The 71,733-nt window shown below is 44.1% G+C and overlaps 2 protein-coding genes across 3 annotated transcripts; one reads left to right on the top strand and one right to left on the bottom strand.

The window, feature by feature from the left end:
- The first annotated feature begins 14,435 nt into the window (after positions 1–14,435).
- Mpeg1 (macrophage expressed 1) lies at positions 14,436–18,888 on the top strand. Its single transcript, XM_021152246.2, has 2 exons — positions 14,436–14,542; positions 14,844–18,888. Exon 2 carries the CDS (start codon positions 14,873–14,875, stop codon positions 17,033–17,035), a length of 2,163 nt encoding a protein of 720 aa, XP_021007905.1. The 5' UTR covers positions 14,436–14,542; positions 14,844–14,872; the 3' UTR covers positions 17,036–18,888.
- Positions 18,889–19,756: 868 nt separating this feature from the next.
- Dtx4 (deltex E3 ubiquitin ligase 4) lies at positions 19,757–56,222 on the bottom strand. Of its 2 annotated transcripts, none has more exons than XM_029472721.2 (9): positions 56,193–56,222; positions 45,829–46,552; positions 40,556–40,617; positions 39,385–39,546; positions 37,131–37,192; positions 36,159–36,311; positions 31,922–32,083; positions 27,065–27,154; positions 19,757–23,217 (listed from the first exon to the last, which is right to left on the bottom strand). In XM_029472721.2, the coding sequence occupies exons 2-9, from the start codon at positions 46,443–46,445 to the stop codon at positions 22,984–22,986; spliced, it is 1,542 nt and encodes a 513-aa protein (XP_029328581.1). In that variant the 5' UTR covers positions 46,446–46,552; positions 56,193–56,222; the 3' UTR covers positions 19,757–22,983. The 2 variants fall into 2 exon arrangements, with proteins under 2 accessions (XP_029328581.1, XP_021007558.1); XM_021151899.2 differs by lacking the exon at positions 56,193–56,222 and adding an exon at positions 55,080–56,127 and having other exon boundaries at positions 19,758–23,217.
- Between the last annotated feature and the right edge of the window lie 15,511 nt (positions 56,223–71,733).

Raw genomic sequence — 71,733 nt, 5'->3', positions numbered from 1 at the left:
TCCTTGAGCCTGGAGGAGTGTTGGTGATGCTGATAGAGATGCCCCATTTAGGGCTCAGTGATCAATAAATGAAAAATTGTAGTGAAAACTTGTTTAGAATTAAACAGAAAAAACTGTACCCAGCTAAATGGAAAGTATTACAATCCTATAGCCACAAGGGAAGCAAGAAAACAGATTTGCTATGGTTCGGAATATTTCAATATATTTAACAGAAATAGTTTTATACATTTTAAAACCTAGTGATTATAATAAATAATAAAACTTTTCATTTTAGGGAAACCTCAGCTGTTATTCTGAGTTGCATGATAATAAAACAAATGTGGAAATGTGAACTCTGACAACAGTTAACTCAGATAAACCCAAAGTTACTCAATCACTTCTTTTGCCCAAATATTTCTCAAGTAAGAAGTCACATGGCCAGAAAGATGTGAGGAGTAAAAAAATAAAGACAGAATAAAATTCTGTGCTGAGCTCTCCATGTCAACATCCTGTTTCCAGCTGAAGAAAGATACACAAGATGCTTTGCCTAGCAGGCTGTCAGAGGGACAATCAGAAGCCGGATGGGAAGAAATGGGAGCTAGCTATGCTCAAGCTTTGTGGAGTTGAGTTTGAAGGGGGACAGAAGAGGAAAGGTAGAAAGAGCGGTGGGTAAAGGGCTTGCAGTTGGGATGACTGGAGTTCACATCCTCAAAACCTGCATACATGCTGAGAGGAAGTGGTGGCTCAGCTGTAACCTAGCATACTGAAGGCAGAGACAGGACTCATCGCACAGCAAACTGGCTAACTACTGTGGAGTCTGGGCTCAAAAGAAACCGAGCCTCAAAAATGCTAATTAAGAAGAGAGCAATCAAGGAAGGAGCTTAAAGTCAACTTCAGTATTCTACACACACACACACACACACACACACACACACACACACACACGTAGAATGACCTTTACAGTAACGTTAAATCTGATGTTAGTGACCGCACAATAAGCACCTACAATGAATGCCTGTCTGTAGCCCCCTGCGGCCCTTGAACTGGGTTCCCCTGAAAGGCGGGCTGGGGCTGAAAAAGATCAGAAGGCACCAAGACAAACCTTTCTGTTCAAAGCCTCTGAAGTTTACTGAGAGTCCATGCTTATAAAGAGGGTAGGCCCATTCTTGGTGTCTGGAGCCAGCCCATAGGCGATCTACAGGGTGTAAAGCAGAGTCTTAGAGAAGAGTAAATAGAGCCATCAAGGTCAGATCTACCCTAGGTAATCTCCTTAGTGGCAGCAAGGTCAAAGTCTGGATCAGCCTGCTTCAAGGCTGAGGGAGGCTACACCTGTCCAACAACAAATATTCAGTCCCTGTTTACCTAGTAGATAATGAGACAGGTTTCCATTAGAATAGCCTAGACATCTGAATTGAGGATGTACTGAGGCAGCTTCAGAATTCAAGAGGAAATCAAAGGTCTGGCTAGCGATGTCTGCTATAGGAATAGTGGAGTGTCTGTTCTCCACTATTCAATCTGCAAACCTAAATTCCCAGAAAAAAACCAACCAACCAACCAACCAACCAACCAACCAACAAATGGTACCTGTGTTAATGATGGTAACTGTGTGCAATTTCTGTGACTATGGACAGATGTTACTCGACATGTTCAGATCCAAATTACATTGAGTTACCTTTAGCTTCCTAGCAGCTATTTATCATCCACCTCTGTGTTTGACCTAACATCAGTGTGGCTATCAGGTAAAAAAAAAATTGGAATGTACACACAGATCACTCCTTTCCACCAACTCAGATAACATCTGACTCAGCAAAAACTTCCCCTTCTTCCTTAGCCTGCCTATCTCTCTATCTGATGTTCCTAGCAACGCATCTGAAAAAAAAATAGCTCTAATGATGACTGACTTTGTTCTGTCATTATAAAGAGTTCATGAAATCATTATCACAATGGAATGTAGGTAGTTAAAGTAACCTGAATCTGTTTTCCTAGGACATGGCAACTTATATTTGGCTTCAGAATAAACTCTTGCATTATCTTTCAAGAGTCTGTTTTTGCACCATGTATCATCATGGGGCTCTTGTGCCAACTGTCATTGCCTCTTGTGGTACATTTTGGTAAGTTCTTTGTGGGACTTTGGGCCTCCCCTTTTTTGGTCAATAATAGTCATTAGGTTTATTCTGAACTTATTCTTAGGATTCTGTTTGGACACTTAGGGGGTTGGAGGGTGTGTTTTCTTTGTTTCAGAGCATTTTGTTTTAGGGTATCCATCTTGTTTCTGGACATATCTTTGTTAGCTTGGTGGCTTATTTACTTATCTCTTGCCATCACTTCAATAATTAGCAGTTTTCTACCACCCGCACTGCTTAACCCTGCCCTTCTGCCTTAGGCAGCACATAAACCTAACCCAGGGCTCAGAGTCCCTAGCTAGCTCGGGGAAGCTCGTGTCATTTTCAGGAGAAAATGGAAACTGAGACTCAAAGAGGAACTACTGAACAGAACCTGCCTCTGGGCCTCTATCTGCCTCTGTGCTTGATAACTGCACTCATTCAGCTCATATGTAGTTGGAGATGGAGAATATACAAGAAAAGATAATTTGGCCTATGGTTGCCTCTATGAGAAAATGTTTATCCTAAGTTGTTGCTGTGGGTTTTGTTTTGTTTTGCACAAAATGAGAAATCCTTGGTGGACAGTAGAATTAAACATGGACAGCTTACTTCCATTAGAATTTTAATACATATAAAGAAATGGTGAAATGTGTAATAAGTATTACTATATGTAGTAATATATACTATATTTAAAATGTATATTACATATATATTACACATACACACACACACACACATACAGCAACTACAAACTCAAAGGTGATGAGATGTTAAAACCAGGTAGGAAATTAAGAAACATTTAGAGGTTAAGAGGTTCTGAGATATGTGATAACTCCTACTCTCGTGTATCCTTGAACATTGCCTCTTCTTTATATCCAACAGAACAAATGCTGTATCAGAGGAAAAGATTCGTATGGCCTCTAAGATTAAACCTAAGGGGGACAATTCCATGCTATCTTAACAATTTCCTCCTGTGGAGGTGTCTTTTGGCTTGTTCATAAACAGAGAAAGATAGAAATCTGATGTTATACAACAACACATTTCCCCTTTGATTGTCCTTTTGGAAGGCCTTTCTTCTGGATGACGTAGAGATGTGAACTATTTTATTTTGCCAAGAAGATTTATTTTATTCTGGTTGTATTATATATGTTTATGGTAATATAATTGTTTTGAAGTGTTTTGAACTCTCTGCACCTAAAATCCTTAAACATAGCTTTAAAAAAAAAGCTTAATTCAAGATCCTTATTTCAAACCGAGTTAAGATATAACTCTAAAATTTGAGAACTAAAGAAAAGATTGTCGTTTAAAACCCCACTTAGCCTACATAAAATCTTACAAATGTATCTAAAGGTTTACTATTCATCCTCACATGTTTCAATATAGCCTAAATAAAATTTATCTTTTATAATGTATTTGAGACAATAACTAATCTCTGTGCCTTCAGCTTTAAGGAAAGAAAAGAAAAATCGTTTGAGTAGAATGCCTGTTAAATAATTTATTCGCTTACTACAAAGGTGGAGGGAGAAAAAAGTGGAAGAGATGAAGCTGAGTTCAGGCAGAGATGCCCAGTTCAAATGAAAAGGTCCCCCTCCTTTCCCCCCTTTTTATTCAACATACTATTTTTATTGATTCTTTGAGTCTCACACAATGCACCCCATTGCACTCATCTTCCAGTCCTTTCATGGCCCACCCTCCCCTGTGACAGACCAAGAAAAATAAAAGAATTAAAAAGAAAACAAACTAAATCCAATTCCTGTTATCTATATTCTCACTGGAGCACGGTCAAAATCCCAGTTCCTGTCCCTTAAATAGAACGAGTCCTTCCCCTCCCACACCCAGCAGTGGTGGAGAGCTAACTTCAGCATCCTTTTCAAACTTTTTACAAGTAATCTGCAATGGCTTTCTGTTTAGGTAGCTACATTTTTTAGGGAGTGAGGGTTGGGTGGGGGTAGGGATTGTCACAGAAGTCTTCCATGTCCCTGTTCCTCATCTGTGAGTCTGCAGTCATCCATATCACAGCAAAAGTAGCTTCCTGCTTTACAGTCAGCAGAGTCATGAGATCACAGGCTTCCTCATGGTCTCTGGCTTCCTGGTGACAGCACACACCACAAACACAGTTATAGAAGCAGGACCACAAACCAGACATGGCCCTCAGTGACAGCACAGTTCCGAACATCACCATGGCCTCAGGTAACAGTGCAGCGCTCACATCAATATGGCCTCTGGCAGAAGCACACCTCACAGATGTTAACATAGCTTCGGGCTGCAGCACAGACCAAGGACATTGTCGGCATTTGCAACACCCTCCCCCTTATTTTTAAACAGAAGCAATTTCTAAATATCTGCTATAATAAGATTTAAATATTTAAGAGATAGCTCATTTAAATTTGTTAAAAGAGCACAGAAAAGGCTCACTGTTGTGCCTATATTTATAACTATTAGATATTTAAGATACAATGCATGTGTTTTTCAGTTGCTGTAATTAAAGGCTATTAAAAATTCCCAAGGTTGATGTTCTATATTCTGTAGAAATGGTGCCTGATACTCTATTTAAAACACTAATGTTTTCTTAAATATTGATTTTTCTTTTAATAACGTTTACAGAAAAACTAGTTTATACAACAAAGGTTTTATGAAATGAATAATGTCTTTAACATTTTTTTGGATTTAATGATTTCATGTTTTAAGTGTGTACCACATGCATGCCTGGCACCCACAGAGGCTAGAAGAGGGTGTCAGATCTGCTGGCACTGCAGTCACAGACAGTTGGGAGCCTCCATGTGGGTGCTGTGAAGCAAACTCACTTTGATTTGGTTTGAACAAGAGCACTTGTTGCTTTTAAACTCTTAGCCATCTCTCCCTATTCATAGCTATCACGTTGTATCCTTTTACTCACTGAGTCATTTAAAATGTGATTAGGTTTTATCCAAATCTATCTTTGTATGTTTTCTTATTGAGTGAAGCTGGATGGTCACTACCTGTATGCTTTCCTAACCAGTAGGAAAAATTTTATAAGAAAATATTCCTACTTGGGGTGTTCCTTTACATAACAATAATAAAAAATTTTGTGAGCAAATGTGTAAATACATTTGTAAAATTTGGACTATGGTACACATTTTCACTGTGTTTAGTACCTTAAATCTTCGGTATTGGTGAATAAATAAACAAAAATCTCTAAATGCATAAAGAAACAAAAGCTCATAGCTTCCTTAGCTGAAGACACTCCTGTTAGTGCTGATGAAGCTAAGATTTACACCCCTGCCCTTTGAGAGATAGCCATGTCTCCGCATAAGTAAGTGCCATGTCTTACAGTCTTTGTGTAAAGAATCAGGAGTCACCTCCATTAAAAGGAGAGATCGTATAATTTCATAAGGGACTTCAAGCTAAGCCCTAAATATGGAATCCACTCGAAACTCCTGAAAGATGAAGAACTTGGAAAATGAACTAACACTGAGACCCCTTTAGCCTGGAGGACTGGACCAGGTACTGCTAACTAACTTTTGTGCTGTAAGACTTTGAGAGATAAATCCTTACATTCACATTTCTTACCTCAGACTTGTGCTTACTTGGGAGGACTCATTCACGGGGACTTCAAAGAAGCCAAATGACAACTGTCTTCAACTACACTGGCGACTGAGCTCTCCAAGTGACTGTACTAGAAGGGTCTCTGACAATATTTCTACTAATCCTCACTTTTTATATTCTTAAACCTTTTCATTTTAGATATTTTTGAATTATCTAAGATGTTTTGAATTTGCTTGATATAAACCTAAGTGATGGAATCAATATTTATTAATATTGATTTTAGTTAAGTTACAGATAAGGGTGCTGGGTTTTTACATTAATAACGTTCATGTTAGATCTGATTGTCTACCTGGACTTCCTACCTTACTTGAACAAATCATCATGTTTGAAAAGGCTCAAGTCTTTTTACTACCTTGGTAAAACAATGTCTCTCATTAGTCAGTATATTTGGATTTAAATTTTTAAGTTTTTTTTTCATTGATAAATCTTTTGGAAGACTTAAAATAAGTAGGGAATGCTCTATTTTGACTCAAAACTCTTATATCAAGCTCTTACCTTTAAAAAAAGTAAAGAATATTAACTGGATTCAACGAACTAGATTATAAGTCATTACTGATATTTAAAACATTAAAATGAGACAAACTGAAAGCTCTGAAAGCCCTATGGCATATTCAGATATTGATTACTTAAAACAGCTGCAGCTTTAAAAACTGAGTCTAGTGGGCATATTAGGACTTGAGTTAACATTTCTTACCCAAATTATACACAAAGCAATCAGTGCCCAATATGGCATTTTATACATCAACCACCCACTTTTAAAAGATATAATAATTATGTTAGCTCTTTGAAAAATTCACACAGTGTATTTTGATCATATTCAAGCCCCACTCCTCCCTCAACGTTTCCCAGATCTACACCCTCCTCCCTATACTCTTCCACTTCCTGTTGGCCCTTTGGTTCCTTTTTGGAGGATTCTATTTCACAACAGATGGCCTGGTCCTCTAGCTCTTACAACACTCTTCTGTCCCTTCTTGTATAATGTCCCCTGAGCCTTAGGTGTAAGGATTGTAATTAGGTGTATCTACTAGGGCTGGGTGCCCTATGATCAGTGGTTTTCTGTGTTTTGTCCAGTTTTAGTTTTCTGAAATGCTCTCTATCTGCTGCAAGATGAAGCCTCTTGGATGAGGAATGAGAGCTACCTTTATCTGGGGATATAAGGTTCGCTACTTAGAATTCTATCAGAAATTAGAAAGGTGACTTTCCATTTCTTTTCCCAAACTAAAATCTGTCCTAATACCAAGATAGTAAATTGTCCTTTGGGTTCCCTGTTTTCACCAGGTGGGCAGTTGGCTAGCCTTACAGTGTCTGATGTGAATTCTTTCCCACTGAGTAAGCCTTCAGTCAAGTTTCGGTGGCTGTTGAGTACCTCCATGATATAAGAGCTACTATCAGACCTTTCAGAATATCTTGCAGTGATGATCATTGTGGCTTGCAGATGTTATAGCTACATAAGATGACTGATTGCTCCCTTAGCCGCTTGCATAGCTCTTTCTGATACTGTAAGAGCTATTTTTCAGGCTTGAGGCTTTCAGGTCAGATCCATATAGATTCCTCTAAGTTATGGGTTCAATGTGTGTGGAATCTTTAGCCATAGAATCTTATGTTATTTTTCTAGAAGACAACTGAAGGCAATGCTAATAATTTATATAATTTGGGGTGTCTTTTAGATAGATGTTTGGGGTGGTTTTAAATAGATGAATATTTAAGGGACCCAAGAGTATAATTAGCAAGGAACTTTAAAAAAATTAAACATTTATTTTTTTAAATTTTTTATGTATGTGAGGCTTTTGCCTATGTGTATATATGTACCATAGCCATGAGTGGGGATCAGAAGGCATTAGCTGCCGTGAAACTGGACTTCCAGCCAGTTATGAGTAGTTATGTGGGTGCTGTGATTAGAAGCTGGGTCCTCTGGAAGAGCAGCTAGTACTCTTGTTTCTGTCCCCCACCTCTTCTCTGTGTAGCCATGGCTGTCCTGGAACTCTTCACTGAAAGATCAGACTGACTTTAAACTCAGAGATCTGATGCCTCTGACTCCCAAGTGCTAGGATTAAAGGTGTGTGCCACCACTGCTCAGTTTACTTTTAAATGTAATTTTATTTATTTATTTATTTATTTATTTATTTATTTATTTATGGGGCAGGGCCTCACTTTTTGCCCTGGATGTTCTGGAATTCTTAGAGAACTACTTTCTTCTGTCTTCTGAGCTCTGCGTTAAAGGTGTTTTCTACTATGACCATCTACTTGCTTACTTAAACAGAAAAAACAAGTTAACTCTAACATAATATGGTCGTGCCTATAATCTAGCACTCAGCAGGCTAAGGTATAAGGATTGCTGTGAGTTCTGTTCAGCCTGTGCTGGAAATTGTATTTATAGGTCAGCCTGGGCTACAGTGAGTCTGCATCAAAAAATATTTTAAAAAATTGTTTGGGGGATAAAACCTAGGTCTTGTACATGCTAAGGCTAGCCCTGTGTATTTTTGAACTGGTAATAAGGTCTAAACGTTATACATGTTAATAGCATGCAGCTAGTCTCTTCAGATCCCCAAAGTTAAACAGTGTTTTGCCAATAAAAAGTAAGTGAGAAATATTACAAAGTGCCTTCAACATTTTTATTTCTGATTATAAAATAGGAGATGAGTTTTGGTTATGGCTACAAACCATGTTGGATCCTCATTTCTGACATGTCTGACCTCTAGATTTTATCCTGGTCACTAATGATTTTCTCAAAAAAACAGCTCCTGGTTTGGTTGATTCTCTGTATAGTTCTTTTTGTTTCTACTTGGTCGTTTCTACTTGGGGAAACCCACTACCTGGTGTTCCCACCATTGCATTAAAATACAATAATCTGAGTTTGATTATTTCCTGCTGTCTACTCCTCTTGGGTGAATTTGCTTCTTTTTGTTCTAGAGCTTTTAGGTGTGTTGTCAAGCTGCTAGTGTGTGCTCTCTGTAGTTTCTTTTTGGAGTCACTCAGAGATATGAGTTTTCCTCTTAGGACTGCTTTCATTGTGTCCCATAAGTTTGGCTATGTAGTGGCTTCATTTTCACTAAACTCTAAAAAGTCTTTAATTTCTTTCTTTATTTCTTCCTTGACCAAGTTATCATTGAGTAGAGTGTTGTTCAGCTTATTTAAAGCAACACTACTGATTTCTGTTACTGATTTCTTCTATAATATAACTTACTTTTTTTCCTTTCCCAAACTAAAATCTGGCACAATACCAAGATAATAACATAGATCCAATTATAGTCCACAAGGAACACTATAATAACTCAGATATTAAAGATCAATGTTTTGTAAACTTAAAACAAGCCACTTCTGCAATTGTAGGTGTAAAATCAAGTTTGCCAACAGAAAACTAAAACTGAAAGAAATCAAACCAGAACAAATATTGCAAAAATCAAAACAGTACAGAATATAATTAGCTTTAGACACACGAGGAATAGCCAATCTAGTTTAAAAAGAATAATTGTGGGTCTGGAAAGATAGCGCCATGGTTAAGAGCACTTCATATGTCAGGCAGGGGATCCAACCCTCTGCTTTTATAGGGAGGACACATACACAGACAGTGCACATAAAAGTAAGTGAATAGATCTTTTTTAAAATGAAGGTTTTTGAGTGGTTAAAATAACTGTTTCCTTCTTCTACTGCCTTTATATCTTTAGGCTATCCTGTGTCCTTAATTCTTTTATCTTTAGATATAATGTGTCTATTATATATAACATATAAATGTTGTATTTGATACACAAAATCAAATTTGGATCATGATGGCTAGAGAGGTTTCTCCCTTCATGCCTTTACCAACTCTGTCTCGCTCTCTAGAAGTCTGCCTTCCTTCCTCCTCAATCTCATCTCTATTAGTTCCTAGGAATCCGGCTTCCCAGCACCAATGGCCACGAAATTGTATTTGGCCTACCCATGCAAACATGCGATGTATAACCAAAGCCAGAAACAGTGAATCAAAGGTTGTAGAACAAAGGCTGCACCAGTGATGTTGAGGAGTCTACGTAGTTGACTGATAATACGACGTCACAATTGTAAACAGTGCAGTGTTACATGACCAGAGCCAGGTTACCATGATCTTTCTCTAGTCTCTGTACAGCCATTTATTGCCTACCCCCATGACTGACCTTATCCTTCTTGCTATCAGATAAAATCCTTTTTGGAATGTAGAAACAAACCCCTGGCTTCCACCAACCCAAAGGCTAAGAATGCCATCAGATGGCATCTGAGACTTATACGGAAGACTTTGAAGTTTTGCTCAAACCCACTACCTGGTGTTCCCACCATTGCATTAAAAAAAACTCCTCTATTTATGAATGTCCTTGTTCTTTCTCTATAAAAACTTCATGAAACTGCTTGGATGTTGGAGTGACCTGAATCTGTTTACAGATCACTCATATTTGAACCTAGAATAAATGATGCTTTATTTTTCTCCTTGAGGTGAGAATTGTGTTTTTTGCTTCAACAGACCTTCAAAGATTCCTTGTTTTGATATGGTGGAAGCTCCATGAGTTCAAGGTCAGCCTGGCCTACCTAGAGAATTCTAGGTCAGTCAGAACTAAACAGTGAGACCTTGTCTCAGGTAAATATCAGAATAAAATGGCTAGGGCGGCCAAATTCTGGCCTAGCATTTAATATGACTCTGCAGAATTTCCCAAGTGCCTTTTGTTTTTACCCTCCAGAAAAAATGATAGTATAAAACCACTGAGTTGTGGGTTTTTTTGTTTGCTTGTTTTGTTTGTGTGTGTGTGTGTGATTAGTAGACAAACAATCTTAGTACAAAGAATTCATTCTGAGTTGACAAAGCAACTCTCAGAATATCAGGTTAGAAGTCAACTGCCCAGGAGTAAAAAAAAAAACAAAAAAAAAACAAAACAACAACAACAACAAAACGACCACAGTGCTCTGTGTCACACAGGTCCGTCATTGTCATTAAAATATGGTCTCTAACAGTCAGGTTCTCTGTTCCATTTAACAATGCTTTGTATGTCAGGTGTCAGACTGGTCTCCTGGATCTCTGGCAAACAAAGTAGGCTGAGGCTGGCTAGCACAACCGTCTCGGATCACCTGTGAGGTGTGCATGTCAGAAACCCCCAAATAGGCTCCAAGCCCACACAGAAGTGAACCTTAGATGTAAATCACGGCTTAACTCCTAGTGACACAGTGCCAAACATGTTCAGACTTAGAAAGAAAGCAGATGTGTGACTTCCCTCTTGCTGCTTGCTGGAGGAAGTGAAATCGATTTGCATTACCAGAGAAGCACACCTTCTGTGGAAGAACTGCCTCTCTCTGCTAGAAGCCAGAGTTCAGAAGTTAGCCCCAGCCCTTCACTGCCTCAGGGGAGCCATTTGGAGAGAACGTGTGTTTATAGGAATATTTCAGTTCAAGAAAAAAGCAGAGAACATTACTGGAAGGAAGAAAACAGGACAAATGGAGGTGGGAGGTGCTAGTCAAATCCCCACCAATGCCCTCACATCGGACATTCTGAGCACAGCCCTCCTGTCCTGGCATGCAAATGTAGTTTGTGTCCTCGAGTCTTTCACTTCTCCTTTCATTGTTTCTCATCAGCTAAACCTCCTTCACTGAAGAAATCATAAAAGCCATGCGTTCAACCTCCACAGGCAGACGAAAATGCCAAAAGTAATTTGATGCTTTAAAAAAATATAAGAGGGCTGGTGAGATGGCTCAGTGGGTAAGAGCACCCGACTGCTCTTCCGAAGGTCAGGAGTTCAAATCCCAGCAACCACATGGTGGCTCACAACCATCCGCAACGAGATCTGGCTCCCTCTTCTGGAGTGTCTGAAGACAGCTACAGTGTACTTACATATAATAAATAAATCTTTAAAAAAATATATATATATATAAGAGCACACTAATTGGTTTTCCAGTGCCACATGGTCAGTCATGAAAATATAAGTAGCCGGGCGTGGTGGCGCACGCCTTTAATCCCAGCACTTGGGAGGCAGAGGCAGGCGGATTTCTGAGTTCGAGGCCAGCCTGGGCTACAGAGTGAGTTCCAGGACAGCCACGACTACACAGAGAAACCCTGTCTCGAAAAACCAAAAAAAAAAAAAAAAAAAAAAAAAACCAAAAAAAAAAAAAAAAGAATTTAAAAAAAAAGAAAATATAAGTAATGTTATAAGGACTGAGTGGTTATATTTAAGAATATATATTTATATACACACATACATATACATGTACACATACACACACATATACATCCAAATACACATACACACACATAAACACATGTACACACCTAAGCACATGTACACAGAGACATGTACACACACATACACATACATATACATATACGTATGCATTCACAATTAGTTTTTTAAAAAAAGGCCATGAAATTGAAGGAGAGTGGGGAGAGGTATATGGGATGGATTGTGGGAAGGAATGAGAATGGAGACATGTTTTAATTGTGTTCTATATCAGAAATCAAAAATTTAAAATATATATCTGTATTGCTTGACTTGTTTTACTGAATATTAACTGATATTCATTGTTATTTAGTAGTTAATAAATGCTCAGTTTAAAAGAAACCTCATAGCTAAGACATCATCATTGTTGAAAACGCAAGAAAATCAAAGAATCTCTGGAGATTTAAGAGTAAAAAAATTATTCAACAAACTCTATTGATCAGACACTGTCAATCGGCTGGTGTTGGAGCCTCTAATTTTATATACTTGGCCATATCTGGGTTCATGATGCTATTGTTTTTACATATCATTGTATATAACACAATGATTTTTCATTATAAACACTGTTTGAAAAACTTGTGTTGTCTGTAGAATATGTTGCCATTCTTCCATTTTATGTGATGTTAGAGTGGAAAACTGTACTAAAAGAAAGGACAGAAAAAATGAGAGACTGTTTAGCAATTTGCTAAGACTTGAATCTAGAACCATCTATGCTTACTTTACCTGCCTCTCGCTTCAGGATATCAAGGTCTCAACAGGATCTATCACTTATTTTTATTATTCTTGTGTGTGCTGTGGTGTCTGTGTGTGTGTGTGTGTGTGTGTGTGTGTGTATGTGATATGAGGTCACCCACACAGGCACATGCAGAAGCTGATGTTGACATCAGAATTTTTCCTAAATTGCTTCTCCATTGCATGCATTTATTTGTTTGTTTATTTATTTATTTATTTATTTATTTATTTATTTATTTATTTATTTTTGAGACAGGGTCTCTCACTTAACCTGAAGCTTACCATCTTAGCAGTCACTTAGCTTACTCACTAGCTAGCAGTCTCTTGGAATTCTCCAGCACTGGAGATTCAGGCATGCACTGCTGTGTGCACATTTTAGGTGAGTTCTAAGGATCCAAACTCAGGACTTATTACCTGCACAATAAGCACTGCACCCTCATAACCACATCCCTAGCCCTCAACGTGGTTTAGAAAAGAGAAAACAAGAAGAAATTGCTAGCCTGCCTGTCATCAAATAGGTGTGCACAAGCCAGTTAAAATAGAAGAGTGCACTTACTGAGTTATTGCAAGCACTCAAGGGCATTCAACTCTCAGCTTTTAAACTCTAGGTGCTGTCTCCTGAGGTATAAATACATAACCCTGCTTATATATGAACTAGAGCACCCTCTGCAGTGACTGGGCTGGGTTCTCCAACTTGGTATAGCTTGGACATCGTTCACAAACTCATTCCTCATTGGAGGCTGGTGTGAGTCAGTTTCCCCAAACACCTTGGCATGAATAGAGCCATGCTAAGGCTTTTATGGATTTACAGAACACCACTGGAGCCTGGATCATGGCTAGGGAAGCTCAAGTCCTTCAAAAATGCTTTGTTGCTTCCTCAATGACAACCTGAGATAATTTAGTTCCTTGAGATCTTCACAGCCTATACACAGGTGGGTAGTCTTCACCCACGGCTGAAACATGTTTCAGCTTTTAAAGTCTTAGCCCTGCATCTTGCTCCTAAAATGATCTGGGGTGCTATGAGGGTGCTGTGTGAAGATTTGTTATCTGCTATAGAGTTCCTGGCGGCTGCTGCTAAATGAACCAAGACACTCCAGGTGTTACAGCTGTGTAATTCATCTAAGCCTCCCTTAATTCTGATACTTGATCACTAGCAGAGACTACTCCTCTCTGAATTACAAATCTAAAGGAGCTAGTATCACTGCTAGACAAAAAGAAGAGGTGGGTGTCGAGAAAAGAGTGCTCATTATGTTTTCCTGACAATAGAAAAAATGAATTTTAGTACTTTTAACCCATGTAATAAAGGACATCTTTCCTTTTTTGCTGTCTTTGCTGACAAAAAGTTTTTGGATGAAAAAGTTAAAGGTGTGGTCAGTTACTGCTTAGTTTAAAATTGCACACATGGAGACGACCAGACAAATGTGTGGACACACGCACAGACGCTCCTGGGCCGTTTGTATGCTTTGAGTAAACCAAACTTTGCAAATTTGTAGTGTGGCTTTTGTCTTCTCTTGAATATTTCTATCTGAAAGGAGAAAAACAGAACAGCGTGGAAGCCCTCACCCAGGATGCCCAGAACAATTCAGGGTGAGGGTTCCCAGCAAAGCCCTAGCTACGTCTATCTCCAAACCAGGACTGTTTGAGTTTGTAACAATGAGACCTCACAAAGCATACATCTGAGGTTATTTATTTATTTATTTATTTTACACTTTTGTTCTCAGAGGGCAGGCCCCAGCTTCAGTGTACCAATGAGATATCTAAGATTTGTCCTTGACACAGAGTAGCCTGGAGGCGGGGTATGTAAATAAGCACCAGGTTGCTACTAACTGTTTCCAGTAAAAAGAAACTAATACTGTGATTTCACAAAAGAAGAGAAAGGCAGGTTTTGAAGTCAGTCAAAGAGAGTGAAACAAGAGCCAGAGCCTTCTGACAGAGGTAAGTTGTTGAATCCACACTTTTACTGGGTGCCAAACCCCTGTGTAGAAGAACGGCAGGGTGAGGGACATAGGGTGTGTGTGTGGGGTGGGGGTGGGGGTGGGGAACTGAAGAGTGTATCTTTGCATATCTAGAGTAGAATAATTTTTACAAGGTACTAATGGTCTCTAATATCCCAACCAGCTTTCACTTCTCTGTTTTGCAATTGGAGCAGCATAAAGAGGAACTGATGGTTTTAGGAGAACTGTAGAATTTTCTGTTTCAACAACCGCTTTCTTTTCCATCCTTCTGTTTGCCCCAGTCTTGTTGGTGAATGCTTAGGGCTGGTATATGGCCGAAACCGTCTGCGCCATGAACAGCTTCATGGCCCTGGTCCTCATCTGGATGATAATAGCGTGTGCTGCAGCAGACAAGCCTCTTGGAGAAACGGGTACCACTGGATTTCAAATATGCAAGAATGCCCTGAAACTACCTGTCTTGGAGGTCCTACCAGGAGGAGGCTGGGATAATCTGAGAAATGTAGACATGGGACGGGTGATGGACTTGACATACACCAACTGTAAGACCACAGAAGATGGGCAGTACATCATCCCCGATGAAGTGTATACTATTCCTCAGAAAGAGAGCAACCTGGAGATGAACTCGGAAGTCCTGGAATCCTGGATGAATTACCAGAGTACCACCTCAGTTTCTATCAACACAGAACTCGCCCTTTTCTCCAGAGTCAACGGCAAGTTCTCTACAGAGTTCCAAAGGATGAAGACCCTTCAAGTAAAGGACCAAGCTGTGAGTACCAGGGTTCAGGTAAGAAACCGGATCTACACAGTCAAAAACACCCCAACTTCAGAGCTCAGCTTGGGGTTTACGAAGGCACTTATGGACATCTGTGACCAACTAGAGAAAAACCAGACGAAGATGGCCACCTACCTGGCAGAGCTCTTGATCCTCAACTATGGCACACACGTAATCACTAGTGTGGATGCAGGGGCTGCACTGGTTCAGGAGGATCACGTAAGGTCCTCCTTCCTCCTGGACAACCAGAACAGCCAGAACATCGTGACCGCTTCTGCCGGGATTGCTTTCTTAAACATTGTGAACTTCAAAGTTGAAACAGACTACATTTCTCAGACCACTTTGACGAAGGACTACCTGTCGAATAGGACCAACTCCAGGGTGCAGAGTTTTGGAGGGGTTCCCTTCTATCCAGGCATCACCTTAGAAACCTGGCAGAAGGGCATCACTAACCACCTAGTGGCAATAGACCGTGCTGGCTTGCCTCTGCATTTCTTCATTAAACCTGACAAGCTACCTGGCTTGCCAGGTCCCTTGGTGAAGAAGCTGTCGAAGACAGTGGAAATTGCTGTGAGACACTATTACGCTTTTAACACTCACCCAGGATGCACAAATGTTGATTCCCCCAACTTTAATTTTCAAGCCAATATGGATGATGATTCGTGTGATGCGAAAGTCACCAACTTCACCTTTGGTGGAGTTTATCAGGAATGCACTGAACTGTCAGGTGATGTTCTTTGCCAAAACCTGGAGCAGAAGAACCTGCTCACAGGTGGTTTCTCGTGTCCCTCTGGCTACACCCCTGTCCATCTGCTCTCGCAGACCCATGAAGAGGGTTACAGTCGTCTGGAATGTAAAAAGAAATGCACCCTCAAGATTTTCTGTAAGACAGTGTGTGAAGATGTGTTCAGAGTGGCCAAGGCTGAATTTAGGGCTTATTGGTGTGTGGCTGCTGGCCAAGTACCTGACAACTCAGGACTTCTCTTTGGAGGAGTCTTCACTGACAAGAGCATCAACCCTATGACAAATGCACAGTCATGCCCAGCAGGCTACATCCCACTGAACCTGTTTGAAAGCCTCAAGGTATGTGTGTCCCTGGATTATGAGTTGGGGTTCAAGTTTTCAGTCCCCTTTGGTGGGTTCTTCAGTTGTACAATGGGGAACCCCTTGGCTAATTCTGATACAGCTAAAGATGTCAGAGCACCATCTCTGAAAAAGTGTCCCGGGGGCTTCAGCCAACACCTAGCTGTTATCAGTGATGGCTGCCAAGTGTCCTACTGTGTCAAGGCTGGAATCTTCACAGGAGGGTCCCTGCTCCCTGTCAGGCTCCCACCTTACACCAAACCACCTCTTATGAGCCAGGTTGCCACCAACACTGTCATAGTGACCAATAGTGAGACTGCCAGATCCTGGATTAAGGATCCTCAGACCAACCAGTGGAAGCTGGGAGAACCTCTGGAGCTTCGTAGGGCCATGACAGACATCCATGGGGACAGTAATGGAATGTCAGGAGGGGAAGCTGCTGGAATCACTTTGGGAGTCACCATAGCACTAGGAGTTGTCATTACCTTGGCCATCTATGGTACTCGGAAGTACAAGAAGAAGGAATACCAGGAAATTGAGGAGCAGGAGAGTTTGGTTGGAAGCTTAGCAACAGATGCATCAGTCGTTAATAGAGAAGAGGATCCAAGTCCAGCTTAATTGTCTCCAAAGGAAACAGTTTCCAGCCACAGCTTCAAGCACATCTTTTGCTTTGTTTTCTGTACTTCTCTCTTCCTAAGTGACTGAAGTGACAGTTGCAATAGGAAGAAAGCAGGTATTACAACCCTGGGAGTATTTTCTTAGGCCTCTGCACCAGGAAATTAAAGGAGCCATTTGAAGTGAGGTGTGGGGAGGGGTATGATTCATTTGGAAAAATCTGGACTGGGACTAAGCCTCGGGGTGTATGTGTCCATTCTCATAGTTGTCTGTACCTGAATGCATGTGTGTGGAACAAGGGGAGGGGGAGAAATTGGATTTGGAGATTGTGCATTTAGCCTGGATTTGAAAGGCTTTCCAGTTTGTAAGCTGAAGAGGTTCGTGCTTTAAGTACATTACTTCTTTTCTTTTTTTTCAAAGAGGCCCTCAGGGTTTCAGTCTAGAGGCAAACAGTGCCCTGAAATGCCACAGGAGGCCTATATGCCCCCTACTCTTTAGCTGTAAGGACTTGGTGTTGATTGACAGTGCCCTCCCCATGAGTCACCTCACAGGCATGTGAAGGAGAAGCGGGTGGGGTTTATACAAATTCCATTTCCCAACTTCCTCACAGCTAATCTAGGTCAGTCTTGGGCTTCTGAACTGTGCAAACGTCCTCAGGAAAAAAAAAATATACCTTATAATTTTCTGTTAGGGGGTGAAGGATGAAGAAACAGTAAGGAAATGGGTAATAAATTAAGGATAAAAACCGGGGTTCGGGAGACAATGAGAGTATTCTAGGAAACTTTGAATTCTTAGATCTGTCAATTAACAGGGTTATAAATGAAGAACTAAACAGAGCTCTAGTTTGGCAGACCAAGCAGTATGATTTCATGTTCATGTGTCAAAAATATAACTCCTTCCTCTCTATGGACAGTCTTTCCCCTTGTCTTCTCACCACAGCTGAGGGTGCACAGGAATACACACAAACCCCTTAGACTGTAGCAAGAAGCTTTTATCTGCCTAGGGGTGAAAAATGCACAAGTCACAATGAGCCAGCACTTACCTACTACTTCCTCCCTAAAACTAAAGCTATTGGGAAAGCGCTGTCTTCTGTCTGTTAGGATTTGCCTTTTCGAGCTGCTTGGAAGAGGGGTGGGGTAATGTAAAACAAAACAAAATTTATGTCACAGTGAACTGGGAAAAGGCCATGATATGTATTTCAGTTCCAGGATGGCTTCCATGGGGTATCTGGAAGGCTGCGTGATTGACACCTGGCAATAGTTGGGGTTTTGCTCAATTTTCATATCTAAAAATTTAATTCTCTACAGCTGTCTTAGAAATTATGTATCTATTCACCACAACACATCAGTGAGCTATCTTCTACGAAAGATGATGTATTCTCGCTTTAACACTTACAATCAAGCTCTTGTGCACAGAGTAGGCCCTCCTGAAGAGCTCCAAGTGTCTCAGCCTTCAGGAACAGGGAGAGAATTCCTCATTCGTTTCCAGTTGAGATACAGAGAGAAATGAATGACTGAATTTGAATTCTGCCCTACCACCTGCCCAGCCAAGAGGGCTAATTGCACAACCTCTTCATCAAACCTGCCTCTTGAGTGTTAAAATGTTCTTAACCTCTGTGTGCTTTGTGGGTTTGGGGTATATTTTAATGTTTCATTAAAGCCAGTTATCTTTCTGAAAATACTAGTTTCCTTCTGTAAATTCTTTGAATCTGCAAAGCCAGGCACATCAGAAGACTCCCAGATCTTTAATGCAGAAACTTCCTGTTGAATTTTTTAATATTTGTCCCATAAACATGTAACTCTACTAACAAAAATGTGTATAAATATGCATTAAAATGTGTACTTGGCAAAATTTTATCTTGGTGTTCATCTGTATGAAGTCAGAATACAGGGGTTTCCAGTTCACCCTCAAGCCATGTCATAAGTCTCCTGGGCTCTGCCCAGTCTTGACTTTAAGGCTAGGGTCTGCAGAAAGACTAGGGCTGGTTTCTGAGAAAACCATACTCCAAGGGAGATCAGAGATGGAGATAGTTTGGTAAGAAGAGAGGCTAGACTTGTTGTTCCTATTATTACTGGGATGTTTAATAAATAAATGCTTACTGGAAAAATTAAAAACTGCCTGAACATAGGGAGCCATTTAAGTGGTCAGTATTCATGGCTGGGAAGATGGTTCAGTCGCGTGCCTGCTATTTGAGCATGGGAATCTTGAGTATGTATCCCCAGCACCCCTGGAAAAGCATGGATGGTGGTATGACCCTGGAATCTCAGCACTCGCAGGGATGGACAGGTGGCACATGGGGCTCATTGGTCCATCAGCCTATCCTAGCCAAAATGGTAATTTCCAGGTTCACTGAAAGAACCCTGCTTCAAAGGATAAGGTAGAAGACTGCAGAGGAGATAACTAATGTCAACCTTTAGCTTCAGCAGACCTTCACACACACACACACACACACACACACACACACACACACACACACTGCACCCCCCCCCACACACGTGTCCCTTTATACAAGCATGCATCGCCTCGCACATATGCACCTCCACACACATACATCCCCTCACACACATGCATCCCCCAACATGCAAAAATCCAGTGTCCATGTTTTTAAAGATGACCCTTTCCCCCAAGTTCGCATATTCATTTCCATTGCTTTATGGCCTGTTTCTTTGAGGGGAACCCAGAGTTAAGTCAGGTGAAATGTGTGAATAGAAGAGATGTGGGGATTTTTAGAAAATAAAGAAAGGGGAGTTTCCCTTTATCGAACTAGTTGGACTGAGGTTGCCCGCAGATAAAGGAAGTAATCCTCGTGCTTCTGAGCCAGCTGCCAAAGCACTTCTACAAAAGCAGGCCCTTAGGAGTAACAACAATTTGTGCTTGTTCATTTGCAGTTTATTGTTCTGCATATACACCTCATGAGCACCAGGGGGCGATGTCCTCCCACAGAACAACACCAACAACTTCAACTCACAGCAGTTACAAACAGAACACCTGACATCTGGACATTCACCAGCCCTCTCCCAGAAACCCCCACTGAGATATAAGTGACCGCCAACAAGCAAAGGGGGGGGGGGCAGTGGTTATTTCTTGGGTCACAGCAGCCTTCTCCCAATCCTCTCATGCACACAGCAATGCGATGCCAGGACAAGTACTTTTGACCCAAGTATAAAATCACACAGAAGTCTGAATCTTACAAAAAGGACAGGGGAATGGAAGCACAAAGGCACAGACAACCACAGATATACCACATAGCTTTTCAAGGGATAAGCATCTCATAGCTGTGTCTCCAATCCCATTTGTTCACCCCGGGAGTCTCATGAAGGGAGAACATGGCTGCTGGTGCTGAGACTGTAAAAGAAAGGGCATGGGGGTTCCCTGCTTGGCCCAGTAGAGCACACCAGGACTTCTCTGGGGAAGCACTCTGGGTCAAAGTCGCTTGTGTCCAGGGCCTAATCTCATTGAAATGAATTCTGTATATTTGGGGGTTGGCACAAGAGAAGGAGTAAGGTACCAGTTACTGCTTTGACCCACACATTGTTGAGATTGCCAAGCTTCCATCAGACCAGAAAGTTGAAAGGGTGAAACTTGAAGGTGAGGTAGCCTCTCAGAGCATCCTCGGGGAATAAGGAAATGAGACATAGACATTTTAAAGTCCTCTGGGGAAATTCTTGAAGACTAACCCTCAAAATGGTCTTTCTTGTAGAACAGCCACTCCCTGCGATGTCCTTCTGGGCTCTTCCTTCTGCCTTATGCTACACTTTTCCTGCGTCTACCTCCTCTGCTACGTGAAAACATCCCCCACTGGCCATTCCCACATCTCAGAGCCTGCTTTCATTTCTTCGCTTCCTACTGCTTCACTTTCCTATCCATGAACTCCCGGTCTAATTTCTCATCCTTGTTGCCAAGAAGCAGGGACGGTAGATAACGAGTAACTGAAGACAAAAATGATTGTAAGCCTTCAATGAGGGACCGATTATCTCTGAAATTCGGTAACCTGATAAGAGGGTGCGACATTAACGCCCATGGATACTTGCCTTCCATTTAGTTCTGATGTATCTTTCTCTACTTTAGCAGGAGTTTCCCCGAGGTGCAGTGAACTCAGCAATCTTCTGCTCTGCTTGTGAGACAAAATGGCCTCCCATTGATAGGACAGGCTGGACTAAGATGGCAGAACATTCCCTCCTACCACAGCTCCCCCTAGTGGGAGGCGATTAAAATTCCATTAGCCATTTGTAGAGTGAAAACTCAGCACCAGGGAAGTGGGTTAGGGACACTTGGGTGATTCTACTGGCCACAGCAATATCAACAATGGTGGAAGCCCAACAGGAGGCATCTCTGGTGCAGGGTGGCATGAAAATGTGGACTCCAGTTCTAACGTAAGTACCAATGTGGAAGGTTGTTGAATTTCTCTCTCATTTTTACCAAGCATCAAACGTTTCAAATCTTATGATATATACATAGTCAAACCCTCGAGACATGAGGTATATAAGTTCAAATTAGTATCCAGAGGAACTTTCCCCAAACACAAAGTTCAAAGAACCCACTTCCAAAGGGGAAATTATTTTCCCTTCTTGATTCTCCATTCTCTCTTACCGGACACCTAATCCATTCTTTAAAGGAGCCAAAGTTGAGATGTTGGGGATAGATTGGATCTTGGGACACCACCCAGATGCCGGTTAGGGAAGACCAGAATGTGTTCCTAACTGTGTTAGGAATGAACTAAAGAGGCTTTTGCCACCATGGTTTTGGCTAGTCTGTGCTAGATGGAGGCTAGAGCAAGGGGCTGGGACAGGGAACAGTAATGTCTCTGGTCTTGAATTAGCAAATCTGTGGGGAGATGAATTGAGCTCTTATATAAAGAAGACTGGATGGAGGCTGGCTCTGATCTAATATTAATAAGAAGGAGAAGGGTCAATCTAGCTCTTGAATCAACACATCTTCCCAAGTACAATTCTATGTCCATTAGGGTCCAAGTTTATTATGAGATGGGCTGGCAAAGGTGAGAAAGTCAAAGGGCCATACCTTTACTATAGGATCCCTAACAGAATTGGGATTTGGCATGTGAAACAGAATTTAAAGACACGATGGGACTTTCCCAATAACCTGGCCCAATAATGCACACACACCCACACAAACATATGCACAAACACAGATGACAAAGAGCCTGGTGTGGGCTCCAACTCACAGTGACTTGATGAAACTGAGCTGGTTTGCAATGAGTTGGGAAGAAGGCTATGGGCTCCTCTCCCTGAGGATAGTGCAGATGCTCATTGGGATGCAGGTTCTGACTGGATCAGAGAGCGGTTGGTTGGAAACATGGGATGCCACCCCAGAGAGGAATCCCTGAGTCCTCCCACCCACTTGAGAGAATCAGATGCCTATGGACAGGTCAATGGATGAGGAGGAAGGAAGGGCCCAGGCTCCTCCCAGAGGCATTTGACTCTGACCCTCTTAACATGAACTGCTTCTTTACACTGCACCAAAGGCATCTGATTTTTGATGTCACAGCAGTCTACACCTCTCTCCCCAATTGTGCACAGTGAGAGCTCCCTGACTCCAGTGGAGGAGAAAAAAAAGCAGAAACTCCACTCTCAAGGCAGAGTGGAAGCAGCAAGAAGCCAGCTGAGGATAGGGATCTCAGCTTCACAAGGCCAGGATATGGAATACCTCAATAGTGCCCATACATTAAATATGCTGGGGTGGGGAGAGGTGCATGTCCTTGACTACCCAGTACTGAAGACTCCATGGGGACAGAAGGAGGTTGGCCCTCATCCTGTGTCTGGTTCGTTTTGGATGAAGTGTATGAACGACATCATCTTAATCTAGCTCCCTCTGTGACTGAGAGGGATGAGAGATGGGAATAATACAAGAAGGGAGATGAGGGAGTCAGGAGGCATGGCATCAACCTTGACTCTCTCCATTTTCTGCCCTGTGGTCCCCAGTACCCTCCCACCTCAGTCTTTTTCATGGGAAGTGCTGTCTTCAGAGATACCCTGGGCAGCCAGTTCAGCCAGCACGTTATCCAGGTAATTGGCATCTGGGTAGCCATGGCCAGTGAGATTAGAGCCAAATTCTGTCTTGTGGTGAACCTCATTCCAGATGACAGTATCAGACTCGCCCGTGGTACTGGAGGTTCCAATGGCAAAGATGAGACGGCGGTCCCAGGCCACTAGAAGCAGCTTCAGAACCTAGGGCAACAAGGGTGAGAGACCACAGGAAGTTGTTCAGTCACAACCACACACCAGTCTTCAGATGGTGGATTTGACCTGATGTCCACAACCCTTCCTTCATCATGATGCCCTAAGCAACCCAGAAGAGAACAATATGAAATTGGACACTGAGCACTTACAGATTGAATCTCACCTCTGTCATTGAATAACTGGGTAACTTTTGACAAATTCAAACATCTGCATGGAATTTGTTTATTTATTAAATGGCAACTCTATCACCCACCCCAAGGGTTGTGTTCATGCATAGTATATGCATGTGCGAGTGTATGGATGCCTACAACTATATGTGTATGTACTTGGAGACCACTGGCTGAAGCTGTATGGTTTACTAGGGTGGTCTCCACCCTGTTGCTTTGTTTTGTTTTTGAAACAGGATCTCTCACTAAACTATCATTAATAAGTGGCAGAAATAAAAGTATGACCCAGCTTCAAAGTCCTTGGTGTTATTATACCCAACCTGCAACATAGCCAAAGTTTAGGGTCATGGACCAGTGGGTAGGAAGAACACTAACTAATAATGGCATAGCTAAGGGAATTGGTGAGAAGAGATGGTTTAAATCTGTACTGCAAGGAGGGTTTTCTTTTCTTTCTTTCTTTTTTTTTTTACTTTACTTTTTTTTTTTAGATATTTTCTTCATAAATTCATTTCTTCATTTCAAATGCTATCCCCAAAACCCCCTATGCCCTCCCCCCACACTGCTCCCCAACCCACCCATTCCTGCTTCCTGGCCCTGGCATTCCCTTGTATTGGGGCATATGATCTTTGCAAGACCCAGGGCCTCTCAGGAGGGTCTTAATGTTCTGCTAAGACAAGCACACTTTTTAAAGAAGAAAAGGAAAGGCCACTGAAACATGGGTGTGTTCCTTTAAACTTTAATTTTAATTTCTTTTAACCAAAGGAGCTTTATCCCAGAAGTAGAGTTTGGGATAACTGACATGGTGTCAGGCCTTCTGGAGGGGTTATTAAAGCATCAAATGGCTTAGAATGTAGGGCAGGGAGGGAATGAGCTGAGTGGATCTTGGCACTTAAAGCAAGAGTTCAAGATGGTGAATGTGCATAAGTCCAAGGATTGGGGATCTGTTGTTAAATAAAGAAAGTCTAAGGAAGCCCTTGCAAACTTGAATGTGGTCTTGTGCTTGTTTGAGACAGTCATATGTACCCCAGCCTGCCCTCAAACTTAACAGGTAGCAAAGGATGACCCTGAACAGCAGAGCTGAGATTACAGGCATGTGCAAATTGCTTGGATAGAAGTGTCAGAGATGGAAGCCAGGGTTGGTTACATGGCAGGCAGGTGTTCTACCAATGGAACTCTGACTGAAGTCTTAACAGCAGATTTACAGTGGAGACATTAGGCTGCAGACCTTGGGCTAAGGCACAGAAATTTGTTTCTTGGTGGAATGCTGCCTGCCTTAATTCTCACTCTTAGTTTGAGAACAGAGCACTACTGAATCTTTCTTGATACTGCTGTTTCTTTGTTACAAACTATCCTCTGCCTCCCTGGAAGGACAGAGCAGAGCCACACCCTTTGACATTGAAGCAGGACAGAAAACAGGGTGTATTATGAGATACAGGGAGGGAATGGAAACCCCCACTCTTCTGGTTGAAACCTCTGGCTAGCTGAGAATCAAGAAATCCAGCACAATTAACACTTGGTGTAAACGTTGCTCACACAGAGCTATGTCTTTTATGTGTTATATCTTCAATAAGAATGTTAAAATCGTGATACTCAATACGACCTTGAGTAGGAATATTTTCCTATTTTACGGGTATCTCAAACTGTTAATTTTGTTTATCATGAAAATGCCCTATCTTCTTGTATCCCTGTGGTCTAGGGTTTTCCTTCTCAATTTGAATCCTGTGTCAGATGTCCCTTGGGACCACCCTAAAGTCTTGTTCAGGCTTCTTGGAAACCTATCAGCTTGACTTTCATAGCAGGAAGACACATGAGGAGTCTGCAGGTGAATGCTTATGCACACCCCACCCCCAAATTCATGGGACCTTCTCACCAACACCTCCAAATTGAGTATTAGAATATGGAACTTTCTGGGGTCTATTAGGTCATGAGAATGAATGTCAGTGAATGAGATTAACATGCTTATAAAAGGAGGCTGGCAAAGGAAATTCTTGCCCTTTCTCCCTGGCGAGGACACACAGAGAAGAGGCTTTGTCTATGAGCAGGAAGTGAATCCTTGCCAGATCCTGAATCTGCCAGCACCTTGATCTTGGACCTCCTAAACCCAAGCACTGTGAGAAATAAGGACCTGCTGTTTATGAACCACTCTGACTACGGTCTGTGGTAGTTTGCTAGAACAACTCAGATATGCTTACATATTCTTGAACTTTCATCCACAGTAGCAACATAACCACTAACACGCAATGCAGAAAGACAGACATTTGTTGAATAAACTTCTCAGATCTGGAAAGGAAGCTGACTAAATCTTGCTTCTTTCATTTCCCCAACACTTCCCCGAGACAAGTGGTTTTTCACCCTCTTAGCATCAGGCAAGATTCTGAAAGCCCAATTATTTCAACTACACAATTTAGAACCCTGATCGTGAATTACAAGGAATCCTGAAAACAAATAAAATAATCTCCCACCAATTAGGATCCCAGAACATTTGGCATATGCTTTGGTGTGTGTTCAGATCAGATCAACCAGGGATCCTAAGAAGATAAAGCAATTTCCAGTTCTGAGTTTCTATAAAGCTCTTAGGAGTTAACACTGGTATTCCCCCAGGACCAGCCTTAAAATAACAGGGCTCTAGATAAGGATCCTAGAGTAGGTGAATTATTGCCAATAAGATTTTGAGAAGAAAAAAAAAAGTTGCTCCACTCCCAACCACCTGCACAAACATTCTAATCAGGCTGGTCAGGTGGCTCAGTGAGTGAAAGTACTCGATGTGCAGGTCTGATGGCCTGAATTCAGATCCCCAGAACCCACATTAGAATTCAGATGCAGTGATGCGCATCTGTAATCCTGGCACTCCTGTGGGGAGATGGGAGGTAGACACAGAAGAACTACCTGGAGGCTCTCAGGCCAGCTAGTCTGGAGTAGTCAACCCAGCATCAACAAACATGAGGGCAGGGTGAGAACTGACTCCTGAAAGTTGTCCTTGGACTTTCATGTGCACACTGTGGCACATAAGTGCCTGTAATGCCATAGAAATCATACTCATGCAACACAGAGAGAGAGAGAGAGAGAGAGAGAGAGAGAGAGAGAGAGAGAGAGAGAGAGAGAGAGAGAGAGAGACGGAGAGAGAGAGGGGGAAGAGGGAGAGGGAGAAGGGGAGGGAGAGGGAGAGGGAGAGAGACAGAGAGAGACAGAGAGAGAGAGACAGAGAGAGAGACGGAGAGAGAGAGAAAGAGAGAGGGGGAAGAGGGAGAGGGAGAAGGGGAGGGAGAGGGAGAGGGACAGAGAGAGAGACAGAGAGAGAGAGACAGAGAGAGAGAGAGACGGAGAGAGAGAGACGGGGGGGGGGGAGAGAGAGAAAGAGAGAGAGAGACGGGGAGAGAGAGAGGGGGAAGAGGGAGAGGGAGCAGGGGAGGGAGAGGGAGAGAGAGAGAGACAGAGACAGAGAGAGAGAGACAGAGAGAGAGAGACAGACAGAGAGAGAGAGAGAGAGAAAGAGAGAAACAGACAAAACAACTTGTAATGATATTCATTCTTACCTAGGGGTTGACTCAAATATGACCTCATTACTGCATATGCACAGAATTAAAAGAAACAAGTTCCTTCTGGTCTGTGGGATGCAGAATCAGCATTAAATGCCCCATCTAGGCCTACTACAAAACATCTGTTCTTACTTTTCTCCCCTTCTCGCTGTCTGGAAGGTAACAATGTCGTGGGAAGCCACGGGCACTGAAGCTCTTCCCAGGATTCGGATGCTCTGGTCCCTGAAAGCAGAAAGAAAACAAAGATAGCTTGCAAAACATTTCTGAGGAGAAGTTAGTACAGGCTTTGGTGTGACAATAACAACAGCCACAGAGTTCAGACAAAGGACAAACCAAAAAAAAAGCAAGAAAACCACAGTCTAAGTTCTCACAGAGCATGTGACCTGTGTTTGGATTGCAGCTGTAGCTCCCTGCTGGATCATATGGAATTCCCCTCTTTGGTAACAGTGACTTGGAAAACTCACCCTATGGGATGTGACCAATACTCAGGGAGCTTGGTGCCCATATTTGGGAAAAGCACAGTAAATTTCCTCATCACAGTACCAACATCACCTGTTCTACTCTTTTATGAATGATGAAGAGTGCACTCCACCGAAGCCAACTGGCTGCAAAAATGTTAACTGACTTTGCCAAAACTAACTTAAGCCCAGGTTCCCTGAGGCATGAGCTTGTAAGTCAACTACTCAGAATATTAAAGTTTTCTGAGCCTCAAGTCAATCAGGGAGAATTTTCTGCACATTTCTTGTGGTATTTCTCCTTTGTTTTCATGGATTTTTGCTTCCTTACTCAACAACATAGATTGCAATGTTCAGGAAAAAAAAAATCTCGTGACATGTCAGTTATCATCACGCAACACTCCAGGACACAAGCTGTCTCAGGACACCAAGTGGGAAAGACATCCAAGCAGAGCTGAGCCGGAACCCAGATACCATGGTACTGTGTGTTGTTTGTCCCCTCCAAAACTCTTGCTGAAATTTGGCTTCCATTGCAGGCTTGTGGGCAGCTGAGAAATGTAAGAGGTGATGAGGCTGTCAGAAGGGATGAATGCCTTCTCCTGAGAGCTCTCATCTTGGTCTCAGGGGAGTGGGTTAGTTGTCATGAAAGCCTGTTGCTTTCAGAGCAAGGTTGCTTGTTGTGTTTTCCCTCTTCTGAACACATCTATTTGCCTATTTGCTGCCATGAGGAGAGGCACTAGGAGATCCTTGCCCAGTGCAACCAGACATGACTGCTGGATTCCCCCTCCTTCAGAATCATGAGCCACATTAACCTCATTTCTTTGTAAATCACTCAGCTCAGAGATTCTGTTTTAGCAACAGCAAAAAGGCACAAGATACTAGGTCTCCCAATTGGTGTCCGTCTTAGTCTCATTTCTTGTTATTATGGTAAGATACCCTAAGAAGAACTGAAAGGGAAAGGAGTTTATTTGGCTCATGATTCCAGGTTAGAGTCCACCCTTGTGGGGAAGTCAAAGTGGCAGGAACCCAAATCAGATAATCACATCCCATAATCAAGAGCAGAGAGCTATGATTTAATGCATGCATGACAGACTAGTTTTCTCCACTCTTATACATTACAGATCCCCATTCCTAGGGAATAATGCCACTCACAGTGGGCAGGTCCTCCCACCCCACTTAATATAATCAAGAAAATTCCCCAGTAATCCCATGAACCCATCATTGGGATTATCTTCCTGTATGATACTAAATTGTGTCATACTGACAGAGCTATCACAGGCTCCAAGGAGTGAGTGGTTTATGAAGACTGATGTAACAGCTTTCCATCCATACAAATGCTTGTCTATAATTTTGAATATCCCTCACCTCTTGAGACTATAACTTTGTTTAAAGATTTTACTTTTTAAGTGCAAAGAATATAATATTGACAATTTTATGCAGCTGTTGGTACAAGCTCTCTCACAGATCAATAAACTCATCATGGCTTTGTAGTGAGTGAGTGAGCGAGTGAATGAATGAATGAAATTGAACTCACTGGCTCAAAAAGAAAAGAAAGAGGGGTTGTTGGGGAAAGTGTTTTGGAAGAAGGAAAGGAGAAGAGAGGGGGCAAAAGCATTTGAAAATGTTCAAACTCAGTGTACACATGTATAAAATTGCCAAAGAGAAAAACTATTCAAATTTTAAAGTATAATTTTTATTTATTCTTTGAGAATTCTACTCATGTACAAAGTAAATTTTGATCATAGAAAAATGTTAAAAGATATAACAATGTCACTGTGAACTAAAAGAAACTAATGTTCTCTGGGATGGATAGACTGACAGTTATAACTTAACAGCCAGACAAAATCTCCACAAAGGTGCATCATCCTCAGGACCACACATCTCCAAGCCAGGCATCCTCATGGAGGGACCATGCCTGACCATGCCTCCAGCTGCTTTGCTGATGCCCTGGGCTGCTGGCTGTTTCCAGCTCAGCAGGTCTGGCACCAACCCAGTAAGGCTGCTCCTTTGTTCTGGGCCTGTTGCCAGGAGGAGCAGTCACGACTCTGCCTCAGCCTGGCCCAGAGCTCCTCCCACAGGGACTCACTTTCTGCAGTGGAAGCGGTGCTTGGTGAGCTCAGCTTCTCACCAAAGCCCAGGCCTTCGTGGTCCGTGGAGCTTCACAAGGCAAGCACAGAACACCTTTCTACTGACTCACCCTGGTGAGTCTGCAGAGCATCTGACCATTTAGAGATGTGTTTCCTTTTCAAAAGCCAGGGTGTTACAAGAGGTGCTAGGGCCCTGCATAGGCAGCATTGACCCCTCTGTACACTTACAAAGAAGACTCTCTCTGTCCCGTAACTCCAGAGGCTTAAATAAAATGTGGCCTTCTTGTCAACAGATGCCCCACCTTGATATTTGGATCTACTTTGACCCTTGCTGGACTCTTTCCTTCTTGCTTTTTTGCTTGCTTTCTTGCTTTCTCTTTCATTTTTTAAAACACTTGTTTATTTAGAGAGAGTGCATGTGCGAGTGTGTGTGTGTGTGTGTACACCATGGTACATGTGTGGAAATCAGAGGACAACATGAAGGAGTCAGTTCTTTTCCTTCCACTATGCGGGTTTCAGGGATTGAACTCTGATTATCAGAACTGGCTTTCAGTTATCAGGGCCCTTACCAGTGAACCATCTTGCCAGCCCACTCCCACATTTTCATTCTTCTGTATCATTCCAGCCAGCTGCTCCAGAATCACTCTACAAGTCTCTCCTGGGCTGAGCCAAGCACATCTTACTTTTTACCCTGGTCTTCCCTTAGTTGAGAGCCTGAAATATTACTGCAGACTTATTTCCACTCATTTCCCATTCTTAAGTCACACTGGCCTCTTAAAGCATATTTACACGTTACATGTCTTGTAATCCTAATCAGACAATAATCTCCAGGGGCTCCTCAGAGCCTAAGCAAAGTCCACATTGCTGGCCCTAGCATTAAACGTCTTCTGTGACCTGCCCCCTATATCTTCATCATGTCCCCTCCTTCCATGACTTTTGCAAGTCTCAGGCCCCAACCTCCCAACTGAATAAATTCTACTGTTCTTCAACATGCATTTTTCTCCACAGTTGTCTCTCCTGCAGCTAACTATGTATTCTGTATTTCTCTCAGGGATTCACTAGAGAGTGCTTTGCACCAGAAAAGTCTCCTCCCACCTTCCAGACAGACTATACATAGCCTCCTCCTCTTCCTCCTCCTCCTCCTCCCCCTCCTCCTTACCACACCTCAGCCAATCAGATAGCAGGAAGCAAAGTCCTGGGCACCTTAATAGTGCCTGAGCAGCTCCTGGTGGACTTTCCCACTCCTTGGACCTCTGCCTAGCAGATTCCCAGCAGCACAGATGAAGAAGAAAAAAAGATCTGAAGCTAGGAGGAGGAAGCAGGCACCTTGAAGACAGCCAGGAAGTGGGACCAGGGTCACAAGACTTTGAAGCCCTGCAAGTCCCTTTGTCTGTGTAACTTTCATCAGTGGTGCATATCCGTTTCTGTTCTCCAGATGAGGAGTGAGAGGTATTTATCTTGCTCTGCCTGGTTACAAGTGCTCCAGGGAAGAAACCTCGTGTTTTATGGACTATCACACGTTTCTGCTTTACTTTCTGATAACTTGCCGTGCTCCGGAAGTACTTTGTCCATTTATATTATTTATTTTACCATCCTCCTGGCCCCACCACAATGGGGACTTCGGGGTTGAAAGATTTAATCAATTTGAGCTCTGTTTCACCAGTACCTAACCCAAACCTGGGCACAACCCACATGCAAACACTTGTCAGACAAAAGACAAGCAAGAAGGCACAGGTGGGAGTGAAGAAGCGTGAGCAAACCAATGTTTGCTCAGGGTTAATTCTGGTCTGCACCCTACAACACCTAGGAAAGGCTCCACACTGTGTGAGGGAAGAGCTACATTGCCTTTATTCATTAGGATTATCATTCATATTTGTTTGAGGGCTGACAGTCTTCCAAAAACCAGAGAGAAAAGAAATGCCAGTAAAGACACAGCCAAGTGTAACCATCAAATTGTTTAAAATGCAAATAACTGTTTGACCAAGAAATTATACTTCCAGAAAATTATTCTACAGATATGGTCACATGACTACTATTAGTTATTAGTTGTAACATTATCTGTTGTACTAAAAGATTACAAACAATGTAAATAGACAGCAGACGGAGATGTTGAATTAAATATATATACAATGGATTATTACACAGACATAAGAATAAGGACATTCTCTATTAGCATAGAACAAAAAACTCTAAGGTTCATATTGTTATTTGGAGTGTGAAACAATGTGCCTAAATGTGGCTCTTTGTGCAAAACTGGGAGGGGAGGATGCAATCTCCACTGAGTACGTACAAGGAATGCTGGAAAGACACAGAGAAAAAGGAACAATGGAAGTGAAGGGGGAGGCACAGTCTGGGGACAAAGATGGGAAGGAGGCTTTTCCTAGTACAACATTTTACCCACATTCAAAGTTGAAATCATGAATGGAAGCATCCAAGGGTGGGCTCACCTGAATGCCAGGGGGGATACTGTAGATGATCCGGATGGTCTTGCAGTCTGGATGGCCAGGCAAGGAGTGGGGGATGAGGTGGTATTCCATCTTCCCTGGAGGCTGGGTGCCTGTCTTGACGCCATAAATGGTCTTACATGTTGGACACTGTAAACTCCCATCCTGAGGAGCCAAATCCAGTACAGTCAGATTAGAAAGCTGCTTTGTTCATGACCTTCCCCTCAACCCGCCTAAAGTACCAGAGAAAATGGTCTCAAGAGGGAAAACTCACCCAGTGGATAACAGACCCAAACCCTCTCTAGCTACTTAAGCCATTTTGGCTTTCTCTAAGATAACAGGAAGAAAATGACATGAATAACCCATGTTCCATACTGAGGCACATAGATGAGTCACCTCTGTCCTTGAGGGGAAGAGCTGACTAGGGCAGGAAGCCAACACAGGGAATTATGATTTAGCCAATGCCCACACAGATGGAACACATGGCAATGGCTCAAGAGCAGCAATTTACCAATTGCTAAGCCCCAGACTCACATCAAGTCTACTGTGTCAGAACTGGAAGCCTGAGAAGTGCAGGGGTTCAGAGTGGGACCTCTACCATAAAGCTGCCTGGCTTGAGTCTCAGCTCTACCGTGTAGCCTTGGACAAGTTAACCTGTCTCTGTTTCCTTGTAAAACAAGAAATATAATCCTCTTTCACTGGGCTAATGAAAGTTAGGTGAGATGCATGAAGAAAATATTCAGTATGTCCTATCTAAATGATATTAGTGTGCTGCTTATGGTATGCTTGTGGAGAGACAAATAGTTGGGTCCTGTGTTGGAAAAGAACCAAACTGGCTTTAAGAAAATGGTTCTTCCTCTAACTCCTCCATTGGGAGCTAGAGAAAGTACCCAAGGAGCTAAAGGGATCTGCAACCCTATAGGTGGAACAACATTATGAACTAACCAGTACCCCTGAGCTCTTGACTCTAGCTGCATATGTATCAAAAGATGGCCTAGTCGGCCATCACTGGAAAGAGAGGCCCATTGGACTTGCAAACTTTATATGCCCCAGTACAGGGGAACGTCAGGGCCAAAAAGTGGGAATGGGTGGGTAGGGGAGTGGGGGGGAGGGTATGGGGGACTTTTGGGATAGCATTGGAAATGTAAATGAGGGAAATATCTAATAAAATATTTTTTTAAAAAAAGAAAATGGTTCTTAAAAAAGAAAATGGTTCTTAAAAACAGTTATAAATTGGCTTTACCTGGGAAGGAAATGAGAGCCCTTTTAGGGAACGGGAACTGAAGAATATACAGACTTAAGGACTTGCCATCAGCGAGGAATTCACTGGAATTCCAGTGAAGTTTCAAATCTCCCCAGTTTTCTATACTGGTTTGAATCAGAACTCTTCCCCAAGGCTCATGGATTAGAGACTTGCCTACCTGCTGAGGAGATTTTGTAGAAAGACTGAATAATGGGGACTGGAACCTTATTGGTAGATTAAACTACTGACATAGTGACCTGAAGGCAGCCAAGAACTGTGAAGGGCAGGAAGAAAAGGACAAGACAGAAGAAGAGGTGGAGAAAGAAGGACACACGCAGAGGCTACATGATATACCCATGCAAGGCTTGCCCTCAGTGATGTACTCCCTCCGTCACACCTCACATGCTTGCTTCCATGGTTTGCCTCATCATAAGCACACAGCAAAGAAGTTGTCAACCACAGACTAACTTCCTGAAGTGAAGAGTCAAAAACAAACACAAACCAAAAAAAAAAAAAAAACAAAACCAGTCTTTCCTTTTTCTTTCTAACGTTTCCCCATGCATTATGTCATAGCCACAAAGACTGATGTGAATATGGACTGCAGACGGAGACAGTAGTATAAAAGCTTGTAGTCTCCCAGCAGGACCAGGTGAAGTGTCACCAGGGAGGGCAGACAAGAACCCTCAAGAGATCCCAGACAGCAAAGGTAATTCTCAGGTTCGCAGAAAAGGAAAGGGGGGGGGGTAGGGAAGAAAGCGTTCCTGGGCAGCAAGCATGTGTGTAGAATGTGAGGCTATTCAGCTAGGGACGAGGGCCTGGCAGACACCGGAGGTCTTTGGGCAGGAGATGAGATCCTCTCAGGACTATTCAGGCACGATTCCATTCATGCTTGGTTCCTTTCAAATAAAAGTTCGCATTCATGGTCACTGCTTTCTACAACCATGCTCCTGCTTTCTGCTCTAGCCTTAATTGGCTGCAAAACCTGGGGCGAGTGAGTCCATTCTCTCCCATGTTTTTCTTCAATGTGCTTAAGAGAAGAGAAATGCTTCGGTACTGCTGAAAGAGAGAACAAAGCACAGTGGCTTGGGAAATGTGCTCGGGGCCCTACAGATATAAATATGGAGTTACTGGGCAGTTTTGAAGAGAGTCATACAAAAGGAAATATATGTGTTAAGACATCTGAAGACCTCCCTCCCCCATAAAACCTCTAAAAAGGTAAGGCTCTAATGAAATACTTCAGCCCTGGGCTGTGAAAGAACATGGAATCTTTCACCAAGTCTGAGACACCAGGGAAGATGTCAAGGTTAGCCAGTCAACCTTACTGGTTATATAAAGATAAAAAGGGGTGGGGGGATGAGAGTCATAGCCAAAAAGAGATATAATTTTGAAAAATAGCAGTCATAACACTGAGGTAGCCATTGGTCTAGAAGTATGGCACAGATGGGAAGCAGCTTGTATACAAGCCTGAAGACCAGAAGTGGTGGCATGCATAGCTAGAGAGATGGAGACAGGATGATCCCGTGTGCTTGATGGCCAGCCATCCCAGTCTAATTGGTGAGCAATGAGACACCATTGTCTCAAAAGAGGTAGGCAATGTTCTAGAGATGGCACCAGAGGTCCTCCAGCTTTCTCATGCAAATGTACTTACAGAAACATAAACACATATACAAAAGTTTTCCTCCAGTCTCCTTTTTACACGTGTACAAACATGAGCACAAACATGAGCACGTGCGCGTGTGCGCGCACACACACACACACACAGCTACAGATTCAAATCTATATTTGACCTGAAAAAGTAAAATCTTGAAAAGGTTAAGGGTCATTCATTCAGCTCTTAAGCCAAGATTTCAATTCAGGTGTGCTTCCCGCCATGCTTCCTCCATTCTTCCCCGCTACACAAGACATAAGGAGCAATCCCCAAATCCAGACATGTCCTTGGGCAAGAAGTTCAGAAATATTTGGTTTCAAAGTTAGCTGGGTTCAGAGACATGAGTAGTGGTCAAGCTCACAGAGAAGGAGGGTATAGGTGGTTCCAGACACAGGCAAGAATGCAAGTCAATGTCTTTAAAAAGCACAGATAATGAAGAGGGAAAGTGTCACTTAGGGAGACAGACAGATTTCTGAAACCAACTATAACTGAGGGGCATCACCTTATGTCAGTTAATGAAGAGAAGCCTTATCTCATCCCCCAACAATGGATGCTAAGGCAGGGATTATTAAGCACTTTAACAATGTCTTTCTAGGGACAATCAAAGGTGTTTTGACTGTCCAGAGAAGGTGGATTTCAACTTAACCACTAAAAAATGAAAAATAAAAGCTATTGAGAACCTATGCACTGCATCATGAATAAACAATTTCTCATCATTATGATGAAAGCCTTCTCTGATGGGAACCCAGTTCACTCAGTGATGGGCCATTTCCCTCAGAACCTTAATGGACAGAGCTCACCTCTGCTAGACCACCCTGTATAGCCAAACCAGAAACAAGGGGAGGCTTGACCCAAAGGAGAAGATGAAGACAGATTTTGCAATGTGGGATCTAATTAGCCCTGAAAACAGCACACATGTTCGTTCCTGCTGCCCTGGATGAAGGTTATACTTGATTGCCAGCTCCATTCTATTGGCTGAAGCCCTGACTGAATAAACAAGAGAATCTGAGCTGAGAGCACCAGCATCCATCCCTCTCTGTCCCCTAACTATGGAGAGACATGACCACCCCCTAACTATGGATAGACATGACTGCCCCTAACTATGGGTAGACATGACCAGCTACTTCACCTATCCATCATGCCTTCACCACAGTAAGCTCTCTTAAATTGTGAACCAAAACAAAGTCTTCCTTCTTTAAGTCAGCTTTGAAGTATTTTGTCATAGCAGTCAGTAAAGTCGAAAATATACTTGGAGTGTCTGTTACGAGTTCCAACAACGTGTGGGAGAACAAGGACACTCGGGAACCAGTCATGACCTCACACTGCTCGCCCTCATGGCTGACACTGACCTTGTTCCCATTGTTGTACATGGCTACCAGGCAGTAGATGTGGTAGATGTGGCCACACCTGGACAGCTTTCCCACCAGGTCAGGCTTGACTGTAGGCTGTGGGCCTTTGTAGCCAGAGGGGGCTGTGAGACGCTCCATACAGATGGTACAATCCTGGCAAACGAAGAACAGACAGGCATCAATTGTCACTCAGCCCAGGGAGGCACCAGAAAAGTCTTCTAGAAATTTCACAAATCAAGGGTGCTGTGTTTAGGAAAGGGGGAATTCTAAATATAGTGTTGTCTTAATTTACGAGCAGAGAAAATCCTCAAATAATTCCCATACATGCATACATGCTAGCTTGGACTCATTAACTGCATTATAATGATTTCCAGTGGCTTGTCAACAGATACCATGATAAACTCATATTGCACTTTGTAGAGGTATTGAACTTCACATGTATTAGAGGGGCCTTATAGCTAAATAAATCTATGGCCTATTTCTCAACATGGGCACTACTGATGTTGTGGTAGGGTGATTCTTTGCTATGGATACTGTTCTGGGCTTTATAGAGTGCTCAGAAAGCTTTTACGGTTTCTACCTACTAGATGTTAGTAGCACACTCCCTAGTCAGTTACCAGAACCCACTCAAGGCCACATGCTCCCTTAGGGACAAATCACTTCAGCTGAGAACCACTGGTCCATATTAAATCCATTCTAAAGGGAGTTCACATGACTTGGCATACTGCTTTACTTAAACTCAGACAAGCATGGAAGGTAGCTCAGAATCACTTAGAATTCTGCTAAATGGGGCAAGTTAAACCATTAACTGCAGCTCAAAACCTTAAACTTTGAAGTGAACATCAGCTAAATCTGCCCTGTGCCAGCCAGGACTTAGGAAACAGTACCTGACACGTCCTGCAGAATGTGGGGACAGAGGACATGCACTTGGTGATGGAGAAAGTGACCCCTGCCCCATACCCCTGAACTCACCTCTTCTGGTGGGTGCCGGACCTTCTGCAGATACTTCTTCAGCACTTCCTCTGGGGTTTTACCTATGGGGAAAGGAGAGTCACTAGGTCACCAAGGCAGAGGAGATGGGATCAAGTGACCTTGCCATTCTAGGTACTTCAGAGAGGATAGAATAAGAGACAAGTTCAAAGTGAAAAGGATCAGGGAGACAGGTGACTCAGTTTGAGTGCTTGCCTTGTAAGAATGAAGATCTACGTTGATCCCTGGAAACCTGTGTAATACAGCAGGCTTGTAACTCCAGAGATAGGGAGTTGAAGTCAGCCGTATGTCAGGGGCTTGCTGACAGCCACTCTAGCCTAAGTGGTAAGCCCCAAGCAAGTAAGAGACCCTGATTTTAAACAAAACAAAACAAAACAAAACAAAACAAAACAAAACAAAACATAACAAAACAAAACAACAACATACCCAAGGCAGATGGCACCTAAGAAATGATACTCAAGACTGAACTTTGGTTTTGTGTGCAGGCGTGCATGCAAGTACACACAAGCACACATGCATACAGGTGCACACATAGAAGAAAAGGAGGTCAAATTATTTTGCACCAGTTTAAGGAGCATGAATGAGAGCAGAGGTTGTTTTAGCTCTGTCAAAGTGGCTTGAGGAAGGATGAGATGCCCCTGCCTGTCTTGACCTCTTCCTGCCCACTCTCTGACATGTCTGCCTATTTTAGCAAATCTGCATTTTAACTGAGATAAACTGAGTTTCTCTTCCTGATAATCAAAGAGCCTAGACTTGCCCATTTGGTCCCTTGAGAAAAAAGGAATGAAAACTCTTGGCACTGCTCTACAACTGCCAGTCAGATGGGCTGCATTTCTTTTACAACTCGTAAAGCCCTATCTTAAGTTTTGTAACATGGTGTCACAGTCAAATTATTTTTATGGGAAAGCAGGAAGTTGTGACCCCCAGTTTCAGGACAGTCCTTCCTGGCTTCAGCTCCTTCTGTTGCTGCCAGCAGGCACAGTCCAGCAGTGGGAAAAGGAGTAAGGCTCCAGGAAACATGCTGAGAGCCATGGGGAGTAAGGCTCTTCAGGAGCTGGGTCTTCAGGAAGCAAGCTAAACTGAAGGCAGAGGGTAGGATCACTGGGGTTTATAAAAAAAACCACAGAGCAAGGAGAGCCATGAAACCTAGGGCCATTCCTCTAGCTTTCCCCATCTGTTTTCTTACCCATTAAATAGGGAAGATTGGTAGTACCTACAAAATGGGTGCTTTGACCACTAATGAGCTGATGGATTCACAGCCCCGTAGCAGTTTGCCAGAGAGACAGTATGTGCTATTAATAGTTCCAGAACCAGGGCAGAAGTGTAAAGCCCTGTCCTGACTTATTGGACTAAGAACAGGCATGTGAGTTCACTGAAGCAGAGAAATTGAAATGAACTGGGAAAGTAGGGCAGGGAGTTGAGAAAGTTTAGTGGACAAAAGCCAAAAGCGGAGAGGCAAGGCCTTCTCTCCCACTGCCCCATTTCTCTCTCTCTCTCTCTCTCTCTCTCTCTCTCTCTCTCTCTCTCTCTCAAGAAAAATAAAAATTGGGCTGGGCTTCTAATTAATTGAGATCCCATTGCCGTTTGCCAGGTCCTGGGCCAAGTGCCACACACAGCCATTCTGACTGAAACTTCACAGGAAGTTTATATGATGAAGGCTTAAGAGAGCAGATCACTTCATGACCAGCAGCAGCAAGCAGGATGGCCAGCCCAGAGTCCCTTGAGGTCAAGGAAGATCTCCTTGCTCTCCAGAGCTGGGTTGTGGATAGGTTCACAGTGATTTGTGAAGGAAGGTTTATGGAGCCAAAGGTCAGAGGCTCCAGAGGGACATGGAATAGTGGCTATTTCTCAATTGTCATAGGCACATTCCAGCACACACCTGCTGGTTGCAGGCATCACAAAGACAGGTCGGCAGAAGTTTCACCCAACTAGCTCCTGACAAAGGTGGGACTAGATACAATGTTTCTGTTCTGACACCAAAGTTATGTTTCTCTTCTGACTTACAACACTTAATATCTTCATGCTTCTGCTATTGTTGCTTTGTATGTTTCTGTGTCTCAGGGTAGTTCTTTCTGACCCAGACCCAACCCTCTTAGATAGACTCATCATAGTCTACTAGCCAGACCTGCTTAGCAGATGTGGAACGGACAGCCCAGTGGGCTAAGCCATGGCTTTGACCTCGGTGCAGGTAGGCCCAGTTTTTCACTTCAGGTATCTAAGCAGAAGAGGCCTGTACCTTTCTTGGCTTGCTTTTTGGTGGTCTTGCGGCTCGTGTTCGAGACCCCTGGGATGGACTTTATCTCACTCTTGCTGACAGGGGGCGGGTGGAGGACCAGCTTTGGTGGGCGAGTGAGGCACACAGGCAATCCCGCTGCACTCATGAGTATCCCGGTGATTCCTGGAAGGGGCAGGGCAGGGCAGGGGTGAGAAAGGGCTGAAGAATGCGCTCTCAAGAGTCCCCACACACCCCCTCCCGCTCGTCTCCTCTCCTCTCCAGCAGACAGTACTCATAATTCATGCATTCTGTATGCACACATATGCAATCGCATGCTTGGGCGTGCCGGTGGGCAAATGCCGGAAGTCAGCTTTTTTTTTTTGTAAGTTGTCCTTCAGAAGCCAACAACCTCACTTAAAACAAATTACTTTTAGGAACAAGTCGCGGTTCCACATTCACATCGTTTTGTTTTGTGACCCACTAATTTTGTCCAGGGACTTCTGTGTGACCATGGGTGTGAAACTACCCATGAGCACAGCATAACTGAAGGCACAACTCTCCCTTCCTTCAGAATGGACCGGGCACTCGTTCAACAGGGATGTGCAGGATGCTCCGAGGCCCTCCCCAGTCCCTGCCTGACCAATGGCAAGCCATTATTATGTAGGCTCAGTGTAGGCAGTCACAGCTAATGGAAGATCATGACTGGAATGCCTATGTTATACTGAGGAGATACAACTGACAGCTCTCCCCACCCCCTCCTCTGGTTCCTGAACCTAAGAGGGGATGGTCACCTTGATTTGTGAGTCAGGGTATCATGGACCTGGACCTCACCAGGAAACTGGTAGTCAGCAAACTCCAGGGACCTCCCTATCTCTGCCTCTCAGGCAATGGGATTATATGCCTGTCATTACTCTTTCTGTTTTAATACAAAAAAAGAACAGGGATTCTGGGCTAGAATGTTTGTCCTCATGCTTGCCAGTCAAACACTTTATTAGATGAGCTATCTCTCAAGACCCCTGGCATGCTCGGTGTTTAGCACCACACCTTGAGCTTTCCTACTCAGCTCCTAAGATCTCATTTTCTCCCATTAACATCCAAATTCTCCCCTCTTTATTAATATGTGTTCACTAGTCTGTCCATGATTCTGAGTTTTCAGCCTACGTCAGTCAAACCCAGGTTAGTGAGCTCTTACCTGCCAAGGCAGGATTAACAGGGCTGGACCCATTCAAGTTTTTCACAGGCACAGTGGGAACTCTGTGGAAGTAACGGGCAGATATATTATGGCTTTGACAAACAGGACAAAATGAACTAGTATTTAAACCTACCAAAGTGCAGTGGGTTCTTAACAGATCAGTGGGAGGTGAGAGGTTCAAACTGAACTCAGATCTTGACACCCTCCACTCAGAACCTGAGAATGAAGAATGGGTCCAGGATGCCCATGGTCAAAGCAAGGAGTTCCCAGCTCTGCACTGTCTGCCAATTCCTCCACCGCCACCTTCTTAGCCTTCTGCCAGCCTCTTCTCATCGTTGTTTTACCTTTGTTCTTTCTGGTCCTCACCCCTGCCAGTCACATGCCTGCCTACGCACCTTTAGAAAACGTTGTTTCCTCTCCCTAAAATGTTCTTCCAGGACTCTGCCCGTTTCCGCTTACATTCCCTTACTATTGGCTAAAACAGATCTTCAGCCAGGATCACAGTTATATCTCTATCCCCAAATCCATGCACCACAGGAATCCATATCACCCCACCCCCATGTTCCCCAGAGAGCAGAGATGTTGCAATCCCTGGTCCAGCATTTGGAAACCACTGCCTGCACAGCTGTCACTTCTCCTTGTCCCAGAAACTTATAAAGGCAAGCCGAGACTCCTCCCTTGCTGACCTCCCCAGCTCTGGAGAGGAGCCCACACAGCTGCCTGGGAAAGGCCAGGCCGCCCACGGCGAAGGCACTGAAGGTGAAAATACAAGACACATAGAGATGGGACTTGTGCCATTCCCCTCTGCCACCCAGGCTTCCACAGCTGGCTTGGAGAAGCCAGTGGGCCTGGCGATAGATAGATAGATGCCTCTGGGATCCAGGAAGCCTGAGAATCCAGCTGGGGTAGGGCTGTGCTGGGAAGTCAGAAGGAAGAAAGCAATATTTATTTATTTGTCTATTTGAGAAGAACTCATTGAACCCTACTTTGGGATAATCATGTTTAATGCTGGAGACGCAGCTGTGAGCATAATACCCCATGGGTCTGCCTTCCTCTATGAGCTATGATTCACAGGGCTCATATCTGGCTGGGGGCAATCCTAACTCTTCAACAACAGATAAACCTACTCAGTCCTCCCAGGACTCTAGGTAAGGAGTGTTACAGTCAACCTCACTGCATAAGTAACAAAACTGAGGCACACAAGAGGTTACGCCAACTAGACCAAGATTGCAGCAAGAGTCCAACACACACTATCTGGCTCCAGAGTCCTTTCACTGCGCCTCCCATGATGCCATGCTCTGCATTGCCCCATACTGTAATGCACGAAGGCACCATCAGGACAGAAGAGAGGCCTGATAGCCAAGTCTCTCTACCGTAGCACACCAGGTCCAGTAGGATGCGCTTCCTCTGTTGCCTTTCGTGAAGACAGAAGCAGTGAAGCTAATCAAAGCATATGATGCTATGTATCGGGCCAAACCTAAAGCTCCTTTTCTTTCCCAACTGCCGCCTGAATAAAGCAAGACTGGATGTGGGGAGATGAGGGAAAAGCTGACTTGAAAATAAAAGCCATAGACCAAGGAAAGTGGAACGGCCTTGATTCCTGGTTCTGTAAACAATCAAACACTGCAAACAACATGAAGTCTGCCAACTGCTTGAGCCTCGGGGATCTGGGGTTAGAATGTCTCGTCTTGGCACCTTCCCATTACACTATTTGAGAGAAAGGTGAGTCAGAAGCCCCTGAATCCCTTCCAGGACAAATTCACCTCCCCACTCTATCTGAAGAGGCTAGAAGAGCCTGCCCCCTATGGTATGTCCCCTGGTCACCACTAGGGGACAGCACGTGCCGCACAGCCCCCCGCACCTGCCTCCTTTCACCATCTCCAGGGCCCCCACCACAGCTGATAAAAAACTGTGATCTGAGTGACAAAGGCCACCTTTGTTTCCACAAACCTGACTGGCAGGTTTCCACACACTCTCTGGTCAACCAGGAAGTACTCCAATCCTCAGAGCAGCCCGAGGATTGTGGCATGTGGGGGCGTCTAGAGAGAGAGATAGGGGAAGCCTGTTTGTGGAACACTTGAACACTCAGGAAGACTTTGGGATCAACCTGTGGGGCCAACCTTCCTCTGTGTGTCAGGAAGGGGCAACCTGGTCCCTGGTCTGTGGGCAGCAGTGGGGCTCAGCGGAGGGCAGGGCTGTGTGCTTTACCAAACACCAACAGCAAACATGGAGAAGAAACGGAAAGTGACTGCCCGCATCTGTACACAGCCTGCTTTGCCTCTGGCAGCTCTGGCCAGATCCTCTGTATTCTGTGATCACATCTGCCTGCCTTTAACCTCAGCTGTAAACAAGGTCCGATAAATGTCTGCTCCCTTGGGGTCCCTGTGAGGCTGTAGGATCTAGGTCAAGTGTTGGTAAACAGCTGAGCCTTGTGCAAATTTGGGCAACTGTTTACACTTTTATTTTCCAATTGTCGAAGGGCTTGATTTCTGCCACTTCCTGCTTTAATAATCCAGTTTTCTCACATTCTTGACCACAGGGTATCAGGTATAAAAGGCAGAGTTGAAAGCCTAGCAGTACTGGGGACTGTGAGCAAGCAGCACCTGCCTGCCCTTCCCCCATGGTTCCTGGTTAAAATGAAAATCCCAGAAAACCTGTCCTCTGCCCTAGGGCCTCAGCTATCTGAGCCCAAACCCCTCCTTCTGTGAAGCAGCGGTCCAATAGCAAGCCTCCTTCTCACATCTTCCAGGCAACCCAGCCAAAGCCCTTTGACCTAATCATGCACTGGCCAATCGGAAGACAGCCCTTCCCCCATCCTCTTGGGCTGTTCCCAGTTATGGAGGATCCAAGTTTTTATTTCCATTGATAAAAGTAAAACTGAGAGGAACTGACACAGTAGACACAGTAAAGAGAGGGGGCCTGAACAGGCCGTGTGTGTGTGTGTGTGTGTGTGTGTGTGTGTGTGTGTGTGTGTGTGTGTGATATCCTTGCAGACCTCATGCGGAGAAGGCTAGTGTTTTCTGAGTTATTCACCAACCCAGGAAGCCTCATGAAGGACAATGGCCTTGTCTCTAAGGCAACCAGCAACCATGCCTAGCTGGAGGTACCGAAGCCTGAACTCTGAGGGGAGAGGGGTGACTGCTGCCCTGCACCTACCCTCCCACCCCCTTTAAGAACCTCCTGCTTGTGTCTGAATAATTTGCTGTATCTTTTGTCCCCTGCCAATACTTTCTCCTCATCCCACATTGCCTGCCATCCTTGATCTTCCTTTTTTTTTCACCCTTTCCTGTGGGAAAGTTGCTTGAAGAGGTCATGGGCAGAGGGGATGGGGACGGGGCTGTGTAATGACAGAAGGTTGATGGCAGTTCCAGACAAAGAGGATAACACATGCTCATTAGTGGCCAAGAAAAGCTACAAGGGAAGATGGCAATGGGAATGCAGGAGGTGGAAAAAAGGTGAGAAGAAAGGGCTGGAAGACAGAGAGAGGTGGGAGGGGCCCCTTTCAGAAAAACAGTGCAAAAGCAACTCATTTCTATAGCCCTTTTGAATTGTACTGCCTGGACTGCACTCACTTCTCCAGCTTGGCAGGGGAACAAACAAAAGAAATGAAGCCTGCTGAGTTCCTCACACTCGTTGTAGTTCAAGGTGATCTCGGGGTATCTTTCTTCATGATGGCATGGGGTTACTGGGGCATTTGTCAAGGGGACAAAAATGATGTGTAAGTTGGATTGGCTCAGCTTAGCCTTGAGTTCACTAACACAAGGGTATAGTCATTAGATCATCATCATCATCATCACCATCGGCAGCTAATAGCCATTGGACTCTGTGCAGTCTCTGAAGGCTTCATTTAACCCACGTGACAACCCTAGCACTGAAGTCCTATTATGATGTTGCTCAACAGCTAAGAACACTGAAGACAGAGGAAACAAAACTTATTCCAAGTGGTACAGCAAAGAACTGGGTCCAAGCTCAAGAGTCAGGGGGTCCCCTACATACACTGAGCCTCCTCTTATGGGCTGGCAATCACCCTGGAAATCTGCTAGAGCACCCAGCACTCTGCTGCAACCCCAAGTAGAGAAGCAGAGTAGCAGCAGGATGCAGGCGCCTCTTCCCCGCTGTCCTGCACTTCCCCAAGGAGGAAGTCATGACCATCCATCCCATGCCTCTGGCTGGCATTACAAGCTGCCTTCACCTTCACTGAGGCTTTAGCCAAAACAAGGACAGAACAGTGCACAAAAGCTTGTGTTCCAGCTTCTCTCCACTAAGGGAAGATATCTCTCAAGCAAAGTGCCCATGCTTAAAATGCATCAGCAAAAGAAATGGGCGGACATGGGCAAGCCCAACGGGGGCTTGTCAAGGAGTGACCTCTATCCATGGAGGGTTTCACAGTGATTCCATGAGCAGGTTCTGTAAATTTGGGACTATCATTTGACATACAAGGAAGGACACTGACTCTTGCAAAGATCCTGGGGCTCACACAAATGAGAGGCAGGAAGAGAGGCTGTTCCAGCCCAGTCCTCTTCAGTTCAACTGTGTATCTTTCATTTCCTGTCCCTATGCTAAGACTCTGTTTGGAGACCCAGCTGAGTGTCTATAGTATTGCCTTAGGGCAGCCTAGATTTTCAGTCTAGGGACTCATTCCAGCTCTAAACCCTTTTCAACCAGGCAAAGGCTGAGTGCAGAGAGCTGGGCATTCCCGTTTGCTGGTTGAGGGAGATGGAGAACATAAGAAAGACTAATGGCACCTCCAACAGCACCAGCGCGTCATAAGAATGCTACAGTGGGCCAGGAAAGAAGCAATCCTTGCTTGGCGCCTATTGTACTGAGGTAAAGGGGAAAGAGGATTATAAGGCCGTATTCCTACAATATATTTGATTTTATCTGTTAAATGGGACAGTGTCACCAGAGTCATTATAAAGATTATAAATGAGATGATAACACTGTCAAACCAGAACACAGTGAGCTGAACTAATGTGAATGGGTATGCCCCATGTTTCACTAATGATGGAGTCAGGGCTCCATGGGTGGATCTGGCTTCAGACCACATGGCAAATGAGAAGTAAGACCCCAGCTAGATCCAGACCTCTTGGATCCCTAATATGAAAGACCTCCTTGTTCATACCAGGCTGGCTTCGACCTGCCAGGGGCAGCTCAGCCTGAGAAGACTAAACAAGCCTGTCTTGGCAAGTCCCTCTTGCTGTCTGACCCAGAAGTGAGTCACATGCTATCACTGAGGTGGTTACATGCTCTGTCACAGCCATGGAAACACCTACCCGGAGGCAATCAGCACCCGGGACTGGGCAATGGCCAGTCGCTGCAGATTGGACCGATTCAAAGTGGCCAGTGCCACCCTTCCAGTCTTCCTGTTGCTTCCTTGTGGGCTGGCAGGGGAGCCTACAGTCGCCGCAGCTGGTGCATTAGAGACTTGTCTTCGGATAACCTGCGATGGGGCTGTCTTCCCTGGGCCCCGAATGGTGCCAGTGGTGTCTAGTGGCTTTGCTCCAGGGGCAGGTGGCTGGGGCAGCTTGCCCACTCCAGAGAGGGCCATGTTCTTTCGTGCTGCTGGAGGCTGAAGAGGTCCAGTGCCCCCATGGACCACAGCAGCCTTGACGCTCATCACCAAAACACACTGTGGACAGGAGCAAGGTGGTGCAGGGGAGGATGTCGCCGGTCCAGGACTGACTGGCCAGGACTGAGTCTTTGGCATAGTGCCTGTGACCATGGGGTAGATGAGGTCTAGTCGTCGTCGGACACGGCGCTGGCGTTGGGTCTGCCTGTTGATCTGGCCCATGGTGCTGAAGTCTATTATGTAGCTGAAGCCAATGGAGGTGAGGTCGATCCATGGGTGCTGCTTCTCATAGGCATACTGAATGGTGATGCCGACTTCCATGTCATAGGGAGTCCAGGAACCATTGTCATTCTCCCATTCCCACACAACACCCTTGCCAGGGGCTGAGGATGGGTCGTAGTAGTTTCGTCGAACTGGGCGGAGGGTCCCTGTCAAAGTCAGAGAGAGGAGGAGTTAGAGCCTGTATAGAATCCCACTGATTTGAATTAGATTCACAGATAAACATAACAGGAGTCCTACTGTGTGGCAGGCCCTATGCTGCCTAGTAGTGTGTCAGTTTTGAATAAGGCTTATTTAGAGAAGCGTACAAACAATCCAGAGTAGAAGTAGAAGAAACCACACGGAGGGCAGGGCAAGCATTGCCAAACAACAGAATGCACCTCCAAGCGTGGGGTTCAGGTACATTGGTTTTCAGACAAATCAATTCACTTTCCAGCTAATTCAGAATACCTCAGCCAATAGTTGTTGGCTCCCTGCTGGGAGCTTTTACAAACAAACAAACAAACAAAAACACTAAAGGTGATTCGTTTATACAATCAATGAATATAAATTCACACATGCCAGGATTTCTCATGAATGGGTTTCTCAGGATTTCTCACTTGAGAGAGAAATGCCCCCATACATAGAACTGCTCATAGGCCATCTCTGTTCCTGTAAATATGCCTGCACTCAAGGCTATGGAAGAAAAGAACACAGAGTTTTGGAAGTCTAGAAGAAAGGGGAACAACTTTGTTTCCATCTAGAAGGCCAGAAGCGGTGGCAATGAAGCTCACCATGATTCTTTCAAAGCACATTAAAGAGAAGGAAGAACTGGGTTGGTGATTGACTCCTTGGGTAAAGAAACTTAATTCTAAGCCCATGGCCTGGATTTGGTCCCCAGGACCCACATGGTGGAAAGTCCAACCGACTCCCATAGGTTTTCCTCTAACCCCCAAACACATGCCATGGCCCAACCCACCCAGCCCCTGTCCTGCCAAAACAAATAAATGTTAAAAAAAAAAATTAAAGACAAAAGTGTGTTATTGGGAGATGGGGCATCTTCTTAAGAAAACTTTCACCCGTTTCCCAGAATTAAGCCTTTTATCAGCAAGAATAACATTCTCAATGGTCACGAGAACCATTTAATAATTATCTAAGATTTTCTTCCAAGAAACTCAACCCTTCTAAAGATAGCATCCTCTTCATTTGATGGCCTCTCTGTGGGTTTGGAAGAGCCAGGGTGATTACAAGATAATAGGACAGCACAGATGACCCAGCGGGACAGCAAGACAACTGGCCTACAGAGTCAGATTCTCTGCCTCTTTTTTCCTTTCCCCTCCCTAATTCCAAATTCTGTCTCCAATCAAGACTCATTTCACAGCATCAACATCAAGGCTCAAGACTGAAGAGGGCTCTGAGATGCTGGGGTAGGGGGTCCCTGTATCTACCAACTTAGGCTTCATCTGAGGAAGTGGTGGGAAAAGGCTCCCCTTTCCTGGCCTCTGACCCAACCCCCCTTCCAACCCAGAGGGAGACACCATGACTGGGACAGAATCCCATTCAAGGGGGAAAGAAAGGAACAATGGTTATTCAGGCCTTTGCCAGGGTCATAACCCACTCCCCACCCCATCTCCAAGCCCCTTAATGACCCAAAACATCAACATTCAGAGAAGCAGAACAATCCTCTATTCAGTGCCAGGACCTCTGCTGGGGGCCCTTGGGTATCAGGATGGGAGGGGGGTGTTCCCGGGTTAGCCTCCATTTCCTTCCTTAGCAGCAGGTCAGCTTTCTGGGGAACAAAGCACAGGGTCCATAAGGAGCTTCCATCGCTTCCTGCTGTGGGAGGAAGCCTTCTTTCCTCATCTCTTAGGTTTCTATTACATAGCTCCTTCAACAGGTGGACTTGAAAATTAAATGAAGAAACAAGTATAGAACCACAAATAGGAACCTCGCACACAGCAAGTGCTCAACCAAATGGCTGGTGATTATTATCATAGCTCATTCTGTGATGTTATAGGGAAAGAGCAGTTTAGAGGACTCTGTCTCTCTCTCTCTCTGTCTCTCTTTCTCTGTCTCTCTGTCTCTCTGTCTCTCTCTGTCTCTATCTCTCTCTGTCTCTCTGCCTCTCTGTCTCTCTGTCTCTGTGTCTCTCTGTCTCTCTCTCTCTCTGTCTCTCTCTGTCTCTGTGTGTGTGTGTGTATAAGGGAGAGAGTTGGCGAATACAAAATCACCCTGCCCTTATTGACCGTTCATTACACTTAGACAACTGCTCACAGGTACCAGCTCTGTACAACTTCCATGGCAATCATCTTACAAAGCATCTTTTACAGATAAGAAAATCAAGTTCAAGAGCGTTTAATGACACTTTTTAACATTCCCTCTAGAGAACACGGGCAATGCACTTGACTAGTCCTTACAAATGCATTTTTGATTGTTTGATTGGGTTTTAGACAATACAGTTATCAATCCCGGAAAAGTCTGAACTGAACGTTGTCTCTAACTCAGTAAACGAATTCCTGGCTCCACACGCAGGCTCCTAGTTTAGCTCCTTCTATCCTCTGCATTTCCCATTACTTCTGACAAATGGAGACCTCCTAATTCTCAGGCACTCCATTGCAGCTCCCCAACTCTTCACCACAACCTCCCGCTTACAACCCCACCCCCACCCCCAACCCCCCACCTCCATCACACTCATGTCCTAAAACTTTCCTCTCTTTTACTTCTTGTGCCTCTGTTCATCCGTTCTTGAAATGTTCTACTCTGAGCCCCACCCCTCAGGAAGCTGGAGGTGCAGAACATGACTGTTTTCAGATGGCTAAGCTTTCTCTTCTTGTAGGTGCTGAGTGGGGGCAGGGATAGAGCTGTGTAGCTCTTTGTAGTCCACTCCCCAGTGCTATGTCTGGCAGTTATAAAAGCACCATAAACTGGGCCATGATTGACTGAACACTCTGGCTACTGTCATATTTACTCATTGATCGCCTAGTGTTCAGCATCCCATTAGTTGCTATGGAGAATGCAAAACTCAAGCATTCCTCAGTTAGGAGACAAAGGTGTGAGTGGCTGTTGATGATACAAAAGGAGCCAAGGGATGTCAAGGAGATGCAAGGTGGCAGAGAAATGACTAGACCCCTTCTCTGTTTAAATCTTCCTACAATATTTTCTTAGGCTACCACAACAATCCCCTTCCTCACCACAGCTCCTTCTTCTCACATGGTCTACACATATTTCTTGCACGCTGGCCTCTAGTCTCTCCCCCTGTTGCTATTCTTCTCTGCCCTTGGGACTCTTCTTGATGCTAGGTCCTCCTTCAGAAGCACTCAGCAAGCACTTTCTTTACTCTTTCTGGTTAAATAAAGCGCATATCACCAAAGGGAAATGTCTGTGACCAAGTCAAAATCCTACATTGTAACAGCACTGACTTCGATGTGAAGTTTACTCATTTATCTATGTGGCTAGTTAGATAAAGACCTGCTTCTCTCCCTAGAGCCTCAATCTGGTGACAGTAGGCACCAAACTGTTTATCCTAGTTCTGCCTCAAAGGATTGACTGGTCCTGGGGGCTCAATAAATAGTGATCAATAGCTGAAGGAATGATGGTTTGCAGAACTTATAAAGAAATAGATGACAAATGTCGTAAGTCTTGAATAGTCAAGTGGTAAGAAAGGGTATCCCTTCAAGGAGAACCCATGTGAAGAGGAGGAGTACAGACAATCTCAGTGCTACTGGAAACACCTAAGGCATAGAGGGGCAAGTTTGAGCCAGGGCATGGAAAGTCTAGAACCTCAAGCTGTGATGGACTTTGTTGTCGGTTAGTGAAGAGCTAGTGAAGTGTTTTAACTGTAAGTGACAAGACCAGATCTGCTCTCCTGATCAGTTCAGAGTGAGTAGATGCCTGCTGGAGAAAGCAAAAAGAGAGCCAGGAAGACCCCACAGAAAGGACTGGGAAGGACCTGAGCTTGGACAGCTGGGTACTCTGCAAACAAGATTTCAAGGCCACTTGTTCATAATCCCCAGGGAACCAGCAATGACCTCAAGACTCAACAGCCTTGGCCTGGGAATCCAATTGTGTTCATGCACATTAAAATTCCAACTGATGGCTACACATCTCACATCCCAGGACACATTAGCCACCCAGGCTCTGGGTGAGAGAAAGAATCCCGAGGCTGACCGTGAGAAAACAGCAAAATGGTAGCAAACAGAGGAATGTGAACATGAGATCATTTTTGGAGACAAAGTTGCTGAATTGAGTTCAGTCCTACAGGGTAGTCATCAAAAATACACAACGTCAAAACCCCGAATCTGAGATTTGAGAGAAGATGAGATCTCACTTTTTAGACCATGGTTCTCAGCCTTCCTAATGCTGTGACCCTTTAATACAGTTATGAATGTTGTGGAGACCCCACACATAAAATTATTTTTGTTACTACTTCATAACTGTAACTTTGCTGTTATGAATTGTAATGTAAATATCTGACAGGCAGGGTATATGATATGTGACCCCTGTGGGGAGCGTGACCCACAGGTTGAGAACCATTGCTCTAGAGACTGCTCTATTTGAAATGTCCTCCTCCTGATATATTCAGGACCATGAATTAGATGGTCTAAAGAAGGAAGTTCCATCTCGTACTATGGTGTGATGACGGAGGAAGAAGGTCTCTAATATGGTAGAAATATAGAATATTCACAAACTAAGAGGAAGGGAGAGAAGGAAAAGTTGCTTTCCCCCAGGTACCCAGGCATAAGCATCCAAAAACATCCAGGAGGTTTTGTATCTTGGGAGAGAGAAGACAGTGCTCCAGGCACGGGCTGAGGTCACTAAGACATGTAAACCACACCTGTGTTTTTATAAAATCCACTATCCAAGCCCTAAGCTTCTCTTACTAGCACCACCTCAGCTCACCCTCAGTGTAGAATGTTCCATATGGGCAACACATTGGATATTCTATTACTGCTACGTTCCACATGCCTGCAACTGCACACGGACTCAGTGGACAGTGTTCACAAAGGCATAGAGGGGACAAGGGATGTGTCATTAGACTCTTAGCTCTGCCATTGACTAAGTAACTTGAACTCATGAGCAATTTAAGCTCTTTCAACTTGTTCCTTTTTCTTTAAAATGGGAATAACAGTCTTCATATAATCCTTAAACAAGACACCTCTGCAACTTGCTTGACATATCATAGACACATCTCCTCTATACTGCAGCATCCACATGGTCATCCAAATGTCTACCTCCTCCATTCCTGTGCCCACACTAAGTAGGAAGCAATAAAAGAGATTTTGTCAAATCTTGTAATACCACTCACTCCTTTCTCATTGCATTAATGATAAAAGAGATAGGCTAGTACTAAACACTTAGAGCTGGAAAGACTTACTCTTGCATCAACCTATTTTATTTTCATTAGCATCATTATTGGTGTGGCGGTCTTGCCCATGCACCTGTAGATGCCTATGCTGGAAGAAAAAGGTCTTTGAAGGCTTCTCTCCAATCTACAAAGGAAAAGACCTGAACAGTTAGGGAAAGGCCTCACTACAAAGGAAAAGAGACAGTAGAGAACTTTGGATGGAGAAGACTCTATCAAGGCTTATAGAAATGGCCAAGACTAGTTCCTACCTGCCTCTCTTCTTACCTTCTAAATATTCTACAGCCCAGATGCCTAGTGAAAACTAGCCTAGAATGTAAATCAGCTCAAGTCTGGGGAAGGAGAACCCAGGGCAAACAGAAGCAGGCACATGGGTGTCTGCAACCTCCCAACCATCTCCCTGGAGACAGTCTGGATGCAGCCAAGAGCTCTAAGGAATGGAGAGACCTAAGACTTACTAGGTATCCAAGCATACAGTTCTGAAAAGAGAAAGCTCTCACGTCAAATGCCTATAAAAACAAGACAACCAGAGAGAGAGAGAGAGAGAGAGAGAGAGAGAGAGAGAGAGAGAGAGAGAGAGAGAGAGAGAGAGAGTGATTGCTGCTAGGCAGGGAACTTTGAGCTTGTCTGTCTTTATAGAGATTTTTCTGGTTCCCAGCTTTAAAGTATCGCTTGGGGACAATGGGTAATTTAATTAAATATTGCCAGGGCTTGGCTGAGGTTGCCTGGGAGTTGGTGGCTTAACGTTCCTTCCATGTCATAATCTTATCAATGGTCTATGTTCACAGGAACTGAGTTCTTGTGTCATCGAAAAAGGGAGCACAAGGCGGTCAGAGCTGACATGAAAGAATTCTAATGTGCATTTATAAGCTCTCTGGCAGGCACAGCCTTTCTAGGAATTTAGCCCCATGCCTTCAGCACCCTAGCCTAGCACTCGCCATAGGGGAAGTAGATACCTAGGAAAGTGATCTTGATGTAGGAAAGAGGGGGTGAAACCAAAGAAGTATGAATGTGAAACACACAAATGCAATCTTTAAAAAGAATTAAGGCCAGAGGAGGTGGTGAACATCTGTAATCCTAGCACTAGGGGGGGAGGGGCTGAGACAGGTAGCTGGCCAGTTTGGGGGCAACCAGAATAAATACCTAGACCATATTTTTTTAGAAGGGGTGTAGATGCAGAAGAAACAGCTCAGTGGCAGAGTAGTTGCCTAGGATCATGGCTATTCTCAAATGCAGACATAAAACAGAAGCAGATCCAGCACCACGTGACCTGCTATAACTACTAGGCAATAGGTACTGACCTTCAAAAGTGCTACTAGCAGCCAGACCCTGGGACAGAGAGTCTGTCACTCAGTCTATGTTCTCCAGAACTTCACTTCTGTCAAGAGCAACTTCTACATCATGGATGCTCTTAGGTCTATCTATGTTCATCTGAGAGAATCCCATTAAGTCACAGATTAAGCCTCCAACTTCCTAACAATGGGGCAGAGGATGGGAGTCAGTCCATTACTAGCCTAGCTCTCCATATGCTGCACAGATTTAGTCTAAAATAGAAGAGCTAAACTTGCTGTTTTATTTTGAGCAGGCCTGGAACTCTGTCAGGTGGTCTGTTGATCCCACCTCCAGGGCTCAGCTGCTTCCCCCACACACTCACCCCACACTCTCTACCAGGCATCACTTCCAGATCCTCCACCAAATACACAATGGGCATCTCCTTCTTCCTCTGAGGCTACATTTAATCCTTTCTCCCCATCTCCCAACATTTCTATTTATTTTCTCTTCTCTGTCTCTCAGCTCCTCTTCCCTGCTTTTTCTATCAAAGTTCCAGCCAACCAGATGTTAAGCTTCTGGAACTTTTTTCCCCCTCCAGAAAGTTTTCCTCCATTGGCCATGGTCATACAATTCTTGGCAAAGAGGTTGTTCAGAGTTACGACTACAGATCACAAGAGTGAGGAACTGCACCTCTTTCCCATGACAATCCCAATTAGCACACAGGATGTGAAGGCTTTCCTAGGAAGCTAGAGGACCTGTCCAGCAGCTGTTCCCTGAGTCACAGGGCCCTCCTCCTCCTCCTCTTCTCCTCTTCTCTCCCCCATCCCCACACCTGCTCCAGGCTCTGCAGTTACACCCTTGGGACAGGCTAGCCAGAATTCCAGAAATGACCCCACCCACCCCCCAATTGAAGAGATTACTGTATGGAGACAGAAACTTGTCCCAAGTCATCAGTTAAGCCGGGACAAACTAGACCCAAAGAAGAGAGCACCCTTGCTTTTCTTCTTTCTCCAGTGGCTCCCAACCCTTACTCTAACTTAACCTATAGAACTCCCTTCCTTGCTAGGATCTGGAAGAGCTACACGGCTGCGAGATTTGCGGCAGATCTAGTGGCAACTTGATTTTTATGGAAAGATAAGAGTTTAGTGCCTTGGGAGGCCAGAGTAGTGGCTCCTGTTTGCTATTTTAAGCAAAAAAAAAAAAAAAAAAAAAAAAAAAAAAAAAAAATCTAAGGACAGTTTCTTCTTAGCCTTTCTTCTTCTCCTGCTCCCTCCCTCTGTCCCTCCTCCTCCTCCTTCTCTATGGACAAAGGGAGCAGCTTCCCTGCCAGGCATTCCAGAGCCCAATCCTCCCGCCTCCTCTCTCCATCTGCTCTGGCCTGTTGCTTCAGTGCTTGGAGTGTACAAGCAGAGGCATCTGTGGATGCCACCACATCCAGGATGCTCCAGTCCTGGAACCCATGCTCCACTCTCTCCCAGTATTGTCCCAGCCCTTCCATACAATAGACAGTAATTGGAGACTGGGGATCCTTTTGCCTCCCCAAGTCTCATACCCAGGAGCTGACAGTGGGAAGGCTGGGTCCCTAGAAGAGGGCCATATAGACATTAAAGTTGAAAGGGGGTGGGGTGAGGGGGGGCAAGTGTATGTTAGGTCCAAAGGTGCCTGAGGCAAAGCAGGGTGAACTGAGGTGTGAGCAGGTGTGAGCCAAGAGGCTCAAGTAATATCTTGCTGAAGAGTCAGCATTTCTTGGGGTGTGTGTGGGGGGGGGCGGTTTGCAAAACCCTAGAGTTCTTGCACAAAAGGCTACTAGGGGCTGATGGGGGCAAAAAGGGGGTCTCCTGCAGCTAGGCTGAAGCTGGGTTGTATAATCAAGACTCTTTAAACTACTTGCAAGGACATTTACTTGGAGGTGGTCGTGGAATCCTGTGAGGACCTAGGGAAGAGAAGCACCTGCCCTCAACACCTATAGCTGATGCCAGTGAGCAAAGCTGGCCACTGGGTGGATCACAGCGGACCCACGAGGCGGGAGCTCCTGGGACAGACAAGAGATGTGAATGGCTCACCCGTGTCTTGGCGGAACTGGTTCATGGACTGCAGGTCGATGATGTAGGGCGCGAGCCGGCTGTCCACCTGGCCCAGCACCACGCTGCCCCCGGCGCGGGGACCAGCGCGCACCACCGCCTCGATGTGGTGACTCACGGCTGGGCTGTAGGGACGCCAGCGGCCGTGTTCGTTCAGCCATTCCCACACCACCACTGCCGAGGCCAGGAGCATGGCGAGCCCGGGGTTGCGGCGCGGTGCTGCCCACCTCCCGGGCCCGGCCTTCTGCGCTTCCTCCAGCGCCGCCGCCTCCGGGTCTCAACCGCGCCCCCCGGTCCGCGCCCCACCGCTGCGGGAAGCCTCAGCTGCGGCCCATGGGGGAGTCCACAGCCGCGTAGGCACTGGGACACGGACCCCGGAGCTGCCCGTCTCCGACTGCGCTCCGCCGGGCTCCGCCGCCTCTGCCGCTGCTCCGAGGGGTCCAGCGGCTTCATGCAAAGGCCCGGCCCTGCGCACTCGCCGCCCCGCCTTGCAAAGCCACCCGGGGGCGCGCGGCCCGAGCGCGACGCTGCACCCGCCTCGCACCAGTTGCGCCTCGGGCTCTGCGGGCGCCCGCGTGGATCGCGCCGCACGGTCACGCCCTCCGCCCTCTCTCCGCTCCGAGTAAGCCGACCGCGGTGGCACAGCTCCCCCTCCCTGCGGCTCGGCTCAGTGGCCTCCAGGAGGAGTCGCCCCTCCCGGGCAGAGCGCCAAGGCGAGCTCGCGCCCGCGGAGGCTTCCCTGGTCCCCCTGTCTCGAGAGCACGCGCGCCATCCCGGTCTTAGCTGCCACTACCGGGACCCAACTTTGCAGCCTGTTCAAATATGGAACTGTCTGTCTTGTCTGTCTGTCTGTCTGTTTTCAGCTCAGCACCGGCCGTGTCCTGGGCGTGAGCTCAGAGGCTCGCATCTCCCTACAGCTCGTGCATGCACACGCATTCTCTCTCTCTTCTCTCTCTCTCTCTCTCTCTCTCTCTCTCTCTCTCTCTGTCACACACACATACACCCCCAGACACACACATGCGCGCGCGCAACCCCCCTCTCCCGCTCCCCCACACAGGAATTGCCCCACGCTCTCCTTGTTCTGTCCGTTATTACCTCATCCTCGCCTGCTCCGTTCCCTAGCTGTCCATCAAAGATGCAGAAGCCACGCCCCATGGCCACTAGCACCAGCGATCTAGAGCTTCCATGCCCCCTGCTGGTCCAAATCCTCAAGTGCAGGTCAAAGGCCACACACTTGTGACCATCGAGAGCCAGTGCCAAGGGTTCCCTGCGTTTACATAGAGAGAAAAGAAGTTCTTGCTGTCCATTTTTTTTCTGTTAGAAGACACAAGATAGACAAATTCATCCTGCAGTGTCTATATAAATAAAACCATGAGACAGCAGAACAAACGCAAGCTAGACTCGCTCATTTTGATTATCAATGGTTAAAGAGGAAAGTAATATAAAGTGGGTTCTGACTAAAGGGGATTGAAGCCTGTATTGCACATTATTGCTTGGCATGGTACATCACACGGGCAACTTCCACACTTGAGAAGCAAGAAGATGGAGAATTTCATGCCACATATCCAGACCAGATCTCCAAACGAATTAAGTTAAACATTTTAAAGAGAATTATGTATTAACCTTGTCAGAAAACACACACTTTGTTTCTCCGTGGGTGGAATTGCACGAACAATGAATCCGTTCTGATAAAGTGAAGCTGGAATTTGGAGCAATCTTATATTGGTAATGAGATTGCGAATCTTTTTTGGAATGGCTTTTCCATAGTTTCATGTGCTCCTTTTATATTTGAGGAGACAAACAGAAAACCGCTCCTAAGCAGAGAAACTAGAAATTTCCAGATAGAGGAAATTTAAACTAGGGAAAGGTGTGGGTGGGTATTAAGAAATATTTAACTGTCTGCTTGCAGGACAAACAGGAAGTAGAAAGAACTAACGCTTACTTTCTGACCATTCTCTTTTGCATTCCGTCTTCTTGTGTCTACCACGATAACACGGCAGGGTAGTATAGTAGAAGTGAAATGAATGACAACACAGGAAAGCATTTGCGCCTGGGTAACTTGTTAGAGAGTGAATATAGAGGAATCAGTTGTAAGATTTAATACTGAGTGTTAACTTGACAGGATTTAGAATCACCCAAGAGACAGACTTGCCAGCATGCCTGTAAGGAGTTATCTAGAATCAGTTAACTAAGGTAGGAATACCCACCCTAACCTTGGGCAGCATCATTCCATGACTTCAGTTCCCAACCAAGTAAAGGGAGAGTGAGAGTGGCCTTCCAGTGCCTGTCACTCTTTCTCCTTACTTGTCACACTGTGATCAGCTCCACCATTACTTCCCTGATGAACTGTGTTCTTGAACTAAGAGTCAAACAGTAGCTTTTTAGATAGTTTGACACAGTAACCAGACAAGCAACTAACATATCAACTATCGTTACAAAAGTATCTAGGTCAATAAGCCACACTAACTTATAGCTCATAAAAACTGATTTGCAAATAATAGTTTCTAATTCTAAGTCAATAATAATTATAAATGTATCGACATCTTAAAACTACTTCAAATATATCCCAACCTCAGCTAATCTGGGTTACAACCTCCCCCCTAAAATTCAAATAACATCTCGTTTGAATGTCCAGACTATATCACCAAAATAGTGTCTTTTGCCGACACATGACATAAAACTCCTTAAACAAATGACTCAACATGTTATCTGGACTTATGGTGGTTATAGTGAAACCTCCCTGAGATTTAATATAATAAAGCCAGGCTTGAAGAATTTGGTAATGCTTTTAAAAATTTTATCATTGCTCCCACAAGCTTTAATTATTTAAAGTGTTTTAACTTTTTCCAGAGAGTATTCATAGCAAAACATTACTTTTTCCAGTCATTCATCACTATGTAATAAACCACTCTGAAATTAGTGGCTAAAAACAGCAGCAACCGTTTTCTTTGCACCAAACCTGCAGTCAGACGAAGGCTTCTGAACACACTCCGTCTGGCTCACACAGCATTAGCTGCAGGCAGCTGGAAATAAGATCGCTGGGATGGAGTCGATCAGACTTGCTTACTTTGCTTGCTCTGCTGTCAGCTTATAACTCGGGCAGAGTTTTTTGACCAAGGACCTAAGCAACAGTCATGGCACCCTTGCTGCAAAGAAGCTGGCTTCTAGCTAAGTGAGACCCCGACAAAAAGCCTAATAGAAGCTGAATTACTGTATCATGGTAAATTACCCTTGGTTGAAAAGGCTGGGATTTGTGTATCTCCTTTCCCCTCAGTATCCGATTATAATCATCCAATGTTTGCAAAATGACCATATACACTATTACTGATACTGGCACAATTAAAATCCAGAAGGTACTATCATGATTCATTACTGCTCTATCCTTGTACTATATTTTGTTTTGCATGCAATTGTGCATCTATAGCAAAGATGCCTCATTCTGACCTTCCTCCTGTTCACTCATCTAACCACACCCACTTCTTCCCTACTGTCATCCTGTCTGTGACTGTCACCTACACATTCTCCATATTCATTTTGTAGTTTTAAAAAACATTTCATTTTAATAATTTTAATTGCGTGCATGTGTGTGTGTGTGTGTGTGTGTGTGTGTGTGTGTGTGTGCATGCAGATGCCTGAGAAGTCTTGAGGCATCTGGCCCCCAGAAGTTGGAGTTACAGACAGTAGTGAACCACCTGTTACAGGTGCTGGAAACTGAAGTCAGGTTATCAGAAGGACCAGCAAGTATTCTTAGCCATCTCTCCTGACTCTGACTTTGTGTTCTGTTTTGTTTTAAAAGAATGTTATATAAATGGAAACATGAGTACCTAGTCTTCAATGAGTTGGATGTTTTTTTATTAAGCACAATTTACAATTTTTTGACCCTTTTGAGTTCTGTGGACTGTATCTTTGGTATTCTGTACTTTTTTTTTTTGGCTAATAGCCACTTATTAGTGAGTACATACCATGTATGTCCTACATTGCGGAGCGGGAACTTGTAGAGCCCACCTCCAGCAGAAAGACAGGGCATCAAGTAAGAGAGGGGCTGCAGTCCCACAGTCAAAACTCTGACCCATAATTATTCCTGTCTGAAAGAACTTCAGGGATGAAAATGGAGAGGCACCTGAGGAAAAGTAGGTCCAGGGAAAGGCCCAAAGCAAGATCCAGCTCAAGTTGAGGTCCCAAGGCCGGACACTGTTACTGAGGCTATAGAGTGCTCACAAAAAGGGACCTATCATGACTGCCCTCCAAAAGACCCAACAAGCAGCTGAAAGAGTCAGATGCAGATGCTTGCACCCAACCAATGGTCAGAAGCTGCTGAGTTAGGGGAAAACTGAAAGAAGCTGAGGAGGAGGGCAACTGTGTAGGAGGACCACCAGTCTGGGCCCTAAGATCTCTCAAACCCTGGAACACCAACCAGGCAGCATACATCAGCTGATATGAGACCCCCAGCACATATACAGCAGAGGACTGCCCAGTCTGGGTTTAGTCAGAGAAGATGGACCTAATCCTCAAGAGACTGGAGGTCCCAGGGAGTTTAGAGGTCTGGAGGGGTGGGGACATCCTCATGGAGACATGGGGTGGGTAGGAGGTATGGGATGTGGAACAGTCATAGTTGGAGGGTGGAGCGGGAGGGGAATAAAATCTGTAGTTTAAAATAAATAAATAAATAGATAGATAGATAAATAGATAGATAGATAAATAAATAAATAAATAAATAAAAGAATCATAGTAACTGTGGGTCTTTCATTTAGATCCTCTCTGTTAAAGTGAAGTTCCCTCTAGTGTGAGGTTTTCATAAACAGACATAGAGTTTTATGATACACCTTTGGCATTTATGAATAGAATCATGTCATTTTCTTTGATGTGATTGCTTTTCAAATCATGAAGTGTAGACTTGCTTCCCTGGGATAAAACCTATCTAGTCTGTGACTAAATAGAAAATAATTGCTGAGTTCTGTTTAATATTTTACTGAGGATTTGGGGCCATGTATTTATGAGAGATATTCTTCTGAAATTTTTCGTTTCTTTTCTTTTTCTTCTTTGTGGTCTTTGAATGGGTTTTGAAATTCAAGTAATAAGAGCTTCATTATGCAAGTTGGGGAATCTTCTATGATATTTTAATTCCGGAAGAGCTATGTGAATTCCCTAAAATATCTAGGTGTGGATATTTCTTTTTAGAAATAGTTTAGTTATGAGTTAAATTTTCTTAGTTGTTATAGGGTAACTCAAGGAGGTGTTTGGCTTGTATGTTTTAATGACTTCATTCATTTCTTCAAGGTTGTTGAATGTATTGTGTGGAGTTGTTCACAGCCCTTGTTTGTTATGTATATGATGTCCTCCGGGTCTATCACGATCTTCCATTTCACTCATGATATTGTATTGAAATTTCACCTGTTTCCTCTCTTAACATTTTCCCTTCATTACTATCACCCTCATCATCATCATCAATAGTAGTAGTAAATTCTTTGTGTATCCATTTTGTCATTCTCTTTTTCTAAGTGCTCTCTCTCCCCCCTTCTCTCTGTATGTTTTTGTTTCTGTATGTGCATATAAATGCATGTGTGTGCATGTATACATATGAGTGTGTGAATGTGAATGCCACAGGCTGATTTAGAATATACTCAACCAGTTGGCTGAGCTGGCTGGTCAATGAGCTTTAAAGACCTACCTGTCTCTGCTCACCACTCCTGCCATTGCTATTGCTCCTCCTCCCTCCATGCCCCAACCCTCTCCAGAGCTGGGTTATGATGTGCCATTATGCCTGACCTTGATGTGGGTGCTGGGGATGCCAGCCTTGGTCCTCATGATGGCACAACAGGCACTTTACCAACTGGGTCTCCTCCCCAGCCAACTTCTCCACATTCTTGAAGTAGAAGCTGTGACTTGGATTTGAGACATTCATATTCAAATTCAAGCATTTATGTACTCAATTTGCCTTCAAAACCGCTTTAGCTGTTTCCCACAAGTTCTGATGTGCTCATATTTGCTTGATGTGCTTCTCTTGAGACTTCCTTTTTGATGCATGCATTATCTACATGTGTTTTGTTAGTATCCCAACATTGAGGAAATGGACCTGGTGTCTTTCTGTTACTATTCCTAACTTGATTTCATTGTGGTCACCAAATAAATTAATACAATTGAACTTTTCAGATTTATTGAGGTGTGTTTTGTAATTCAAGATGTTTTCTTTGCCCCTGTGCAAGGGTTACTCGTTAAAACGGGGCGTTATTGTTGGTTCTAAAAGTGTTCGCTGTACTGGGCTGTGCTGGTTTATGGAATTTATTTAGTTTTCCTGTACCAATGCTCAGGCTAGTTTTCTATGTAACAGCCCTATAGATTCTCAGAAAGAACTGTTAACATTTCCAGTCATAACCATAAACTTTTCTTTTTCTGTTTCAGCTCTAATAGGCTTTGCTTCACATTTCTTGTCACCTTGCTGTTTTGTGTGCCCATTTTTAAGATTATTGTCTTCTAGGTGAGATATTTTTATTATAAGATAATGGCCCTCTGTCCCTCATAGTTGTTTTTGATTGGATGCCTGTTTTATCTGATATCTGTGGGGTAAATTTGAGCCACATATTATCAGATCTGACTATGTAGTGTTGGGAGACTAAAGTCAGGCATGTCTGCATGACCTTTCAGTTAAAAACTCTGACACTACAGCTTGAGCAAGCTTCCCTGGTAGACAATCCTGCATGTGTGGGATCATCCATTGTTGCTGAAAGGACCAGCACTGGCCATACAGCTCACCAGCAGAAGGCAACTGATGCATAAATATAAAAGTACTGAATGAGGTCTGTGTGAAGAAAGCCACCAAACCAAACCAGTAAATAATCAAATGAATTGGGAAATATGCACTGTGGGAATACTCAATAGTGCTAAATTAACTTTTTTTCTAAGTGCTCAATAAGTTTAGTGAAATGCCTGTAGAAATTCTACCAAAGTAATTTCGAAGATATTTGCTGAAGGAAATATGCTAGTTTAAATATGGAATTCCAGTTTTTCCTGTCAATATTTAAGCAAACAGCTTTTGTTTATTATCTGCTAATTCTATGGCTGTTCTAATCATGGCTATGGGCTTAATGTAGGGCTCCCCTAGAACTCATGTGTTCAAATGCAAGACCCACAGTGATACCTTAAGCGGTAGAGGTGCCATGAGGCAGGTGGGTACCCCTGAAAATGTTTTCAAGGAACCAGTTACCTTCTGTCCTCGTCTTCCCATATTCTTTTTAGGGATGTGAACAAATTTCATCTTGGAATCTGGAAGGTTTCACCAGAGACTAAATCTGTAAAATCAGTGCTTTGATCTTATATGTACAACATCCACATCTATAAGTGACAAATGTCTGCTATTTATAAATAACCTGCCTAGTAGAATTTTGTTATTGCTTCAGGAATGGACTAAGATAATAGTTATTTTCATTCTAGAAGTGTTTGAAAAGCATTCTTTTTTTTTTCTCATGCCATGATGTTTTTGTACATATCATCTATACAATCCTGGCATCTGTAAGGTAACTTCACTTCTTTCTTCCTAGTGCACACAGTACTTACTTCTCCTTTCTTGTTTTATTACATTGGCTAGGGTGTGTAGTGTGATATTGAATAGGAATGGTGAGAATAGAGAACACTGCCTTGTGTCTGATCTTGGTAGGAATGTGTGTAAGTTTTCCACTGTTAATTACAACAGGTACAGGGATATTTTTCATAACTGTCCTTTTCTGCTTGAGAACTTGCATCCATTTCTAGTTTGCTGAGAGACCCTGTGAACGCCTGATGGATTTTACCAAATGCTTTTCTGTACCCAGTGATAGGATTACGTTTATCTCAGTTGTATTTTTGCCGCAATTCAGTCCACTCCCCACACCTTTATCTAGCAATGCAATCAGGACTGGCATCTTCCATGGTCTTGTGATCCTAATTTTCCTTTTGTGAGTGTCTGAAACCCTGTCTGTTATGCTTTTCTCAGGCTTGAGTTGACATGGCCAGTTCACTATCAAATTTGTGCAAGGGAGGTCCCCAAGAGACCCATATACATCACTTGATTGGCTGTCACATCTCTTTCTTCCTCCCTGTCTGCCTCTCTTTTGCCCTCCCTCCCTCCCTCCCTCCCTCCCTCCCTCCCTCCCTCCCTCCCTCCCTCCCTCCCTCCCTCCCTCCCTCCCTCCCTCTCTCCCTCCCTCTCCTCATTCCTACCTGTCTGTCTATCTCTTTCTTTCCCTCCCTCCCTCCTTCTCTCCCTACCTGTGCCATAGAGGCTCTACATCCTCCTTATGAGCAGGTATCATTACCCGCTGCTCCTCAGATGCTAAGTTTGTGAAGTGACAGTCTATAGCTTCTAAAGTTTAGTAGACACACTGTATCTCCTGGCAGAAGTGTTTCCCTTCACAGGGGGTCAGGACCTGGCAGCCTGATGAGTCCTACACTGAGGAACAAGAAGAAGGGCCAGGAATGTATTCTAGCAAGCCATCCCTGTCTTTATCCCTTGCTTCCCAGGGATGTGTCAGAAATCTGATGTGGACCTCCCTGGCTTCAAATCAAGATTTTCGGTGTTAGACTTTCTCCTGGAAGCTGCACTGTGCTTCTACAGTGTCCACCCAGCTATCCCAGACTATCTATCTTAAAGTCCACTAACTCATGTTGTTAATTTCACTTGCCACTTTATATCCTTTCTTCTATGGAGCCCAGCATACAGTTCTAGGTATTAGGGTGTGTGTCCCTGGGCATCTTCTCCCATATTCCTTATGCAATTCACTTAGAGTCCCTTTGTTGCTCATGTTTAGGGCTAAGTGGTCATTGTATATCTTCTCAGAGAGTGTGATTTGTCCATTCCTGAGGACACAAAATGGAAAGCTCTGGATGCATAGTCACCTGAGTCCTCATGGTTAGGTCATTCAGAATGAGGCTAAATACCCATAGGTGCTATTTACAGAGAGTTGGTTCTCCCCACAGGAAAAAAAAAATGAGCCTTGGTTCAAAATCCCAGAAATCTGTGCTGTGATTTTTTCCAGTTCATTGTGCTCTTATTGAATCTGATAGTTTTAATATCTACAGAGCAGCCAGGATGCATGACAAAAGCAGTATCCTGTCTCAACCAATGGTTCTTCTGAAGATCCTTTTTTTTTAAAAAAGAAAATCTCTCTCTCTCTCTCTCTCTCTCTCTCTCTCTCTCTCTCTCTCTCTCCACATCCCAAATGCTGCCTACCATCTTGGTCCCCCCTCACAGAGTTTATCCCCCTCCCCTTCATCTCTGAGAGGGCAGCCCTCTTCATCCCTCTACTTTGGCGCACCAAATCTCTGCAGAGTTAGGCACATCCTTCCCCACTGAGGCCAGACATGGCAGTCCTCTGCTACATATGTATCGGGAGGCCTTGGACCAGCCCATGTATGCTCTTTGGTTGGTGCATCAGTCTCTGGGAGCTTCTAGTAGTCCAGGTTAGTTGACACTGTTGGTCTTCCTGCAAGGTTGCCATCTCCTTGAGGGCCTTCAATCCTTCCCCTAACTCTTCTACAGGGATCCCTGACCTCTGTTTAATGTTTGTCTGTGGGTATCTACATCTGTCTCAGCTGCTGGGTAGAGCCTCTCAGGGGGCTGCTATGCTAGGATCCTGTCTGTGAGCACAACATAGCATCCATAATAGTATCAAAGATTGTTGCTTGCCAGTGGTTTGGGTCTCAAAATGGGCCAGTCACTGGTTGGCCATCCTTCAGTCTTTGCTCCGACTTTGACCCTGTATTTCTTTGGGTCAAACGTTTTGTAAGTGGGTTGGTGTTCCCATCCCTCCACTGGGAATCCTGACTGACGATTGGAGGTGATCTCTGTTGTTGGACATTTGGCTAACGTGATGATGTGTAATCCCTTTTCTAATGTGACACAGCTGACAGTCTGTGTGTGAACCTGCAGATGGGTGAGACAGTACAGCCCCTGAGATCTGTGCTGCCTCCACACTCAAAGAAAGCAATCAGAGGGCATATCTCTTTCTTCCCAGTGGAATCTATACATCTCTCTTCTAGGTGGAATATGCAAGATTTGATTTTTACTATGGTTAGGAGGTCCCAGCATATCTCTAGTTTATAGAATTTCTGGTTGTTCTTGGAGTGTGCTTCTCACATTCTGATGTGCATCATACTGGGGATCTCATGCATTGTGTTAACAAGATCTGAGGAAAATAAGGGAAAAAATTCCTCCACAAGGACAGCTCTCTCTCTCTCTCTCTCTCTCTCTCTCTCTCTCTCTCTCTCTCTCTCCCCCCTTCTCCCTCTCCCTCTCCTCCCCTCTCCTCCCTTCTCCTCCCCCTCCTCCCCCTTCTCTCTCTCCTTCTCTCTCCTCTCCCCTCCTCCCCCCTCCTACCCTCTCCTTCCTTCTTCCCTCTCTTCCCCTCTCCCCTCTCCTTCCCTCCCTTCCTCCCTCCTTCCCTCCCTCCTTTCACCCTCTTTCCTTTTCTTTCTAACAAGTGCTGCTCCTTTTTCTAGTTGATGAGTCTCAGTTAAGTCACACCAAGAAGAGGGAGGAGAAGGCCTTCTGGGACCCCGGGCTCTGTTTCAACAGTTTCAACAGGTTATTCCATAGAATCCTGGCTCCTTTATTTTTACTATTTTTAAGGGTGTACTTGCGCTTTTCTCCTGCAGGCGGAGACATTGTGTTGGAAATAACCCGTGAATGTACTCACAAGCTTTCAGTTCAAGCACAGCGGGACTTTCCAGTTCAGATTCTGAGTTGCTTTTGCGAGTTTATACAGAGGGCGACTAAGGATCTACACTACACGTCCACTGGAAGCCGATGGTAAACAGGAGGGTGCCTTCTGAGGTGGAGAAGTGAAGCACAGAGCACAACATCCTACAACAGCAACTTGAAACCTTTCATGTGCTCTCATTCGTAATTTTCTCATTGCTTTCCCTTCCCCACTGCAAATTTCACGTCAATCAGTTGACTTTAATGCTTTTCCCCAACTCGATCACTGGGGAAATCAGAAGCTTAGAACAATATTCCTGCACAGGAGTCGGGGAATACGGAGATGCTGACAAAGCAGGTCTAGAGCGTAGCAGTAAGGATAGCAGAGAGGGACAGAAGGCTATGACCAGCCCTTCCTTTAGCTCCTTGCTCCAGAGATGGCCCCAAAGCACCAGCATGCATGTCAGACTTTCAATATTATCAATTAATGGCAGGTTGATCAGAACAAAACTCCATCTTTACCTCCATTCTCATTAACTTCCTCCCCTTATTTTGTTTTTTGTTTTTCCTGTACTTGAGAAGGTACTTGTAGTTAGATTTAGAGCCACATAGTTCATAGTGATCTCATTTCTTGATCCCCTATTATATCTACAAAGTTCTTTTGTCCAGATAAGCTAACTTATATGTATGTCCTGGGTTAAAACTCTGAAAAGCCTCAGAATGGGTGTGCTTCAGCACAATACTACTATCTTGACTCACATAGATGTTCATTTATAAAGGTTCATTTATGTTCATTTCTGGAGAGAGAGAGAGAGAGAGAGAGAGAGAGAGAGAGAGAGAGAGAGAGAGAGATTTACTTTCTTTTTAATCATGTGTACAAGTGTGGTGGTGGGTGGGTATGGGAAAATGTGTAAGTGTCCATTCTTGTTTGAATATATATATATATATATGTATGTATATATATTTCCCTATAAGGTAGATCACAGTCATTTTTTTTTTTTTTGGTTAGGAACACTAGGCAAAGTTTCAGGATTATTCATGGAAGACACTTACACAGCAAAACCATCAATAAAAACATCACAAAATACAAAGAATGTGGCAATAAATCCAGAAGGAGGAGAGTTGCCCATGGTACGAGGGCTGAGAAGAAGTTAGAAGGAGGTCCTGTGCCATTTGCTCTGGGAGCCTGCATTCTTCAGTTCTATGTGCAAAGTTACAAATGAAGAAAAAATAGCAAAAGGAGGATTTGACTTGGGTGATTTTTAGGGAGTTTAGCTAATTAGTTAACATCATTTTTAGGAAGTAAGTAAATTTTTGGGTGCATGATGTAAAATTCCTAAAGAGTCAATAAAAATATTAGGCTGGGGGAAAATATGGGATTGAAGATAAATTACTTACTGCATTTTGTCTTAGATTTGATGGATTACCACAGTGGCTGCACTGTGTTTGAATTGTGCTTCAACAATATATCCTTGGTATAGGTGGAACAACAGTATGAACTAACCAGTACCCAGGAGCTCTTGACTCTAGCTGCATATGTATCAAAAGATGGCTTAGTAGGCTATCACTGGAAAGAGAGGCCCATTGGACTTGCAAACTTTATATGCCCCAGTACAGGGGAACGCCAGGGCCAAAAAGTGGGAGTGGGTGGGTAGGGGGGTGGGAGGGAGGGTATGGGGGACTTTTGGGATAGCATTGGAAATGTAAATGAGGAAAATACCTAATTTTAAAAAAGAAAAAAAAAAGAATATATCCTTGGGAGATGATAGACATTAGGAGAAGCATCTCATCACATGCTGGCTGATATTTAGAAAATAAACAGAATTGTGGGAAAGGCTTCTCTTAGCTTATAATTGATGGTGAGTTTTCTCTCCTATCACCTTGCCATACCCTCGCATGCCTTCACCCACTCCTCCACTTTCTGTTTGTAGACACACAGCTTTCTTGAGTGTGATCGAATGTACTTTATGAATTTTTTTGTTGTTGTTGTGAGATTGCTTCCTTCCTCCTGAAGGAAGCCAGACTGTGGAGGAGCTCACATCTGAGGACTTTAAGTTGTAACATATAAAGTACTTAAGAAAAAACGTGCCTGCTCTATGAACAACAATTCCATGGGATGGGTTTTTTTTTTTTTAATTTTGTTTTAGTTGATTTTGTTTGTAAATTACAGACAAAAGTTTTAAGTACTATGGGATGTACAGATTGGGATTGTTTTCTAAATCTGAAATGCATTTTTTTCCTGATTATCTTAAAAATGTATTCGATCCATGGGCTAGGCTGAGGCCCTGGCACCTACGCAGCTCAGTCTCCATTCGGGTTCCCCAACAACTGCAGAAGGGGCTGTAGCCTGACTGAGGAAGCCAGTCCCCATCTGGGCTGCCTTGTCTGACCTCAGTGGGACTTAATGTGCTGGAGTGGGGGCATGCAAGGGGGGCATCCTCTCAGAGAAGGGGATGGGGATGGGGAGAAGGACTCTGTGAGGGGGGACCCAGAAGAGGGGCAGTGTTTGGGGTGTAAATAAATAAATTTTTTAAATGTGTAAGAATAAGGAAATTTGGCAAAATAGTTAAGCTTGTGGCTCAGTATGAAAAGTGTATCAGAATAGGTAGTAAAAGTAAATATTTTGAAAAGAATAATGGTAGAAAGGACAAATAAGAGAAAAAAAGCCATCTTCTGCTACATATGCAGCTAGAGACACGCGCTCTGGGGGTACTGGTTAATTCATATTGTTGTTCCTCCTATAGGGTTGCAGACCCCTTCAGCTCCTTGGGTGCTTTCTCTAGCTTCTCCATTGGGGGCCCTGTGTTCCATCCAATAGCTGACTGTGAGCATCTACTTCTGTGTTTGCCAGGCACTGGCATAGCCTCACACGAGACAGCTATATCAGGGTCCCTTCAGCAAAATCTTTCTGGCACATGCAATAGTGTCTGGGTTTGGTGGCTGATTATGGGATGGCTCGTGTCTCTAGCTGTATATGTATCAGAAGATGGCCTAGTCAGCCATCATTGGGAAGAGAGGCCCCTTGGTCTTGCAAACTTTATATGCCTCAGTACAGGGGGACACCAGAGCCAAGAAGTGGGAGTGGGTGAGTAGGGGAGCAGGGCAGAGGTGGGGGATAGGGAACTTTCAGGATAGCATTTGAAATGTAAGTAAAGAAAATATCTAATAAAAAAGGAATAAAAAAGAGCATCTGTGGGTATGCTTAAGTGGGAGTAAGTATGGGCAGAACAAGTATGGAACCCAGAGGGGTCATTAAGAAGGGCAGGAGAAAAGAAGGGTGGGAGAACAATAGGAAGTGTGATATGAGGACCTGTGAGGTGCTCAGCAGGCAACAGCATCTGCCAGTGGGCCCGAGGACATGCGCCCAACCCCTGGAATACAAATGATAGAAGAGCCAACCACTCCCCGCAAAGCTGTGCTATGATCTCCACCCTCCAGTCATGGAATCATATGGCCATATACATGTGCACCACATATTATGCGTGTATAGCAAAAACATATTTCAAAGAGTACACAATATGAAAGCAAAGGGGGAAATACTGAGGGCAGAGGGCAGCAGGGAGGGGCAGAGAGAAGAAAGGGAGGGGAGTAGGGGTAAGAACCAACTAAAACTTAGTATGTATAAAATGTCTTTAGAAAATGTGTTACTTTGTGAAAGAAAGGAAGAAAAGAAGGGGGGAGGGGATGGGAGGGGAAGGGAGGGGAGAGAAATGGAGGGAAGTAGGCCTTTGGAGACAGTTGGAGATGTAGCTCAGTTGATAGAGTGCTTCCTTAACACGCATGAAGCCCTGGATTTAATCCCCAGCACCTCATAAACTGTGTCTGATAGCACAATCCTCTAGTCCCACAACTTGGGAGGTAGAGGCAGGAGAATCAGAAGTTCAAGCACCAGTGAAGAGGAAGCAGAAAGACTGGAAGTTCAAGAGCTGGGGAGATGCTCAGATTGTCAACCCTGGTAGTATAAGCATGAAGACATAGTTTCCATCCACCAGAACTCCCATTTAACAAACAAACAAACAAACAAACAAACAAGCAAACAAATGCTAGAGGCCTCCAAGTTTGCATGTGATCTAAGTGCTTGATGTGAAGGTTGCACTCGTAGCTTGCTGACCAGCCAGTCTAGCAAAATGGTCAGTGTGCAGGCTGAGGGAGGGATCTTGCCTCCAGCAAATAAGGTAAAGAGTGATTGAGGAAGATGCTGGGAGCAGAATTCTGCCTTCAGTCATGTACCACATAATATACAAATAAATTAAATAGAATGATAGAAAATAAAATAAAAGGCCTTTAGCGTTCACTTGAAACATCTGTGTAGAAACTAATCAAAGATGTAAAATAAGTAGGTCATGTGTCATTTCAGTAGGAAAAAGAAAGAAATGTATATGTATATATATACATGTATATACATAATATGACACATAATATACACATATATATTCAAATTTCAGGTTGTTTTTCTTTGGTATTTTTAAACATCCTTAGCGTTATTAAGTCCTCTCCCTGTCTTCCCTACCTCCCCATTGCCCTTCCCATTGAACTTATCCCTTCATTATTATTATATAACCTTACACTCACACACACACACACACATATGTATATCTATCTATGTTTATACACATATACATTTAAATTCATATATATATATATATATATATATGGAGAGAGTAATATACTACACACACACACACACACACACACACACACACATATATATATATATATATATATATATATATATATATATAGAGAGAGAGAGAGAGAGAGAGAGAGAGAGTTTAAGTGGACTCACCCTACATGGTAACTAATGCTTTTTCCGGAAGTTATAGTCTGTCAAAGAAAATTTCCAGTGCCAGATGTAGAATACCTCCCTTCAAGCTGGTGGTTCCCAGAGACCCCCAAAGCAATACAGGCTTTTACCATTGTTCTTGGTTACCTACAAAAACATGATGTGACTCTACTGCTAAAGACATGACATATTTTGTCCATAGGACACGAAGAAAACAAACTAGTTTCAACCTAAAAGTTTAGTCCTTGCTGGTTAGCTCTCATACCATGTGAAAGTGCCATGGAGGCTTCTGGAGGAAAAGTCAGTAACAATCTTATTTAGGTGTGAACCTTGTGAGGTGCAATAATCATTGGCCAGATATATGCCCAAGTGTGTGATGGTGGTGTAAGCATTGTAAGAATCACTAACTGGTTTCTAGTTTGGCTTAAGACCTGTTTCATAGGAGGAAACTTGTGCCTGGTATTGTAAATCTGACCAAGAACCTGTGATTGAGAAAGTCACATGCCTTAGAGGAGAAGCTATTACTGTTATGTTACTAAATTAATATAGTATCAAACTGTCTTCTGAAAACTTACCTCTATGCCCATAGGTAAAACCAGCTTTCAATCCCCGTCAGAGAAGCTCCTTTTGACAGTGTGCAGCAGTTACTGCAGAGACTTACAACTTGTCAAGATGCAGAGAACAAACGTCTGTGCAGTGCTCAGCCACAACTGACTCCAAAGCTCCAGGATATTGTATAAGAGGAGGAGACAGGATTAAATGCTTGGGGTCAGAAAGGACTGCTATGAGACACTGTCTTCTGACATGCCATGCCTGGTGCAGTGATAAACTCACAGCCTATACGAATGCTTATACAGAACTGCACAAGTTCAAGCCAGTCCCTATTGCAGCATCACGGAGAGAGAAGCCCCTGAGGTCTTCCTTACTGATTGAGAAACTGTTAGCAGTTGGTGGTGACTGAGAGGGGTACATGCCATGTGGCAGGTAGGTAAGTATGCTTGAACAGTTGTGGAATTTTTGGGTGGTCAAGCCCAGCCAAAATATATGTGTCTGCATGTGTCTATGTGTGTGCTTGATTTCTCGCTTTCTTTCTCTTCTTTTTTCTCTGGCTCACAAAGAGTTAACAAATTCCAAGCTTTTTGCCTGGCTAGGGAGGGGCCCTTGAGCCAGAGAGAAATATTGAA

This window comes from Mus caroli, unplaced genomic scaffold (genome assembly GCF_978045245.1).
Source record: "Mus caroli unplaced genomic scaffold, Mus_caroli_1 scaffold_20, whole genome shotgun sequence".
Lineage (NCBI taxonomy): Eukaryota > Metazoa > Chordata > Mammalia > Rodentia > Muridae > Mus > Mus caroli.
This window is presented reverse-complemented; position numbering and strand designations above follow the sequence as displayed.

Coding starts and splice junctions, on each gene's coding strand:
- Mpeg1 (XM_021152246.2), top strand. CDS start 14,873: ATGGCCGAAACCGTCTGCGCCATGAACAGCTTCATGGCCCTGGTCCTC.
- Dtx4 (XM_021151899.2), bottom strand. CDS start 55,290: ATGCTCCTGGCCTCGGCAGTGGTGGTGTGGGAATGGCTGAACGAACAC. Junction 32,084..36,158: donor TGTACAACAATGGGAACAAG/GTCAGTGTCAGC, acceptor TTGGCTCCTCAG/GATGGGAGTTTACAGTGTCC. Junction 27,155..31,921: donor GTATCCCCCCTGGCATTCAG/GTGAGCCCACCC, acceptor TTCTGCTTTCAG/GGACCAGAGCATCCGAATCC.